The sequence below is a fragment of the Wolffia australiana genome, chromosome 4 (assembly GCF_029677425.1).
Source record: "Wolffia australiana isolate 7733 chromosome 4, ASM2967742v1".
Taxonomy (NCBI): domain Eukaryota; kingdom Viridiplantae; phylum Streptophyta; class Magnoliopsida; order Alismatales; family Araceae; genus Wolffia; species Wolffia australiana.
In genome coordinates, this window is record NC_135838.1 from 14,406,891 (window position 1) to 14,478,979 (window position 72,089).

Sequence of the window (72,089 nt, forward strand, 5' to 3'; positions counted from 1 at the left end):
TTCAAAACACAGAAAAGATAATTCTACTGTAATACCGTGCTCCTCGGCAACGACGCCAGTTGATAAACTCAATTTTTAGGTGATTTGACTGGTTATTTATCAGTTGATGCGTCTGAGGATTAAGCTTATACAACAAATTTACAACCTCACAGCTTAGGGCGAGTGAGGGTCGATCCACATGGAGACAATAAAGGAAGCAGATAATTTCTTTCCAGCAAATCAGTCTATTTAATTTTCTAACTCTGAGTGTTAATCTCTGTAAAGAATTCTTCAGTCAAATTACAGAGATACTTTCCAAATATTGATTCAACTAATTCTTTAGTTAGAATGTTTCTAGTTAGGTTTATAAATAGCGTTCTTAAGGACTGGAATGGGCAGAATCGTCAGCATGAATTTTCTTGTTGACGGTACTGCTTTTGTTCTTTGGGGCAAAAGAACAAGCACCCTGCGCACAGGCGGTGCCCTGTGTGCCGGGGTGTGCTCGCTCGCGGCACCAACTGCGCGCGGGCGTGGCCTGCGCGTGGCTGTGCCTGCGCGCGGCTGTGACTGCGCGTGGCTGTGACTACGCGCGGGCTTGTCATGCGCACGGCTATTGCTGCGCGCCGGCGCAGCCCGCGCGCGGGCGTAGCTTGTGCGCGGGATCCCTACGCACGGTGCTGCTCGCGCGCGGGGTTCTCACGCACGGGCGGCTGTGTGCAAGTCGATCCTCCGCAGAGAAACCTTGGCCGCCCCCGCTATGCTCTACCTGCCTGAACGAAACCTGAGAGAATGCTATGTAGAGAATCGATTGAGCATTATGGGTTGAAATGAGGATGAAATCAAACACCTAAGAGGGAAAAGAAAATGAACTCTAAACTACAAGAAAATCTTCGAATTAAAAACCAAACAACTCTGATTGGGAAATGCTGAAGAACCTTGCAGGATTCTTCAGCCCCAACTGAGATTGTCTAAGAGGGAGAGGAGTACAAACTGAACCAACGCAATCACACCGACTTCGTGTCACCCCGTGTCTGGCGAGTCGACGATCTTCTTGAGCAGGTATGCCTCAGTTTGCTCTCTCCTAGCTCCAATGCTCATCAGCCTTGGAGGGTCTGTAGAAAACCTTCTTCTCCAAGCCCTAGCTTCCTTAGAGAGAATTCTGGACCATTTCAAAGTGAACTCTCAGGAGAGTATTTATAGGTTTCTCTTAACACATGCCGACGGGCATTTTCGGAATTTTCTTCTTCTTTAAGATTTCGTCACCTCCTGTTGATCCTCGACGTCCTCCTTGGTTGTCTTAACCTGTTTCTTAACTTACTAACCAAAAAATGTCAAATATAATCAACTTGATTCGAAGAATCAAGTGGGGTTAGTAATTTTATGAAATAATGCATTTGCATGACAGCTCACATGAATTAACTAGATAAGAGAAGTTATGGGAAAGAGTATATTACAGCATCTCTAATTCGTGAATTTCTAATGATCGCCGTGTCCTGCATGCTGGATCCTCTACTATTCTATGTTCTTCCCGAAAGCGTGCAAATCCCTATGTTGTGCGGAGCTGAGCATCTTCTATTCGCTGGGATAACTTCGTTTCCTCTACAGGGGCCTTGTGCAGTAAACCCCCTACGGGCGGTCCTCCGTCGTCGTAAAGTCAAGTAGTCCTCGCGAAGCTTTCGGGAAGAGGGGTAGTCTTGTGTGTAAGCATAGCATTTCTGGTCGAACCACCGAACCACACATCTTTTTTGGTGGGAGGGTACTCTGAGTAGTGGGTACCTCGTAGGTTCTTGATGCTTTAATGCTTAAAAGTCTAAATATTTGACGACTTATTGGGAGTCATCACACCCATATATACACAAACCACAGAAACCTTCACCGAAATCTTCGTCATCAGGTCTATGCATTCTCAACGGGCGCCGATCTCAGAAGGAGATAGATAGTGAGATGTCTATTTGTCTAGCCTTGATTCCCGATCATCCATCTGAAAATTCCACACCCCCACCACCGGAGTTTTCCCAATTACTACCTGAATTTGAGAGTGTGTCCCCGAGGATTTACCCAACGATCTACCACCTATGTGTGAAATTCAGCATGCCATTGGTTTCATTCTTGGATCATCGTTGCTAAATCTCCAGTATCGTATGGATCCTACCCAATATAAGGAACTTCAGCGTAAAGTTCAAGAGCTCGTGGACAAGGGATTTATTCAAGAGAGCCTTAGCCCATGCGCCGTACCTGCATTGTTGGCTCCCAAAAAGAATGGGAGTTGGCGCATGTGTATTGATAGTCGAGCCACTAATAAGATCACCATTAAGTATAGGTTTCAGATTCATCGCATTGATGATATGTTTGATATGATGGCTGGCTCAAAGCTTTTCACAAAAAATCATCTAAAGAGTGGTTATCATCAAGTCAGAATCCGTCCTAGAGATGAGTGGAAAACTACATTTAAAATGAAGGATTGCTTATATGAGTGGAAAGTGATGACTATCAATACGTCATCAAATTTTTAGACTTTTTTACCATAAAAGCATCAATTGTATCCATATAAATTCATGTTGGTTTGCCATCCATATGCATTGTTTTATAAATTTATTAACCCCACTTGATTCTTTGAATCAAGTGGATTATATCTGACAATTTTGATTAATGAGTTCAGAAATAGAGTAAGGCAGCCAAAGGAAGAGGAAATGGATCAGGGGGAGCTGGCGAGAAATCAGGAAGAAGAAAATTCCAAAAATGCCCCCGGGGCATGTTTTAAGAGAAACCTATAAATACTCTTTTAAGAGTTCATTGTAGGTTGTCTAGAAATTCTGTCCAAAGAAGCTAGGGCTTGGAGAAGAAGGAGTTCTCCAAGAGCTGATGAGCATTGGAGCTGGAGAGAAGGAGAAAGCTGAGGAGTAGCTTGGGCTCGACGACCTCCACCTCGCCGCAAGGATCGTGACACAAGGTGGAGCGATTGCCCAAGTTTCAGTGCAGTGTAACTCTCTCCATTTCAGACAATCTAGGTTGGGTTGGAAGATTCACACCAGTGATCTTCTAACGATTCCAACTGACATTGTTTCTGTTTTAATTTGATTTCAAGTTTCACTTCGTTCAAACTGTTCTTCCTCTCATTTTCCCCCACAAAAATCCACTGTGTTCTTCACAATCAAGCTTGAAATCCCACCTGAAGCAGTAGCCAGATCGCCAGCGATCAAGGTTGCCAGCAGCCGAGACCGACAGCGACCAAGGCCGCAACCTAGGTTTATAGCAGTTCAGGCGGCAAGTAGCCAAGACCGCCAGCAGCCTAAGCTCCCAGCAGTCAAAGCCGCCAGCAGCCAGGCCATGCACGGCCCTGCAGCGCTCAGCTCCGGCCGCGCGCAGCATAGTCTACGAGCAGCCAAGCAGCGCGTAGCTGCAGCTACGCGCAGCCCCATCCGCATAGCGACCGCCGCGCGCAGCAGGGCTCACGCGCACAGCTGTGCAGCGCGCAGCAGAGTCTGCGCGTAGCCGCAGCTACGCGCAGCCCCGGTCCCACAGCACCCGCCGCACGCAGCAGGGCTCACGCGCGTAGTTGTGCAGCACGCAGCAACCTCGCGCGCGGCCAAGCAGCGCGCAGCCAGGCCACGCGCAACTAAGCTGCGTGCGGCACGCAGGCGCTCCTGCAGCCGCGTCTGCACGCAGTTGAGGCCGCGGCCAGTAACGCCTGCAAGGGCGCCCGCCAAGTGTTTGGCAAATTGCCAAACCTACAGGTGCGAGCCTATAGACAAGTAAACATAGTCGATTATCAATTTCTATGCACTAATCTTGAGGAGTAGTTTGTTGTTTTACATAGAGATATTTCCGTACGTCTTCTTTGACGAAATTCCTTGAGTTTTACTGAAGATAATCCCTCTGATTGCTAGTATTGATACATAAATCTGATAAACTGAACTGATTGGAAAAAGAATTGCTCTCGTTTTACCGTCTCCCTGTGGATCGACACCTTACTCGCCGTAAGGCTGTGAGGTTATAAATATTGTTGCATAAGCTCAATCCTCACACGATTAACCAGTAATTAACCAGTACAATTACCCATAATTTGAGCTTATCAACTGGCGCCGTTGCCGGGGAGCACGGTATTACAAGTAGTAAATTATTTTCTGTCTTTTCAGTTATTCTTTACTCATTCTCCTAAAGTTGCAGGACTTGAAATCCTCAGCTTATTGTCTTTCTAACTCTCTACTGAAGTTCTATGGTAGTGACACGTTCAAAGGCCGGTGAGAAGTCTGCAGAGAACGTTGCGAGAGACGCAACTCCAGAATCTACAGTCTTAGAACCTGAAAATCAGCAGGAAACCATGGTAGAAGAAGGACACCACAAGCAGGAGAGAAGGAGAACTATGCTGGACAGATCAACACCCTCCGGAAGCCTACGGCAAACGGATGTGAACCTGAACATAGGTGAGGGTATCATGTTCAGGTATGACAATGTGTTGATACACTCTCTACCTGAATTTAATGGATTACCTGCTCAAAACCCTCTAGAATTCCTTGATGATTTTCACATTAGATGCTCATCTCAAAACGTTCCAAGATTATCTATAGAAATGCTTAAAATGAAATATTTTCCATTGACGTTGAAAGATAAAGCATTTTCCTGGTATTGTAATTTAGGATTCACTTTCAACTCTTGGGAAGAGATGCAAGGAAAATTTCTGCAAAAATTTTACCCTCTCTCTAAAACAAATTTCTATCGAAGAGAAATCCACAATTTCCATCCCCATGAAGGTGAGGCTTTTAGTGAATCATGGGAGAGGTTCAATGACTTGCTGAGGAAATGCCCTCATCATGGAATTGAACACTGTCAGTTAGCCCAGATTTTCTATGAATCTTTATCAGATTTCATGAAAAATAAGGTTAACTTAGCCTCCGGGGGAACATTTTATACTGCATATGAAGACGAAGTGTTTGATATTTTGGAGCGAGTTGTAGAAACAGATCTGCAGGAGATTGGAGCGAACCAAAATGGGAGAAACCTGCAGCCCAAGAGGTCAGGAATTATGCAGGTCAATGCTAAGGAGGGAGAGCTGCAAGCAGGCCTAAGGGAAACCAACCAGAAATTGGAGGAGCTCACCTCCACCTTGAAGAACGTTTTTCTAGGTAACACGCCCATTGTTAAAGCTAAAATCTGTTCTCTCTGTTTCAGCAGAGATCATGAAGATGGGGCCTGCCAAGCCATGGAAGAAGAGGTGAAAGCTTTCAACCAACAACAGCCATGGGCAGGACAGAGAAAGACGAACTATCAAAACGGAGAGAGCTTCCACCAAGGTAGCAAGCCTGCAGCTCAACCTCCATTCCAACAAAGACCACAGTTCTAGTCTAGGCCTCAGCAGCAATATCAGGTCCCATCTCAGACCCAACCTGATTTCTCTACGCTAACCCCTGTCATTTCAGACATGATAGAGAAGCAAAATCAAAAGTTGCGGGCGGAGATGGAGATGCGGATGCAAGTGATGATGGAATTCCAGACGAAGCAAATGCTGGAGTCACAGGAGCAAATGAGGAAGCTACTAGAGAGCTTCAGGCCTGGACCTTCTGAACATCAAGGTACACCTACAGAACCTCCTTGCACATCTCCTAGATTTCCCACTAAGCCTATGATAAACCCATGCAACTTACACCATGTACGACAGGCAACTCATGATGAAATGAAGGAGGAAGATCCTGAAGTTCTAGCAATCTCAAAATTGAGAGATGGAAAAGAACTTCAGGATCCTCATCAGAATTCTGTAGAGAATCCTAGAAAGACAAATGAGCCAAGGGAGGATCTTCCCTACAGGGAGGAACCTCTACCTTCTACGAGTGGGCAAAATGTACCCTACCCATCTGCTCTGAATAGAAAAAAACCTGTACATGATTATGAGAACAGGTTATTAGAAAACTTTAAAAAGGCCACCATGACTATCACAGTGGAAGACATGCTTAGGTGTGCACCCTCTCTTAAGAAATATCTTAAGGATTCTTGCACTACTAGAAAAACTAGGGAGGTAGTAAAACTTTCGGAAAATGCTTATAGTATTTTGAACGACATCCCTATCAAAATGAGGGATCTAGGTGCCCTTTTCGTCACATGTGAAATAGGAGGAAAGACTTTTTCGAAAGTTTTATTAGATACGGGAGCGAGCATTAGCATCATTCCGACGGCCTTATACGAGGAATATGGCTTCGGGGAGCTTGAAGAAATCCATATGGACCTACTCTTAGCCGACGGAACTGTTAGGCAACCTGAAGGAAGACTGACTGATGTCATGGTTACTGTAGAAAATTGTGAAATTCTTGTAGATTTTATAGTCACTAACGTGAAGATTTCAGGAAGCATTAGTTTAGCTCCTATTATTCTAGGAAGACCGTTTTTAGTAACGACAAGGACGATCATGGATTGCGAGAAGGGGACTGTAGAGTTCAAGATAGGAAAAGAGAGAGTGCAAATTGATATTTCGAAGATGATGAAGTGCCCCTTAGGGAGTAATGAGGAGTTAAAGTTTTGTGCAGAAGATGAAGAAGAGGAAAACGTAGTGAAGGAATACTTATCACACATAGAAAATTGAGAGCTAGATAAAGAGATTAGGGACTTACCTTCAGTTGAGGTAAATCTAGAGTTAAAGCCTCTACCTTCATCCCTCAAATACGCATATTTAGATGACACGAAGAGTTTACCTGTGATCATATCCTCATCACTCACTCTAGAACAAGAAGAAGACTTGTTCAAGGTGCTTAGGGAGCATAAAGAAGCAATAGGTTGGACTTTTGATGATATCAAGGGGATCCCATCCTCAATTTGTGAGCATAGAATCTTCTTGGAGGAAGAAGCTAAGCCTTGTAGAGAGCATCAAAGAAGGCTTAATCCTCATATGAGAGAAGTCCTTGAGAAGGAAATCCTAAAGTGGTTAAATGCCGGTGTCAAATACGCGATTTCCGATAGTAGATGGGTGAGCCCGGTGCACATGGTTCCTAAGAAGTCAGGAGTGACTGTAGAGATTAATGAGAAAGGAGAAGAGGTGCAGAAGAGGTTAACCACAAGATGGAGGGTGTGTATTGATTATAGAAAATTAAACAAGGCGACCAAGAAAGATCACTATCCACTACCCTTCATGGATCAAACACTAGAAAAACTGTCGGGGCAGCAATACTTCTGTTTGCTTGATGGCTATTCAGGATACAACCAAGTGAATATTCATCCTGAAGACCAAGAGAAAATGACCTTCACGAGTCTGGCAAAAACCCAAGACTATATTCTAGAAGAGGTATTCCTATTCTACGACCGTTGTCTATGCATTCCACAGACTTCACTTAGAGACTTCCTTGTTTGGGAAACACGCGCTGGAAGCCTAAGTGGTGACTTTGGGCAAGATAAGACGATCGCAACGTTGAGCGTAAATTCTTTTGACCTTCGCTAAAATGAGTCGTAACAAATATTGTATCCCAATGTCGCGTATGTGCTATTGCTAAGTAGGTAAAATAAAATACGGGTCTCTATACTCCCCTATTGGTCCCACATAAACCTTGGGATGACGCGAGCATTGACTTTGTTCTAGGACCCCCGAGAACTCTCAAGCATCATGATTCCATCATGATCATGGTCATTGTAAATCATTTTTCAAAAATGGCCCATTTCATTCCATGTTCTAAAACTTATGATGCTTCTCATGTGGCTCAACTCTATTTTAACAAAGTTGTCTGCGTGCGTGGACTTCCAAAGAGTATAGTTTCAGACAGAGATGTCAGATTCACTAGCCACTTTTGGAAGACCCTTTGGCACCTCTTAGGGACTAAACTCAAATTTTTTACGACTTTTCATCCCCAAATTGACGGTCAGACTGAGGTCATCTATAGAAGCCTCAGGAATCTATTACAATCATTAGTTGCAGACAACCTTAAATCTTGGGATACTATCATTCCGTGCGCCGAGTTTGCCTACAATGCATCTGTCAATCATATCACTAGCATAAAATCCTTTTGAAATTGTACATGGTTACCCACCTCGAAACCTACTGACTTAATACCCATGTTGCCACATGCTAGAGTCTCTGACAATGGTCAATCATTTGCCAATCATATAAGAAGTCTGCACAAGGACATTCATTAGTGCATCACGAGTAGCAACGCATCATACAAACTAACCGCAGATTTACGCCGTAGTTTTTGTGCGTTTAATGAAGGGGCCATGGTGATGGTGAGGGTAAGGCCGGAAAGATTTTCTCCCAAGCGGGCTACCAAGCTTCATGCTCATAGTTCCGGGCTGTTCTTGATCCTCAAGGGAGTTGGAGAAAATGCCTATGCCGTCGGTATCCCCTCTAGATGGGGGATAAGCACTACTTTCAATATTTTTGATTTGGTGGCATATAAAGCCCCACCTCTCTCGTCTAATGACCAATCCCTACCCATGAACTTTCCGGTAAGCGAGTTTGACTTGTCCACCCCTCCTTCATTACCTTTCGACTAACAATAGGAGACCGAGGTTATACTTGATGAGGTAATCACTTTCACCGAGGAAAGGACGGTGTGGAAGTTTCTTGCTCATTGGCGGGGCAAACTGTCAATGGAAGACACGTGGATTGCGGAAGACGACTTGGCTCACCTTCATCCATTCCTGTTGACACCACAATAGCTTCCTCTCAACAACTCGACAGAGTCGAGTTCTTCTGACCCCGGGAGAATTGGTGGCGACGACGTCAACGCAACATCTTCGGACGCACCACCACCGTCATCTGCGATATCCCGCATCCTTGTCATCAACATCAACTAGAGAACCGCCATGATGGAAACCACATCAAGGCACCCGCGACAAACGTGCCACCACTAACACCAGAAATATCCTACATCATGGAATGTCGCCAACAACAACTACAGAACCACCCGTGATGTGACAAGTCAACATGTCACCTTGTCTTTGACGGTTATTTTATTTGCTTATTTTATTTCTTATTTTCTATTTCCTCCAAGGCCTATATGTAGGCCAATGTTGCAAGAAACACTTGGTGAATCTATTTTCAAAAGTTGAAGTTTTTTTTTCTTTGAAAGATTTGCCCTAACCCTCTCCTCTCTCTGGTCACCGCTGCCGTTGCTCGTCATTGCCACCAACCCTTCTCTTTGTGTTGACCGTCGCCTGCACAAGTAAGCCACTCGCGCAGGCGAGCAGCCTGCGCGGATCAATGCCAGTAGACCTAGAGGACATGATTAAATGTGCACCTTCTTTAAAGAAATATTTAAGGGATTCATGCATATCTAGGAAAATTAAGAAGGTAGTTAAACTTTCTGAAAATGCCTCTAGTATCTTAAACTCTGTTCCCATTAAAAAGAGAGATCCAGGAGCTCCTTTTATTACATGTGAAATTGGTGGAAAGACTTTTAATAGAGTATTATTAGATACACGAGCTAGTATTTGTATTAGTCCAAAGGTTTTAAATGAGGAATACAATTTTGGGGAATTAGAGGAAATCTGCATGGATCTATTGCTAGCTGATGGAACAATTAGACAACCAGAGTATAGATTATCTGATGTGATAATAAACGTTGAAAATTGTGAGATCCCCGTAGATTTTATTGTAACTGAGGCCAAGGTGAAAGGGGATGTAAATTTAGCCCCTATCCTTGTAGGAAGGCCCTTCTTGGTGACAGCTAGAACAATCATGGATTGAGAAAAAGGGACGATTGAATTTAAGGTTGTAGAGGAAAGAGTGAAATTAGACATATCCAAGATGATGAAATGTCCTAAAGGGAGGGATGAAAAATTAAGATTTTGTGACGAAGAGGAGGATGATGTTGATATTATTCGAGGGTTTCTATTGAGAGTAGATGACGCCAACCAGGAAAAAGCAGAACTTGATCCTCCTGCACACTCCCTAGATTTGAACTTTGAGCTTAAACCTCTCCCATCATTTTTGAAATATGCTTTCTTAGATTGTAGAAATTCCCTACCTGTGATTATTTCCTAGTCCCTTACTCCTCAAGAAAATGATCTGCTTAAGGTATTCTGAGAGCAAAAAAAGGCATTAGGGGTGATATTTGAAGATATTGGATGAATCCCTTCATCAATTTGTGGACATCGAATATTTTTAGAAGAGGATTCTAAACCTTCTAGGGACCAACAACGTATGCTGAACCCGCATATGAGATAAATATTAGTGAAGGAAATATTGAGGTGAATATATGCAGGTATTATTTATGCCATTTCTGATAGTCAATGGGTCGGCCCTGTTCATATGGTGCCAAAGAAATCTGGAATAACAATTGAAATCAATGAAAAGGGAGAAGAAATCTAGAAAAGGCTGATAACAGGATGGAGGGTATGTATTGACTATAGAAAATTAAATAAGGCTACAAAGAAAGACCATTATCCCCTTCCTTTCATTGATTAAATTTTAGAAAACTATCAGGACATAATTTATTTTCTTTTCTTGATGGTTATTCAGGATATAATCAAGTTAACATTTATCCTGATGATCGAAAGAAAACAACCTTTACTAGCCCTGTAGGTACATATGCCTTTAGGTGCATGCCTTTTGGCCTATGTAATGCTCCAGCCACCTTCCAAAGATTCATGAACTCTTTACTTTCTGTATTTTGAGATTCCTTTGAAAATTGCCTTCTAAATCTCACTAAAAGTATTCAAAGATGCATTGAAAGTAATCATGTGCTAAGTTGGGAAAAATCTCATTTAATGGTACAGGAGGGAGTGGTATTAGGGCACAAGGTCAGCAATCGTAGATTGGAAGTGGACAAATCCAAAATAGAAGACAGCCAGGGCCGTCCACTTCCCACAAATCTAAAAACCCTTAACGGGTTCCTCGGCCATGCAGGTTTCTATAGGAGGTTCATTCTAAACTTTGCTAAAATTTCCAAACCTCTTAATAATTTCCTTTCTAGTAAAACTAATGAAATCATTTTGGATAAAAATGCTATTTATGCTTTTGAAGAGTTGAAGAAGGCCATCACACATGCATCTATTTTGCAAGCTCTAGATTGGAGCTTGCCATTCGAAATCATGTGTGGTGCCTCGGATTTTGCTGTAGGGGTTGTCTCAGGACTGAGGAAAGAGAAGAAACCTGTGGCCATATATTATGCTAGCAGGACTTTAATTCATGCACAATTCAATTATTCTACCACTGAAAAAGAACTGATAGCTGTAATTTTTGCTTTAGAAAATTTGTGACCTTATTTGCTTTATAGTAAAATAATAGTATATACTTATCATGCGACATTAAAATATCTTTTGTCTAAAAAAGAAGCTAAACATAGGCTCATCAGATGGATTTTATTATTAAACGAATTTCACATAGAAATCAAAGATAAAAAGGGTTGTGAAAATTATGTTGCTGATCATCTTTCTAAGGTAAAGAATTTGACATGCAAATCAAAGATAGAAAGGGTTGTGAAAGTTATGTTGTTGATCATCTTTCTAGGGTCAAAGTAAATGATCCCTCACTTATCTACGAAGCATTTCCGGATGAGCAAATTCTGGCTGTCTAGACAGGAAATGTTCAATGGTTTGCAAACATTGTCAATTTCTTAGGGACACGAGGGGTCCCTTCAGGATGGAGCTGCAATGAGAGAAAGAAGTTCTTCAAGGACATGCGAGATTACTTTTGGGAAGAACCAGAGCTATTCCATCAAGGAGCTGATCAAATTCTTAGAAGATACGTACTTGAAGAAGAACAGAACAGCATCCTTAAATTCTGTCATTCCAACCCAGGAGGAGGTCGCTATTCGGCTAAGGTAACAACCCATAAGGTAGTGGAAAGTGGGTTTTATTGGCCAACTTTATTTAAAGATGCACATGATTTTTATTTGAAATGTTTAGCATGTCGAGCATTCATAAATATTGATAGAAAAAATCACATGCCTCTAAAATCGAATTTAAAAGTTGAAATCTTTGATTTAAGGGGAATTGATTTCATGGGACCATTTCCTAATATTAATGGATATGAGTATATTTTAATGGCTGTAAACTATGTTTCAAAGTGGGTAGAAGCCATAGCCACTAGGACCAATACCAGTAAAGTTGTCACTGATTTTGTGGAGACTTACATCTTTTACAGATATGGATGTCCTAGGGCTATAACTAGTGATGGGGGGTCGCCTTTTGTAAATTTTAATTTTAGACATCTTTTGAAAAAATATGGTGTACAACATAAGAATATGGTGTACAATATCACCCGCAAGCTAATGGGCAGGTTGAATTATGTAACAGGGAAATTAAGAAAATCCTTCAAAAAACTGTGAAGCCTAATGGGAAAGATTGGTCATACAAACTAAATGAAGTGTTATGGGTCTATAGAACAGCCTACAAAACACCCTTAGGAATGTCCCCCTTCCGGTTGATATTTGGAAAACCATGCCATCTACCATTTCAGTTGGAACATAAAGCTTCACAGGCCATTAAAAAGCTAAATCTTTCTTTAGATGAAGCAGGAAAATGCAGGTTGCTCTAGCTCCAAGAACTTGAAGAAACGAGGAATGAAGCTTAGGAAAACTCCAAGATATATAAAGCAAGGATGAAGGCCTTCCATGACATAAACATCACAAGAAGGACCTCTGTCAAAGATCAAAAGGTATGGCTTTACAATTCAAGATTAAAACTCTTTCCTGGTAAGCTAAAAAGTAGATAGAATGGACCTTATTTGGTAGTAGAATCATATGAAAATGGGGCCATTTTAATATCGGATCCCAGACCCCAGAAAAAATTCAGAGTAAATGGGCAAAGGCTGAAGCCTTATCTACATGATGATCCTCCTCATCAGCCCCTTAGCATGATCTTGGAAAAACCTGCAGGATAGTAACCTCTATAGAGCCGCATTAAATCTTTTATTTCTTACCTTTCTTCTTTTCTTTTCTTTGGTTTCAGAAAATGTCAACCACCAATACATGGAATGAACGTGAAGGAACCTGCATGAAAGAGTTCAACCCACTGTTAGCACCCTCTAAACTCCTTTTTATATTTTCCTATGCATCGAGTACTATGCAATTACTGTGTGGGGGGATATTCAATCCGCCTTGAAAGTTTTTTTATTTTTTTATGATTTCTCCCTATTTTTTTTAATAAGTTGGGTGGTATAAAAAATTATTGAATTCAACATCATGCCATAACCAAAATTTGGACAGCCCCTATTATTTTTAGGTTGTACATGATCTTATCTCCCAATGGCGAGAGCACATGGTAGGGTGAAGGACAAATCTAAAAATCAAAAGGTGTATTCCCCGATACATAGGGATTTCAGTGTTGAGTGAAAGTGTGACACCCCGACTACACCCATATTTTGATTTAACCAAACCTATCTATGTGAATGACTACCTATGAGCCTATTCGTATGCTGGATAGTGAGATGCATTTCTTCAAGTCTTGAGCACATGACCCCTCCATCTCATACCCTTTATAAAAGATCTTCATCCCACAATTCTTCATCTCACATCTTCATCCATCTATGTTTGCTTACCTTTTACCACCTTTATCTCACCTTACCTATATAGGACACCTCTTCCACTTCATTGTTTATGAAATGCCTTACTCCCAAGTTGTTCTATCTGTCTTATCTTTAAAAACAATATCTCATTCATATGTGTCATCTGATTTTAATTATTTTCCATTAATATTCACTCTACATCTTCTCAATCTATTTCTTCTATCTGATCCTCAAAGTTTATCAAAAACCTCTATGAGGTTAGAGTGATTGCATCACATCTGTGATTCACTTTCATTCAAGAAAATTTATCTGATTAAGGCACTTCATAAATACTTTCTTATTCTCTTCTTCTATTTTGCCCCCCCCAAAAAAAAAATACAAAAAAAAAAAGAGAAAAATACAAAAAAAATACTATGAAGAATATATTTTTCAAAATTATGAAAAAAAAAGAGAAAAGAAGAATTACTGTGGGGCTTGTCTCTTCTTCTTCTTATTTGTTTCCTATGAACTGGCTAACTATATCATTCCAGAATAAGTAAATTCTCTACCTAGAAGAATAACTTATGAGGATCATCTTTACCTTCTTCTACCTTCCACATTTCTTCTTGAATCTTGGGAGTAGGCTATATTAGTAATATTAAATCTTCATCCGACTTTCTTAATTCAGAGTTTGCCCATTCTCCTTAAACCATCCTTCTCATCTCTCTCGAACCTTAGAGTAGATAGGAAGCCAGTTCTCAACACACCTTGTTCCCTCGTGCTCATACTAAGAGGAGAAGAGTGCATACTCCCTATTTCAGGTCTGATAAACCTCGTAGGGACATCACCACTTAGGTAGCCCTCTCTTGTGAGAGAGTCAACCAAGAGGGGTGAGGCCCAGTTCAATGTGTGAAGTGAGAAAATCTCTTTTTTATGGTGTTGACCCTAGAGAGAAGTAGGCTGCCCTATTATGACCACCAGCTCTGCTCAGACTATGAGGGAAAAATTTCATGTATTCCTGCAAAGGTTTTAACCTAGATTGTCAAAGGAAAATGGTCATCTAGATATGTGATTGACAAACTTAATGCTTCATGCAGATACCTTCTTGGTGTAAAGGCGAAAGGGGAAGTCCAAAGAAAAACTAAGGGCATTACTATGGGACTAGCCATGATCTAAGCTGGGGGGTATTTGATAAATCTAAAATGCTAGTAATATATATGTGGAGTTGTTGCTAATTTATCAACTTCTTTATCTTTTTCTCGATATATTATCAACATTTGTGTTAAGTTATGAAAATCATGAAATAAAATCACCTTTTTCTAATTTTGAGTTAATTATTGTCATTTGTGGGACTAACCCCACTTAACTCAATGAGTTTAGTGGAATGAATCTCACTCTCTTCTTAGTTTAGGTGGAAGATGCAGGAATTAGGTCAAACTTTGATGAATAAAGGGGATAATTAAATGAGGTAGAAGATATTTGGCCCAACAAAGTAGGCCCAGCCACAACCCTGGGGCAAGAATGGAGGCGCAAATCAAGACAGCTAAAGGCCAACTAAGGAAGCTCCGCTAAGCCCAGTATGAGAGGCATCTCGGGCCAAAGAAAGGAGTGCATGGGGAAAGTCCACTCATGATTATTTATGACCATGTAAGGTGCTTGGATGCTGATTGCAGGACATCCTTGGACGTTGATTGAAGCCAGAGAAGAAGATCCAGCCATTCAATCCATTAAACATCCAAGAAAATATGTCTTGAACGTCCCTGGGGTATTTAAAAGGTATCAATACTGATTGGAGGACCATAATGGATGTGGATCATGACACAAAAAAGAAGATCTAGCCATCCATTGTATTAAAAATCCAATGGCTCTCATTTCCTCTCTCTCCCTTTATAAACCCCTTCACCCTATTGTAATATTCATCTTGTGATTCAATCCAAAGTAATGTTTTGTGTCCTAAGTACAATTGAGTCATAGATCCATTCACCTTAGTGAGTGCCAGGCTGAGCAGGAAGCATCCAGGGCTGAAGAAGCTAGTGGAAAGGAGAAGAAGAAGTCCCTTGGACCTAGGAGGGTGCGACAAAGACGTTGCCTTCTTATTTCTCCTTTTTCACTCTAACCTGCTCATTTTTTTGTCTTTTAATTAGTCTTGAGGCAGCTATCCAATATCCACACGGTCCCAACGCATCTAACTACGCTCAAAAATTCATTCTAGAACTCATTATAGAGTGAAGTTAGTGCAGCCCATTTTTTCTCTCTCCTCCACCAAGCCACTTTCCCCATCTGGCATACGTACATAGCCAAATTTTGACTAAGTCCAGAGCGCTAGCCAGATTCATTTCCTATTTTAGTTTGGCTTTAAATGTTCCTAAAAAATCCCATAGAACTCATTTTGTGCTCAGTAATATTTTTATAAATCTTTTAATTAAATTTTAAATATCTTTGCATATATTTTTATTAGTTATTTATTTTCGTAGGTAGTACTTTCACTTTTAAAATTCATAAGAATTTATAACTGAAGCAGAATTCATTAGGAAAAACCCTTGCTCCCTGTGGATCGACCCTTACTCTGCCTACGCTAGTAAGGTTATTATAAATGTTTGCTGTTTTAATTCGGATGAACCAACGATACTAATTAGTGAAGTTAAATCATCACTAATGACCTCTATAATCTGAATTATCAGCCACCCGTGCAGGCCGCAAGTTCGCGCAGGCAAGCTGCCCGTGCAGATCGTCGCCCACGCAGACCACCGCCTGTGCAGGCAAGTCGCACGCGTACACAAGTCACTTGCGTAGGCCACCGGTCTGCATAAGCAAGCCACCCGCGCAGATCACTGCCAGCGCAGGCAACCGGCGTAGCTCACATACCCATGCGCAGGCGACCGCCCCTATAGGCCACCGCTCGAGCCATGGCGTCGCAGGCCATTCGCCCACTGATAAGCTCAGATTTTATGTGTTTTTTAATGGTTATTTAGCAGTTAAGACGTGTGAGGTTCAGAGCTTATGCAACAAATTTATAAACCTCACGGCGTAAGGCGAGTGAGGGTCGATCCACAGGGAGCAGGAGAAAACAGCAGAAATTTCCTTCTTTATTCAATAGATATGTCACTTATCAATTTAAAATAAATATTAAACTCTGTTAAATGATCCTCAGGAAAATCACAGGATTCCTCTTTAATCCCCAGTTTAGTCGAAAGATTTAACTGCTATGGCTCTGATTAAGTTAAAGATTTAACTTAATAGAGGCTGTCTACAGAGAAGTTCTCTGTAGACAGTACCTTTGCCCAGGGGCAAAGGATCAAACACCTTGCGTGGGTACCTGCGCGCAAGGTGTCTGCGTCGCAGCGCTGGCGCTGTCGCGTGGCGTGCTGCGGCGGCGGCTGCTGCGTGCAGCAGCGCTGTTGCGGCGTGGCTGCGCGCGGCGTTGCTGCGCGGCGCTGCTGCGTGCGGCGGCGTTGCTGCGCACGGCGCTGCTGCGTGCAGCAGCGCTGTTGCGTGCGGCGTGGCTGCGCACGACGCTGCTGCGTGCGACGGCGTTGCTTCGTGCGGCGGTGCTGCTGCGCGCAGTGGTTCTGCTATATCAAAGGGATTTTTGGGGAGGTTTGGGGAGGATGATCAGAACAAGCAAGAAACAAAGTTCAACTGAAATCAAGTCTAAAACGAAACAATTCTCAGTTGGAAAACATTGGAAGATCTGGTGACTCTTCCAACCCAACCAAAATTGTCTGAGAAGAGAGGGATTACAGGGCTGAAGCTTGAGATTTCCCCACGTCGGGTGTCACGTCCTCGCGGCGAGGCGTGGTTCTTCAATCCAAGCTATCTTCAGTCTGTTCTTCCTCTCCAACTCCAAAAGCTCATCAGCTCATGGAGGGTGCAGAAATCCTCTTCTCCAAGCCCTAGTTTCCTTAGAGAAAATTCTGAACACCTAAACTCCGCTCTCAAGAGAGTATTTATAGGTTTTCTCTTAAGTCATGCCCAGGGGCATTTTCGTAATTTTTGCCACTTCGAATTTTTGCCCACTTCTGTTGATCCTCCTCTCTTCCTTGATCTTCTTAACCTGTTTCTGAATGTTCACTAGCCATAAAACGTTAAATATATTCCACTTGATTCAAAGAATCAAGTGGGGTTAGTGATTTCATAAAACAATACATATGCATGAACTTAGCATGAATTCACAAGATAATTGTAATGAATTTAAACTTGAGAACTTGATTATTTGATGACATATTTTAGAGTCATCAAACACCCCCCAACTTAGATCATTACTAGTCCCTTAGTAATGACATGCAGGTGAGAATAAAAGATGATCTCAAGGTGAATTTTGACTTCCCATAACTTTGATTCATGCTCTTCTCAAGGAGTATTTTCAGCAATTAAAAGTGACCAGCGTAGAAGAAATTTAGGATCTATCTGAGCCTTAAACCTCAACTAAGTGCACATGATCTATGGAGTACATATAGTAAGTACATAGTATATGGAATAAGATCGAGTTAACACCCCAAGCGCACTACTGAACGAGGCGTAGAGAGTGGCATTAATGCTAGCTCAATACTATGGCTATAGTAGCATCGGCTCAAACACACGGGAGACAGCTTTTCCACCTTTATTTTATTTGGCATTTGCTGCTTGTTGGTCATTTTTGATGACAATCAACTTTAGTACTATGATGCAAGCTTTTGCTTGTTTATGCGCAGTGCAGCTTTCACTTGATAGTTTGGTGGCGCTTATCCACTACCCATGTGCCGTCCTTAGTAGACCGGCAGCTTATTCCCCGACGGTTATGTATCCTTCATGGGTCAGGGAGCTTCACTCACGTCATAATAATACTGCCAATGAGCTAACACTAACCCTACTCTCCACTAAAGCTAAAAATTTTCGTGCATGTAAGTGCTAACTCAACCCGAGGTGGATGGTGAGGTGAGAGAAGTATAATGGTAATAGATATGACTGTAGTGGTATGGATCGTAGTGCACCTAGCTAGGCTTACTTCACCTAGGATTCCCTAGCTGGCCACTCTTGCATTTCTACCCTTTTGAAAAGAATCGAATTATCATGCATATCATTGGACAATCATCTCCTAAGATCATCAAATATCCATGGTTTGTGAATGCAAAAACGACAAAATTTTCATGGATAGTGCATGTAAATGTACTCCCCCCCCTCTCAATAAAAGGCATGTTCCTACATGACAAATCATAAATGAGAGAAAGGAGAAAGGAATACCAAACCATGGAAGGAAGGGCGGCGATCAGCATGCGTGTTGTCCACTGACGTGTTAGGTGGGCGTGGATCGGAGTGGCTGCACACGAGAACAGAAACAAAAACGCAGAAAACAAAAAACAAAACAAGGAAAATAACCAAGCAGAGAGAATATGAAATGTAGTAAAAAAAAAAACTAGTCGGATCATGAGCTATCATGCGATGGCTTTTCTAACGTAATATTCATGGGGCTGTCAAGATCTTCTTCTTCTAAGTAGGGTTTGAGCCGTTGCCCGTTCACAGTGAATCGTCTTTGAGACGTAGGATCTAAAATTGTAATGGCTCCATTCTCAAAAACCTGCTGAACAAGGAAGGGACCATCCCATCGCGTTTTCAATTTACCTGGAAAGAGTTTTAGTCTAGAGTTGTAAAGCCATACTTTTTGATTCTCCACAAAAATTCTTCTCCTCAAGCTCTTGTCATGAAACATCTTCATCTTGGCTTTATAAATCTTCGAATTCTCATAAGCCTCATTTCTTAACTCTTCCAACTCATTCAATTGAAGAAGTCTATGCTTGCCGGCTCTATCCAAATCTAGGTTGAGTTTTCTAATAGCCCAAAGGGCCTTATGTTCTAACTCAAGTGGTAGGTGACAAGCTTTGCCAAAGATAAGGCAGAAGGGAGACATGCCTAGAGGGGTTTTGTAAGCTGTCCTATAAGCCCATAACGCCTTGTCTAGCTTCCTAGACCAATCTTTCCCATCTGGACGCACTATTTTCCTCAAAATTTTCTTCACCTCTCTATTGCACAATTCAACTTGTCCATTGGCTTGAGGATGATATGGGGTAGTGACTCGATGATGGACACCAAACTTTTTGAGGAGATTCCTAAAGTTGTAATTTGTGAAGTGTGAACCTCCATCACTAATGATCGTCAGGGCATCCATTTCTATAAAAAATGTGTTTTTCAATAAAATTGGTCACTACCTTACTGTCATTGGTTTTGGAGGGAATGGCTTCTACCCATTTGGAGACGTAGTCAACAGCCATCAAGATGTATTCATAACTGTTAGAACTAGGAAATGGACCCATAAAATCAATTCCCCATAAATCAAATATTTCTACTTCTAAGATGGGTTGTAGGGGCATTCTATCTTTCCTATTGATATTGATGGATGCTTGGCATGCTAAACAACTGTTATAAAATTTCTGCGCGTCATGAAATAATGTAGGCCAAAAGAAACCCGATTCAACAATCTTATGAGCTGTTACCTTAGCCGAGTAGTGACCCCCTCCTGGTTTTGCGTGGCAGAATTCTAGGATGCTTCGTTGCTCGCTCTCGGGGATGCATCGTCGGAGAATTTGATCTTGTCCTTGGTGAAACAGCTCCGGATCTTCCCAAAAATAAAATCGCGCATCCTTGAGTAGTTTTTTCCTCTCGTGGGAAGTCCAACCTGTAGGAATTTGTCCTGAAACAAAAAAATTGACAATATGTGCATACCAAGGAACGAATGTTCCTTGTGCAGTTAGGACAAATTCATCAGGAAATGCATCGTTAATTTGTTCAGGTGGGGCGCCTATGATTCGTGAGAGGTGGTCGGCTACTACATTTTCACACCCTTTCTTATCTTTAATTTCCAAATCAAATTCCTGTAATAAAAGCACCCATCTAATCAATCTCGGTTTAGCCTCTTTCTTCGTTAACAAGTATCTAATAGCTGCATGATCAGAATAAACAGTTATTTTACTACCTAGTAAATAAGACCTAAACTTTTCTAAAGCGAAAATAATGGCCAGCAGCTCCTTTTCGGTGGTGGTGTAATTCAGTTGTGCGTCCACTAAGGTCCTGCTGGCGTAGTAGATCACCACGGGTTTCTTATCAATTCTTTGGCCTAACACTGCACCTACTGCAAAATCAGAAGCATCACACATTAGTTCAAAAGGAAGGGTCCAATCGGGCCCTTGCAAGATAGGTGCATTTACTAAAGCTTCTTTTAATTTATCAAATGCATTCTTAGCCTCTAGTGTTAGTTCAAAATCATTATTTTGAGACGATAAAAGGTTTGTAAGCGGTTTAGAAATTTTAGCAAAATCAAGGATAAAACGTCTATAGAAACCCGCGTGGCCGAGGAAACCCCTAAGGGTTTTTAGGTTGGTTGGAGGTGGAAGGCCCTGGATGACCTCGATCTTGGCCTTGTCCACTTCCAAGCCACGGCTGCTTACCATGTGGCCCAGCACTACTCCCTCCTGCACCATGAAATGAGATTTTTCCCAACTTAGTACGAGGTTCGACTCAATGCACCTCTTCAATACTTTGGTGAGGCTAAGGAGGCAGTTTTCAAATGTGGATCCAAATACAGAAAAATCATCCATAAATATTTCTAAGCACTCCCCCACTAGATCGGAGAAGAGTGCATTCATGCATCGTTGGAATGTGGCGGTGCATTACATAGCCCGAAGGCATACGCCTAAAGGCATATGTCCCTACAGGACTCGTGAAGGTCGTCTTCTCTTGGTCCTCATGATGGATATTCACTTGGTTATATCCTGAATAACCATCAAGAAAACAGAAATAATGCTGCCCCGATAATTTTTCTAGTATTTGATCCATGAAGGGTAATGGGTAATGATCCTTCTTGGTAGCCTTGTTCAATTTCCGATAGTCAATGCACACCCTCCACCCAGTGGTTAGCCTCTTCTGCACTTCTTCTCCTTTATCATTCAGCTCAACAGTCACTCCTGACTTCTTAGGAACCATATGTACCAGGCTTACCCATCTACTATCGGAAATCGCATAGATGACGCCGGCATTAAGCCACTTGAGAATTTCCTTTTCGAGGACTTCTCTCATGTGGGGATTCAACCTCCTCTGATGTTCTCTAGGGGGTCTAGCTTCATCTTCTAGAAATATCCTGTGCTCACAAATTGAAGATGGAATTCCTTTGATGTCATCAAAAGTCCACCCTATGGCCGATTTATGCTCTTTAAGCACTTTGAGTAAGCTCTCTTCTTGTGTTGGAGTGAGGGATGAAGATATAATCACAGGTAAACTTTCTGTACAGTCTAAATAGGCATACTTGAGGGTAGAGGGAAGTGGTTTAAGTTCTGGGTGAGCTTTTACTTCTGCAGAGTCTAAGAGTTCATCATCTAGCTCTCTACTTTCTATGTTGGATAGGTACTCCTTCACTCTTCCCTCTTCTCCTTCATTTTCTGTGCAGAATCTGAGCTCTTCATTGCTCCCTAAGGGGCACTTCATCATCCTAGAAATGTCAAGTTGAACTCTTTCCTTCCCTATCTTAAACTCGACAGTCCCCTTTTCCCAGTCCATGATAGTCCTAGGCGTCACTAAAAACGGTCTTCCTAGAATGATAGGAGCCAAGCTAAAGTCTCCTGAAATTTTTACATCAGTTACTATGAAATCTACAGGAATTTCACAATTTTCTACAGTGATAGTGACATCAGTCAATCGTCCTCAGGTTGCCTGACCGTTCCGTCGGCTAAGAGTAGGTCCATATGGATCTCTTCAAGCTCCCCGAAGCTGTATTCCTCATACAATGCCGTCGGAATGATGCTGATGCTTGCTCCTGTGTCTAACAAGACTTTTGAAAAAGTCTTTCCTCCTATGTCACATGTGATAAAAGGGGCACCAGGATCCCTCTTTTTTATAGGTATGTCATTTAAAATGCTAGAGGCATTTTCGGAAAGTTTAACAACTTCCCTATTCTTTCTATTTGTGCAAGAGTCCTTAAGATATTTCTTAAGTGATGGTGCACACCTAAGCATGTCTTCCACAGTGACTGTCATTGTGGCCTTCCTAAAGTTCTCTAGCAACCTGTTTTCATAATCAAAGACAGGTTTCTTTCTCGTTAGGGCAGATGGGTAAGGTATGTGTTGCCCACTTGTGGAAGGTAAGGGTTCATCGCCGTCGGGAAGATCCTCTCCTTCGTGCTCCCTTTACTCCTCTTTCTTCCTAGCGTTCTCTACAGAATACCTATAGGGATCCTGAAGTTCTTTTCCATTCCTCAATCTTGAGGCTGCCAGAACTGCAGGATCTAATTCATCCATTTCTTCATGGCTAGAATGCTGAATATGATGCAAATTGCATGGATTGATGACGGGTTTCGTAGGAAAACGTTGAGAAGTGCAAGTGTTTTCTACAAGGATACCTTGGGACTCAGAGGGTGGCCTGAAACTCTCCAGCAGCTTCCTCATTTGCTATTGTGACTCCAGCATTTGTTTAGTCTGGAACTCCATCATCACCTGCATTCGCATCTCCATCTCCGCCCGCAACTTTTGGTTTTGCTTTTCGATCATATCTGAAATGACGGGGGTTAATGTAGAAAAATCAGGTTGAGTTTGAGATGAAACCTGATACTGTTGTGGAGGCCTGTGCTGGAATTGTTGTCTCTGCTGGAACGGGGGCTGAGCTGCCGGCTTGTTTCCTTGGTGGAAGGCCTCTCCGTTTTGGAAATTTGGCCGCTTTTGACCTGCCCACGGTTGTAGCGGCTGATTGAAGGCCTTCACCTCTTCTTCCATGGCTTGGCAGGCTCCATCTTCATGTTCCCTGCTAAAAAAGAAAGAGCAGATCTTAGCTTTGATGATGGGAGAGTTACCTAGGAAGACATTCTTCAAGGCAGAGGTGAGCTCCTCCAATTTCTGGTTGGTCTCCCTTAGGCCCGCTTGTAGCTCTCCCTCCTTGGCGTTGACCTGCAGAACTCCTGCTCTCTTGGGCTGCACATTCCTCCCATTCTGATTGGCTCCAATCTCCTGCAAATCAGTTTCTGCAACTCTCTCCAAAATATCAAAAACTTCATCCTCATATGCTGTATAGAACGTTCCACCGGTAGCGAGATTTACTTTGTTTTTCATAAAATCAGAGAGAGACTCATAAAATATTTGGGCTAATTGACATTGTTCAATGCCATGGTGAGGACATTTCCTCAACAAATCATTGAATCTCTCCCATGACTCACTAAAAGCTTCTCCATCATGAGGATGGAAATTGTGAATTTCCCTTCTATAGAAATTCGTTTTGGAGAGAGGGTAGAATTTTGGCAGAAATTTTCCTTGCATCTCATCCCATGAGTTAAAGGTGATTCCTAAATTACGATACCAAGAAAATGCTTTGTCTTTCAAAGTTAGAGGAAAATATTTCATTTTTAAAATTTCTGTAGAAATTCCTGGAACGTTTTGAGATGAACACCTAATATGGAAGTCATCAAGAAATTCTAAGGGATTTTGAGCAGGCAGTCCATTAAATTCAGGTAGGGAATGAATTAATGCATTGTCATATCAAAAGGAGATACCGTCACCGATGTTAAGATTTACATCAGTTTGACGTAGGCTTCCCGACGGTGTCGACCTGTCAAGCATGGTCCTTCTCCTCTCATGATGCTGATGAATCTCTTCAGCCATATTCTCCTGCTGAATTTCAGGTTCTGTAACTGTAGAATCTGGAGAGGTGTCTCTAATGTCCTTCTCTGCAGATTTTTCACTAGCTCCTGAACGTGTTACTACCATAAATCTTCAGCAAACGGTTAGAATAACAATAGGCTGAGGATTGTTAAGTCCTTCAGCTCTAGGAGAATCAACAAAAATGACTGTAGATTCAGGAAAATGACTGTAGATTTGCAAAAAAATGACTGTGGATTCAAAGAATTGATTGTAGATTTAAAGAAAATAAAAATTCCTACTGTTATACCGTGCTCCCCGGCAGCGGCGCCAGTTGATAAGCTCAGATTTTATGTGTTTTTTAATGGTTATTTAGCAGTTAAGACGTGTGAGGTTCAGAGCTTATGCAACAAATTTATAAACCTCACGGCGTAAGGCGAGTGAGGGTCGATCCACAGGGAGCAGGAGAAAACAGCAGAAATTTCCTTCTTTATTCAATAGATATGTCACTTATCAATTTAAAATAAATATTAAACTCTGTTAAATGATCCTCAGGAAAATCACAGGATTCCTCTTTAATCCCCAGTTTAGTCGAAAGATTTAACTGCTATGGCTCTGATTAAGTTAAAGATTTAACTTAATAGAGGCTGTCTACAGAGAAGTTCTCTGTAGACAGTACCTTTGCCCTTGGGGGCAAAGGATCAAACACCTTGCGTGCGGGGTACCTGCGCAAGGTGTCTGCAGCGTCTGTGGCGCTGCGCGTGGCGCGTGGCTGCGCGGCGCTGCTGCGTGCAGCAGCTGTTGCGCGGCGGCGTGGCTGCGCGCGGCGTTGCTGCGGCTGCGTGCTGCGCGGCGTTGCTGCGCCGGCGCTGCTGCGTCAGCAGCGCTGTTGCGTCTTGGCGTGGCTGCGCGGCATTTGCTGCGTGCGACGGCGTTGCCATGCGGCGGTGCTGCTGCATGGCGGTGCTGCTGCGCGCAGTGGTTCTGCTATATCAAAGGGATTTTTGGGGAGGTTTGGGGAGGATGATCAGAACAAGCAAGAAACAAAGTTCAACTGAAATCAAGTCTAAAACGAAACAATCCTCAGTTGGAAAACATTGGAAGATCTGGTGACTCTTCCAACCCAACCAAAATTGTCTGAGAAGAGAGGGATTACAGGGCTGAAGCTTGAGATTTCCCCACGTCGGGTGTCACGTCCTCGCGGCGAGGCGTGGTTCTTCAATCCAAGCTATCTTCAGTCTGTTCTTCCTCTCCAACTCCAAAAGCTCATCAGCTCCTGGAGGGTGCAGAAATCCTCTTCTCCAAGCCCTAGTTTCCTTAGAGAAAATTCTGAACACCTAAACTCCTCTCTCAAGAGAGTATTTATAGGTTTTCTCTTAAGTCATGCCCAGGGGCATTTTCGTAATTTTTGCCACTTCGAATTTTTGCCCACTTCTGTTGATCCTCCTCTCTTCCTTGATCTTCTTAACCTGTTTCTGAATGTTCACTAGCCATAAAACGTTAAATATATTCCACTTGATTCAAAGAATCAAGTGGGGTTAGTGATTTCATAAAACAATACATATGCATGAACTTAGCATGAATTCACAAGATAATTGTAATGAATTTAAACTTGAGAACTTGATTATTTGATGACATATTTTAGAGTCATCACCCGCGCGCTAGTCATCTGCCTTGCAGGCTACGTGCTTGTAGTGATTTGGGCCTGTGCACTAACTGCCCACTTGCACAGGCTGCTACTTACATCTGCCCACTCCTCCATCCTCGTCCTTGCGCTCACCTCACTACCCACTGCCGTCGAAGTGGCGCTACTTAATCGATAGATCATCCTTTCTTCGTGCTCGTGAACGATGCTTCAAGAATTCCCCGTAACCTCATCATGCACTATCCGGTACCGAGGTTCTTTTACACTCTTTGGTATTCCATGTTCTTCATCAAGTGTTCCTCGAGAGTTTATCCATCGGCGTTGGGTTTGATTTGGATTTTGAATATTCAAGCGACTAGTTGAATAGGTTTTTGAATCTTCTAGCAGACTGCAGTTCAAATTTATTGATTTTGGTGCTGGGCATCACCGCGGTGGTTGAAGACAGTACTCCCGCCCTCGATGTGGAAAGGGGCTGAACCATCACTATTTCATCGGATTTAATTATTTGGAATAGATCATGTGATTTGTGGTCTGGTTTTATCCAGCCCATTCCCTAGTCGTCAGAGTATCCATCAGCCATAGTCATCTCGTCCCGGTCTTCTCTAAGCATCCTACATTAGAGGACATTCGATGGCGACAACAACAATGGTGCAAACGCAATCAGTTCTCGACCGTTGGACCGGGGTGGGGGCGCGTTCATCAGCGGGCCACTAGGAGGAGTTGGCGCCCTCAGTGGAAGGTCCCTACTAGCTCAAGTAGATGACTTAGCCTAAACAATACTAGCTGAGATGGCCTGTTGGTGCAGACTAACAAGATCTTCTACATCAGAGGAAGGTCCCTACTAGCTCGAGTAGATGACTCGTGATCCTCCTTGTAATTCTCATCACCTCCGATGGACCGTAATGGGCTACGTGTTCAAACCATCCCGTGGCTAAATAAATAGGTGTCAAGGGGTTTCTATCCACAATGACGCAATGATGTGGTATATGTATCCACATGTGATGAATTTTGAAATATGCAATGCGTGCAATTCAAATGTGGAAAATGAGAAAAAATGTGACACAGGTTGTTAGGGGCAAAAGTGAACACAATTGGCTTTGATACCAATATGATGCAACCAGAAGTTCCAGAATCGAGCGTCTTATGTTATACCAAAGGAAGGGGCAGTAGTGCGTAAGGTGAACATGGTTCGATGATCTGTCAGTTTTAAAACCGAACGAGAAGTATGACATCAACCCAGCTGATCTCGAATGATAGTCAAGTTGAATGATACGAGGGGTCGTGGCCCAGATAAGCTCCTAATGACCTAGGTTATTGACTCAAAGGGCTGATGGGTTAGGGAACAATCACAGTCTATGAGTGTCCCCACCGTCACCAGGAGCGATGCAAATCTGACACCAAAAGAAGAAATTCCCTTACTCAATTGCCGATGGCTTTTCCGAAGATGCGTAAATTCGGGGCACCAGAATAGACGAGGATGGTACTGAAGAACTTAATAATACTATAAAAAGGGGAACGAACAAGACATGACCTATGGACTCGGGCCCAGACATTCAAGATGGACCGCTGGCATCACTATTTGTCAAGGACATCTAGAGGATGGAGAGGCTGATATGTGGGTGGCATGATGAAGATTACATGAAAGTATGTCACGAAGCTCGAGCTGACAAAAAGTACCCGGCGTTCATGTACATGGCGTGACGAAAAGGAATCCCCAATTCTATTTTCCTTGCATTTTTCTGAACTTTGTCGTTGTGTTTTTGTTTGGGGAGGGCCTTCGTGCTTTGGCCCTTCCGTCGTACATCGACTGCATTTTACGGCCCGATTAGGGGTTTTCCCTAATTACGGGCCTCCCCTTGGATTCCCTCTCTGATGGAGGACCATCTCGAGGACAATGCCACGATGATGAAGAACCATCTCGAGGATGACGTGACGGGACGTCGTCAGCCACGCCGAGCAGCTCGCGCCGACGCTCGCCACCCGGGGTTTAAGTACTCCGCGTAAGAACTTTTATATTTTTATTTATACTCATTTTCATGTGTGTTTGTATTTTCGGATTCGTGGACTGGGCCAATGTTGTTGGCCCCCGTCCTCGTGATTTTTATTTTTTATGTTTGTATTTTGAATTTGTAAGGAGAGGCCGAACCACGTCCGCGACGGTTCGTCCTCTCCCACGTTCACTTGGCATCCATCCTGATGTGAAACGACAACGGCCGGGATCGATCGGCGCGTTTCACGTCACAGGGTTATGATGCGAATGTATGGGATGTAAGCCGAATGATGAGAAAATACGAATGAGCAGATAAGGACTTGATGGATAGCGACGTCGGCCGTACCGATCAATGAGAGACGAGTGAACCTAAGATCAAACTCCCAATGACCCGCTGGACCTACTAGACGTCTACTAAGTGAGGGGCATCTAACAGCCCTGGAGCATTCGGCGTCCAAGTCGGATGACAGTCCGTCTACCACAAGAATCCCTATGCTGGACAAGGTGGCTAGTCCTATCCGATGATGTTCGAGAATATCACGGTAGCGGATGCGATAGGGGAAGACGAGACTGTCGAAGATAATAATACTGGAGTTTATAGAGGGAAGACGAGACTGACCTTTGTATCGCTTAGTCCAAGGCATCCAAGTCGTCAAGCGGATGCTTAGTGTCGGGTCGTGCGGACGAGTGTCGTTGGCGAGGACAAAACCGGGTGCGGACGGTGCGGTCGTAACTACCAGTAGAGAGCTGAGTCCACGGGTGGCGTGCAACAAAAGTTGGAGCAGAGGGCGCACAAGGCGCGCACTTGGCTGGCGCACGGCGTAGTCGTGTGGGCGGGCAAGACAGCGAACCAAGTGTCGTGGGAATAGTCATGGGGGTGGGGCAGAAAACCAAGTAATCGGTTATGGCGAGGGTGGGAATCAAGAAATCAAGAAAGATGAGGCGAAGGAGAACGAAGGGAATCAAGGAGATATGGTGAGATCAAGAAATCAAGAAATCATGAAATCAAGAATTCAAGAAATCAAGAAATCAAGAAATCAAGGGGAAAGAAAGGGGGCGATCAAGAAAGACAAGAGGATGCGGTTGGGGATCAAGAAACGATGGGGAAAGGAGGGTGGGCGATCAAGAAAGGCAAGGCAGGCGGTTGGGAATCAAGAAACGATGGGAGAAAGGAGGGTAGGCGATCAAGAAAGGCAAGACGAGCGGTTGGGAATCATGAAACGATGGGGAAAGGGTGGGCAATCAAGAAAGGCAAGGCGAGGCGGTTGGGAATCAAGAAATGATGGAAAGGAGGGTGGGCGATCAAGAAAGGCAAGACGAGGCGGTTGGGAATCAAGAAACGATGGGAAAGGGGGCGATCAAGAAAGGCAAGACGCAGGCGGTGGGAATCAAGCGATGGGAAAGGAGGGTGGGCGATCAAGAAAGGCAAGACGAGGCGTTGGGAATCAAGAAACGATGGGGAAAGGGGGCGATCAAGAAATGGTGGAAGGGTGGAAAAGGTACCAAGAAATGGCTTTCTTGAAGTGTAACAACCAAGAACCTCCAAGAAAGAGGAGTTCTTGACGGATCTGGGGTGTGCTCCTCGGAGCAGATTTCCCGGTTGATGGCGTGTCGGCGACGCTTCTTGAATCTCCCAAGACCCCCGGAGTAATCTCGACGAAGGCCTCTTTCGATTCTTGATGGCGCCGGCTTCTTAAAACTCTTTCCTCGCACCGGAGTGATCTCGACGGTGCGCTTTAACACGTCTCCCTCGGAGTGATCTCGACAGGAGAGACGTGGGTTCTACCCACAGAGTGATCTCGACGTGGGGTGGGGCTAGCCAAACCCCCTACACTACTCTCTACGATAGGGGGAAGACGAATTGTGAATAAACTTTTCAACAATGACTCCAAGGTGTTCCTTGGGCATGCCATCCCCTTATATAGTGAGGATGGGTGCCAAGTGAACGTGGGAGAGGACGAACCGTCGCGAGGCGTGGTTCGGCCTCCCTTACAAATTCAAAATACAAACATAAAAAGTAAAAATGACGAGGACGGGGCCCAACAACATTGGCCCAGTCCACGAATCCAAAAATACAAACACACATGAAAATGAGCATAAGTAAAAAGATAAAAGTTCTTACGCGGGGTACTTAAACCCCGGGTGGCGAGCGTCGGCGCGAGCTGCTCGGCGTGGCTGATGTCATCGTGGCGTCGTCCTCGAGAGGGTCCTCCATCACATCCTCACTAAGGGGATGGCATGCCCAAGGAGCACCTTGGAGTCATTGTTGAAAAGTTTATTCGCAATTCGTCTTCCCCCTATCGTAGAGAGTAGTGTAGGGGGTTTGGCTAGCCCCACCCCACGTCGAGATCACTCAGTGGGTAGAGCCCACGTCTCTCCTATCGAGATCACTCCGAGGGAGACGTGTTAAAGCGCACCGTCGAGATCACTCCGGTGCGAGGAAAGTGTTTTAAGAAGCCGGCGCCATCAAGAATCGAAAGAGGCCTTCGTCGAGATTACTCCGGGAGTCTTGGGAGATTCAAGAACCATCGCCGACATGCCATCAATCAGGGAAATCTGCTCGTCTTTCTTGGAGGGTTCTTGGTTGTTACAGTTCAAGAATGCGATTTCTTGGTACCTTTTCCCACCCTTCCACCATTCCTGATCCATACCCCACCCTTCTCTTCGTTCTTGATTCACCCCACCACCGTTCTTGAACATCCTCCCACATTTCTTGAATTTCCCCTCTTTCCCCTCCCCCACATTTTCTTGATTCCTTCCCCTCGCCGCGTTTCTTGATTCTACCACGTCTGACCCAGTTTCTTGAACTTCTTGATCCGTCCCTTCGCGTTCTTGAAACCCCCCATCTCATTCTTGATCCGTCCCTCCACGTTCTTGAACCCTCCCCATCTCGTTCTTAATCCATCCCATCACGTTCTTGAACCTTCCCATCTCGTTCTTGATCCGTCCCTTCACGTTCTTGAACCCCCCCATCTCGTTCTTGATCCTTCCCATCTCGTTGTTGACCCTTCCCATCTCGTTCTTGATCCGTCCCTCCACGTTCTTGAACCCTCCCCATCTCGTTCTTGATCCATCCCATCTAGTTCTTGGTCCTTTCCCCATCTCATTCTTAACCCTTCCCCATTACCATTCTTGAACCCTCAATTCTCCCACGCTTCTTTCCTCTCGATTCTTGGCCCCTCGCCCTCACCTCCCGCTCGACCACCCTTCCACCGTTCATCGTCTGGCGCCCGCGCGAGAGGGTACCCCTCCCGCGCGCCTCTCTGCCCGCCGCTATAGGCGTCCGCGCGCCCTCGCCTACGACCACCGCGCCGCGTCCGCTCGCCAGTGCGCGCGTCGTGCTCCTCACGCCAGCCCGTGCGCACACACCAAAACACCTCCGCATGTGCCCGTCTATTGCCACATCCTTTGTCGTGGTCCCAAGGTCGGTTGACTTGATCACCTCCTGCGCCCATCGGTCCGACGTCCGAGCAATCACGCCAGAGTCGTCTACCAACACGTTACCATCTACACCACATCACCTGCCAGAACGAGATTTGACGTCGTAGATTAGCGGGACTTAAGGTTAGTCTCGTATCCCCTCCATTTACCAGCATTATTATCTTTTCCCGTCTCGTCTTCCGCTATCGCGTCCTCTGCCATTATTTTCATTACAATTCACGGATAGGATAGCCACCGTCGTCGAGCGTAGGAATTCTTTGAGGTTGATGGATATCCTTTGGCATAGACGCCGAACACTCCAGGGCCATGATACGCTCCTCATTGTCTAGACATCTAGTTAATTTCGCGGGTCCTTTGGGAGTTTGATCTAGGGATCATTCTTCTCTCGTTGACCGGTATGGCCGACACCGTTATCCGCCGATTCCCTCTACTGCTCATCTGCTATTTTCCCGTGCATTGAATTATATCTCACGTCATCGCATCATAATTCCCGTGACGTAATACGAGCCGCTCGATCCCGGCCGACATCGTATTACATCACTCTCTCCCACTATAAAAGGAGAAGAGATGCCCTAGAGGAAGAAGGAGAATTTTTTTTGGAGTTGATCAAGTTGCAGTTTGTTAGAATGGATTCCCCGTGAAGGAGAAGAAAAAGCCGTCGCTGTCACGCTACTGCCGCACGCCGCTGACATCTGCAGATCTCTTCTACCGCGCTGGACTGTGCCGTTGCCGCATCACCGCCGCTGCCGTCGCTTGCCACTCTCCAAGATTCGGTGGCGGCCCCCGGTCTGCTGCGGCGCTCGTCCCGATCACCACTGCTCCAACCGATGCCTGAACAGGATTTCCCGGTCAGTCGACCGCTAGCTGACTGCCCCGCTAGCTAAGCCGTCCCAACGCCCCAGCAAGGTGCTAGCCTGACTGCTAGCCCCGTCCACCCGGGCGTCCAACTGTGAGACGTCGGAGCACCTGTTCCCCACGGCCTACTGCCTGCCCTGCCCGCCACCGTCACCACTAAATAATTTAAGTGGGGGTGCAAGTGAGAAACGGGTTAGTCGCTGAGTTGACTCAGCGCAACTTGCCGATTGCGGCACTGAGTCAACACAGTCCAACCTAGATTAAAGTCCCGACGAGTCACATTGAGTTGACTCAGTGTGACTCGGATTTAAGTAAGGGCGCCGAAGGTAAATACATCGTTCCAAAGGGGCAGTTTTGTAAACATAAGAGGGGACTTAGGGCTTCAACGAGCTGCCGCTGCTGCAGCCGCACACCGTCGCTGCCTCTACCGCTGCTGTCGCACGTCGCTCGCCGTTGCCGAGTGCCACCGGCCACGGTCGCCCATTGATCGCCGCTGCCAGCCGCTTCCCGCCGTTGGTCGTGCCGCTCGGCGCCCCTTTTTGCACCACTGAATGCACCGGCTGTTGCCGTCGGCTGAGCTCCAATACCTGGCGCAGCCGCCTGCCGTTGGCCGCCGGACGTGCCTGCCTGGCACCCTTTTGAGCGCCACCGAGCTCATCAGCTGCTGACTTCGCCGAGCGCCGAAACTCAATGCGTTCGCCCGGATTCCCGCAGTCTGCCGCGCTCGCTCGGTGTCCTCTTCGGCACTGCCGAATGCCACTGCTATTACCGCCCGCCGAACACCGCTGCCGGGCATGCCCGCCCATCGCCCCCCGCCGAACGAGATTGCTCAGTGCCCTCCCGCCACCGACGGTCTCACCTCGGGTGCGCCATGCCACTCACGCCCTCTAGACGCCCACTGCCGGATCCTCCGTTCTAGCCCCCCCGACGACTGTTCCATCTCAACCTCAGTCTCGCCAGCCCGCTACGCCACGCCAATCAAGACTCAGCTTTGACCACCGCGACTACCGGACTCTCGTCCACAGGTCCGGCCGCTAACCCATCTCGCGCGTCATTATTTCTTGCAATACTTTACTCTATGCTCCACCATCGGACCTTGCCTTCATCTTTTCCCATATACTGAGTTCTGGGGGTAGACTTTTCTCTTGTTTTCCCTGCCCACCTCCTTGCTTCCGGGATAGGAAGTTGGATCAAGGATGCCCTTCACCATGACATCCGTCGATTGATCTAACGAGTCATTGGGAGTCGGATCGTACGTGACACGTACGACCGTTCTATTTCGGCTATCGTTGTACTCCTTGTTATCTCTATAACGCGCATTCACGCAATACATAACGACATTCTCGCACGTTCGACTCTGGCCTGTGTTACAACGCGCGCCGTCGATCCCGACCGTACGTGTTGCATCATATTGGTATCAGAGCTCAGTCGAGCTAAACCTCCGTGTTTAGCACCATCGACCCCGTTTTCTTTTTTCGCATTCACACGACTTATCATATTTCGAAATTCATAGCATACTGCATATGCACGCATATAGGAATCATACCTGTAGGACTTTTTGGAACATAGAATCTGGCTATCAACATGATTAAAACCCGCGGTCGAGTTCAGACCGCCCTAGATGAAGAACGCTACAAACAGGATCACTGATGTGACTGTGAGGCCGCCGAGCTTCCGTGCAAAGATCATCGGTTACCCCCTACCACCGAGGGAGACCCCCCGTACAGCGTGTCTACCAGGCCCGCGGGTCACCGATGGTGGCGACCGATCCCATGAGGCTCGAATGGAGGGCCCCCATCCCCGAGCAACAAGACGCGTCAGCCCCAAACACAGAGCGACCTGGCAAGGAGCAAGCGAATAGTCTTCCAGCGCCGAGATGATCGACCAAAGCCTGTGCAATCGAGCACCCGCCCAACCCAACAGCAGCTCTAGGCACGTCCCCAACCCCCACTGGCACCGTCTGATCGACGGCCCTACTCGAGGCCGTCGAATGACCGATACCGACAACTCCACTAAAGTCAGCCAGACGATCACCCTCGCCGACCTGACGACCGCCACGTTGGTGAGCGCTACTCATGGCGGAATGATCGCCATAGGCCGCACATCGATTACTACGCTCCCCAGCACGACTACTACGAGCCACAGGACGATCAGTATCCCGAGGGCGACTATTCCCTGGACGACCCCTACACGAGACAGGAAGGTTGACTCCCCGGCCGATACTACAAGTGTGCCCACTTCTGAGGACCGGAAGTTCACTACCCGGACGATCATCCTAAGGGTGACCGCCCTCGCCGATCAGGAGACCGCTACCCCGAAGACCGCTACCCGGACGGTCCTTATCAGGATGATCGTCCCCATCGCTAGGGTGACCCCTACCTCGGCCACTGACATCCGGACGACCATTATCCGGATGACCATCTCCGCCGACCATGCGATCCCTACCGTAGGGAACGCCATCCGGACAACCGTCATCTAGATGATCATCCCCGACGACAAGGTGATCATTTTTTACGATGATTGCTACCCTGTTGAACGCTGATAGTACCTAGATGACCACTTCCCGGATGATTGCTACTGAGATGGCCGATACGGGGATCGATACAATCCCAGGGATTAACCCCGATGATGACCGTGATCGCACGATGATGACAATGAAGACGAACGAGCACGACAGCGAGAGGAACATCACCGCCAGGTTCAGCGGAGCATACGCATGGATGTTCCCCCCTTCATGGGTAGTCGAGACCCGAAGGATTACAAGGATTGGGAACGCGAGTCGAAGAGCTACTTCAAGTGGTACGACATGGATGACGATCTGTACGTCACCTTTGCCGAGACCCGACTGGGAAAGGAAGCCAAGATATTTTGGCTGAATGAGGTTGAAGCCGCAGCGAGGCACCGAGATCACCCCATGACGTGGGACGCCATGATGCGCCGACTGAGGGACAAGTATGTCCCCACACACCACATGACGCACATACTCTTGAGATGGCTGGACCTGAAACAGGGTCGGCGAAAGGTACGGGACTACATCACGGAGTTCAAATAGTGTCACATGTACTGCACGACCATAGATAGGCCAGAACAGCAGATTGCCTTTTTCGTTCATGGCCTAAAGCCCTGATGCAAAATGCCGACGGCCGGGATCGAGCGGCGCGTTTCGCGTCACAGGAATAATGATGATATGATGCAAACACAATGAGATTTTTATGATCGAGCAGTTAAGACACAAGGAGATAACGCGATGGACGGTGACGATCACCAAATAGATTGATCCGAAAGTCAGACTCCCAATGACCCTCAAGACCACTAGACGTCTAGACGAGAGGGGCGTCTAACGGCCCTGATAAGTTCGGAATTTAAAGATCAAGTGACAGACCATTTACCTCAAGAAAGTCTTGCTCCCACAACAGTGGTTGTTCCTAATCCGTCGTCGAGTGATGAGTGGCGGCAGAGGATGCGATAGCGGAGGACGGCGCTGGAACAGGTAATAATACTGGTTAAGGAGGGAGAGGAGACGAGCTGACCTTAAAATATGTAGTCCACGGCGTATCGAAGACGGGCGTAGAGATAGCGTTCGGGACGGATTCGTCTTGTCGAGGTCGGAATGCCGGAGGGATCAACGTGGCTTGGCGCAAGTGACGGGCGGCACCGGCCGCAACTGGCAGTGGCGGTGGCGTGAAACCACGGTACAGGCAGAACGGGCGCGCAGGGGGTTGATGACGCGGGCGGCCTCGGCGCGGCGTGGAGCCACAGAGTGCAGAACCGTGGCGATTGGCGGAGCGGCGGGCGAACTTCGCGCGCACGGTCGGATCACGGCTGGCGCGAAGTCGCGGCGCTGGCGGCAGCGCGCGCGGCGCGGAGTCGCGGGCGAATGGGTCCACGGCGCGTGGGTCGCGCACAGCGGGTCCCGACGCGGGCGATGATGCGGGTGGTCGGGAATCGGGTTTGGGGCGGGGCGCAATGGGAGAAGTGGCGGTCGAATCAAGAAAAGGGGGAAGCCAAAGGGTGATGCAAGAATGGGGTGGTTATAGTCAAGAACGATGGAAGATGGTGGGGAATGGTCAAGATTGATGAGGGTGAAGAGGAAGATTCAAGAAACGATGGGGAAAAGAGGGTGGGCGATCAAGAGAGGCAAGAGGAGGCGGTTGGGAATCAAGAAACGATGGGGAAAGGAGGGTGGGCGATCAAGAGAGGCAAGCGGAGGCGGTTGGGAATCAAGAAACAAAGGGGAAAGGAGGGTGGGCGATCAAGAAAGGCAGGGTAGGGGGAGGGCAATCAAGAAAGGCAAGAAGAGGTGGTTGGGCGATCAAGAAGGGCAGGGGAAGGGGAAAGGGCGATCAAGAAAGGGTAGGGGAAGCGGTTGGGCGATCAAGAATTTCAAGAAAATGGGGGATGAGAATGGGTGGCGTTCAAGAATCAAGGAAAGATCAAGAAATGGGGTTAGATGATCAAGCGAGGGTGAAGGGGTGGCGTCCAAGGAAATGTGGGCGAGATGGGCTGGATGAAGGAGAAGGGGGGGGGGGGGGGATGGGTAGAGCCAAGAACCTGGCGTGGTGAGTTCTTGGTGGGTCGCGGGTGGTTCTCCTCGTTGGAGATGATTTCACGCAGCGCGGCGCCCGAGTCGTCGCGAACCTTCGAGGACGCCCAGAGTGATCTCAATGGGTGCTCTCTCGATTCTTGATGTCAACAGCTTCTTGAAAATCTTCAACGTACCGGAGTGATCTCGACGGTACGGTTGAACACGTCGCGCCCGGAGTGATCTCGACGGACAGAACGTGGGCTCTACTCCTCGGAGTGGTCTCGGCGAAGAGGTGGGGCTAGCCAAACCCCTACGCTACGACTACGATAGGGGAAGATTCTTGAAACAATTTCAATTCAAAAACTTCCAAGTAGTCCTTGGGCATGCCCTCCTTATATAGGGAGGAGGGGTGCCAAGGAGACGTGGGGAGGGGTTGAACCGTCATGAGACGTGGTTCGACCTCTCCTTACAAAATCAAAATACAATCTTAAAATGAAAATAAAGACGAGGATGGGCCCTACGATACTGGCCCAATCCATAATTCGAAATGCAAAGAAAATACACATAGAAAAAACATAAATTGTTCGAACCTACCCGGAGTACTTATACCCCGGGTTGCGGACGTCGGCACGAGCTATCCGACGTGGCTGCTGGCGAGTCGTCGTCGGTCGTCCGGCTGATGTCGTCGTCGTCATCAGGTCGTCGTCGGCATGATACGGCTTAAGCCCTATCTACAAGATGAACCTGTTAAAGAGCAATTGCATATCTGTCTAGTGGAATCCCCAAGTAAATAAATAATCTGCATTTCTTATTAACCTTTTTCTTTTAGTAGTGGTTTGTTTTCAGGAATAAAGCGATCATTAAGTTGGGGAAATGAACAATAACATGAATAAATGCACAGTTTGCACTTTTCTTTTCCTTTTATTTTACTTTTTTATGGAATAGGGACATTGCATGCATCAAATAGGGGGGAGAACATGGTTCCAGTGGGTAGAACATGACATTAAATGATTTTTCTTTGAAAACATGATTTTACATTTCTATATACTCTAAGCAAGAAATGTTGGCTAGCATCCTCAGCCATGAGCCTAAAGGGAAATAGCATGTCTAGGAGAAGAAAGACTTCGTAGTATCTCCCTAATAAGATCACCTAGAAGAGAGCCAACTCAGTCTTTAGATATTGGGCAAGATTCTCTAAGGGAACGTCGGCTCCAGTTTGGTTGATGATGGAAGTATTCATATCTCAAACAAAAATCTGATTTTCAAGTTCTGATCTCAACCCTTCTTTGACCCACCCTATAATAAAGAGCAAAAAAACCTTAAGGCAAGTACTATGTTGTAGAGTGAACCTAATGCAAAGACCCATGTATCTTGAATAAGTGGCTTGGCCGCAAATAAGTGTCATGCATGTTCACCCCAATACATCTGCATACCTTTGAATAAGTGAAGCCCAATGCAAAGACACATTGAATAAGTGGCTTGGACGCAAATAAGTGTCATGCAAGAAGGCAATTCACATTTTTTTTGGAAAAAATAATGCTCTAGCAGATTGTAGAGGGCAGCTCTATTAGCCACATGCCCAAGTGATCCTTACAAGCCAAAGGAAAAAGTCTCATAAAATTAGGGTGGGGAAAATATTTTTGAAACCTTGTTCTTCTCTACATGAGCATGAATATATTCGTTATCCCATACAGGAGTCTAGATTCTTAAGAGAAAGATCTTCATCCCATATACTGACTTGAGTGGAAAATTTTCCTGAATGACTCTTCTGCTAGGGGAATTTCCTTAAAAGGTCTTTGAAGAAGATGCTCAAAAGTCAACAATCCTAGAATGTATCTTCCCTTGCTACTGCTAGGGACTAGCAACATTTTAAGCTGGGGGATATTTGATAAACTCAAATGAGGGTAGTTATTTCCATGCATTAATCATCTTATATCTTCTAAAAGTAAGTACATCATTCCCAAAACTGCTTGTTTTTGCATAGTAATGAGATCATGCCTTTTCACTACCCTAAAGATGAAAAAACTTACATTTCTACTTAATTAGTGTTTCCATCAATGATTTGACATGAATTTCACAAGTTAAACAGTTCTGGAGTTACTCTTAATTGGATTTGAGGGATATTTCTAACCCCCACTTGACTCATTGAGTCAAGTGGGATATGAATCTAACGATTTCCCTAGTGTGTTGACTTTTCAGGTCAGGGTTGACTTTTCATGGTCATAAAATTACGAAATTTTATGGGAAAGTCAAGAAAGTAGTCTGAAAGCTTGGGACAAAAATTCAAGTCAAAAGGAGCAAAGATCAAAAAGATACATGCTGACCAGTGGAGGTGACTCAATTGATAGGCTTGGTGCAAAGGAGCTTGAAGGAGACCTTCTAGAATGTCCTCGGAGACTTCCAGGTTGATCAAAACATATGGGCGTGACTCCAGATGGCAGATCCTGGTTGGATGAGAGCCCAAGGTCGAGATCTAGGACAAGATCCATGAGGTGGAACCCATCCATCCATCAATTCCAGCCCAAATCCAAGGGCTAGAGATGATTTGTAACAAACTCTAACCAACTCTAACCAACTTGTTCTGTTCCCTCCAAATTTGACCTGGGGGGAAAGAATCTGGTTGGTTGGGGTCTGCTCACCTGGATTGAAGCTTCAAGAAATCAATCCATGATCCAACAACCAAGAATGACTGAAACAAACACATGTACCCCTATAAAAGGGCCCCCCCTCACCCTCTTTGAGGCCATCCAAGAATTGAGTATTGTTTTCTTTACTTTGTGTCTTTCTTGAGCTTGTTCCTGGGTCCATCTTCATTCAGAAGGTGCAAGGAGTCTTCTAGAAGCGTCCTGGATCTTGAAGCCAGTTGGTAGGGAGTTGGAGCAACAATCTTGGGCCATCTGTGGTGTGACAAAAAGGTTACGCTGTTCTTTCCACCCTATCTCCTTTTTGAATTCTCTTAAGCTTCTTGGCTATACTTCGGCAGATATCCAACGTCTCAAGCTTTCCAACGCCTACTCACACGTGTCAAACCGATATCTGGAACTCCAGATATCATCGTTTTGGTCCATAGCACGTGAGAGGACCTCCGCGCGCGGTGGAGCGGCGAAGCCCAGCGCACAAGCAGTGACGGAAGCGCCCAGGCTTGTGCGCTATCTCTCCCCTCCTCTTCTTTTTTCCATTCAATTAATTCAGAATTTTTTATCTCTCTCTAGAGACGATAAAAAATTCTGAACAAATTCTCAAAAATCATTTTCAATCTAAACTTTCTACAGAAATATTTTACACTTGGTAAAATTCATATCGTCCTTCTTAATTGAACATTTACCTTCATAATCACTAAAAGCTTTACAAAAAAGGTTATATGAATCTTGAACTTGCAATACTAGTTGAAAATCTTTCTAACTAACTACCTAGCTCCCTGAGGGATCGACCCTTACTAAAATACTACTAGTAAGGAAATTAAATTGTTGATTGGTACTTAACTATCCTTACAAATGACTCTCAATCAAATTGTACCCCTTAGTTAGGACCAATCATCCGCCCCGAGTACTAGGGCGACTACGAGCACTGGGTGGGCGAGGAACACCCTCCCCACATTGAAGGTTGCTAGCGCAACAATGACAATGCCGACCAACTCCGTTACTCCCACCTCATTTGTGGACTCCACCGCTGGATTCCCCGCCCCGACGACTAGCGGGATACAGAGTTTCAAATGCAAGGGGTTCGGCCACAAACGGTCCAACTGCACCTCCTTGAACTTCATAGACTTCAAGGGGAACAGGATTGACCCGCCCCCGGGGGAGGACAACGAGGTGGATGTCTACCAGGGCGAGTGCCCCGAAGATGACAACCTTGCAAAATGCTCCTCGATCTTTTACGTCTATTTGAAGTTCGGAGATCAAATCTGCAAGTTGAACGTCAACATAGGGAGCTGAATAAACTCAGTCTCCGAAGATGTCGTGGCCAATCTTGGCCTGGCTTTAGTTCCCCATCCGGCACCTTACTACATGTCGTGGGTTGATGCTTCCACCCTTTCAGTGAAGCACCAGTGTGCCATCCCACTGAAGATGAGCACGTATGAGGATACCGTTATCTGCGATGTACTACCCATGCGGATCGGTAGTATCATCCTCAGACAGCCGTGGTTATTCGACCACAACGTCCGATTAGATGGCCGGGCAAACAACGTATCGTTCGTGTTTTGCAGGCGCCAGCTCTTATGGTACTCGTCGGTGAGGGCGCCTACGCGACCCCGCGCCGAAGCCCGTGACCACTAATGACGGCCCTGACCGCAAGACAAAGCCCCTTGAGAGCCATGGTGCCCGTTAGTCCCGAACGGGTGTATTTTCCGACACGGACTTTTGGAGCATCCCGACAAAACACCTGTGTGTTTCGCACTTGCCCTCGACGTTCCTACACGGAGTCCACTACTCACGACATCGCGGAACTGGCCGAGCTCCTGTCAAAGTTTGGCGAGGTGTTTTCCCGACAAGTTCCCCGACGCGCTCCCGCCAGTGCGCAGCATTCAGCACACCATTAACCTCGTGCCGAGAGCATCGCTTCAAAACTTTCCCCACTACCCGGTGAAGTATGAGGAGCTATACTGACAGGTGAAGGAGCTCCTGTCAAAGGGCCTCATCCGTGAGAGCCTTAATGACGCCGGACGTCGTCAAGATGTCATCCACTCGTCACTAAGGGTACAGACTTGGTATCGTATCGAGGACTAATCGGACAGTGTCGGCCGACGTCGTCCGATGGATGCAAGTGAACAGATAAAATGACGATGATGTATGTATGAAAGTCCTACTATCGTACGTGCGTGTGACGACGAGCAGTGGGGGGCCGTTCCAGAGAATAGACGGGTCGCCTTGAGTGAGGCCGAACGGGTCTCCTGAACCTCACCTGAGAGGGTCGAGGGCGAGTTCGTCGCCGAACGGGGATACCCCGCTGAAGTGCTCACACGCGTTGGGGGGTCCCGACTCGTACTGGACAGGTAAGACTCTCGTGCAATTTCATCATTTTCTCCACCTGACTCACTCTCACCTATCTAACCCGAGCGCGGAGGAGGCAATACGAAAGTATACTAAAGAATGTAAGAGACATAAAGAGTGCAAGGCAAGGGGTACCTTCGTCGCACTGGCGACGTCTTTCTCGTACCAATGGGCTCGGAGGGACCAGGGTTAGAACCGCTGGGGATGGACTCACGAGGAGGGAGAGATGGCGACGATGCGGACGGGATTGCGTCGAGGGACGTTGGGGAGTGGCAGAGGCGGCACCCTGAGCAGGACCCCTGCCGTGACCGCGAGCGAACCGTAGATGCCTGGCAGGAGGGACGCAAAGTACACGATCGTGGGTCACCTAGGGCGCAAACGTTGGCGGGCCGCGGCTGTAGGTGCAGCAGAAGGCGCGGTGCGGGGCCGACGCGTGCAGGAGCTCAGCGGGCGGCGGGCGCCGCTTGATGGGCCCGGCCGTCAGATGGACTGCGCTCGATTGCGGGTGCGCGGTCGTCGCTGGCGTGCGGTGCGCGTCGAGGGCGGGCGCGGCCATCGACGGGGTCAGGAACAGGGTCGCGCGCGCGAGGATTACAAGCGCATCGACGCCGAGCTCAGCTTCCCTACGGCGGTTGGTGCGCGAGCTCTGGCTGGAAGGCGAACTAGCGGGCGAGTAGGCGGCTGAGGCGGCTCCTCGGGTGGCAGCGTGACCGACAGCGGTGGCGAGGGATGTGGGCGGTGGCGTGACCGGCGGCGGCGGCGAGAGAGTCGTGGGCGGTGGCGTGACCGGCAGATCTAGGGGCGGCAGTGGCAGTGGAAGGACGTGGGCGGCGGCGTTACCGGCGGCGGTGGCGAGAGATACGTGAGCGGCGGCGTACCCGGCGGCAGTGGTGGGGGAAATGTGGCGACGGCGAATGGGCGGAGGACGGTCAATCTCCCTTCTCCCCTTCATTCTCCTCCTCCTTCTCCTTCTTCTTCTTCTTCTTCTTCTTCCTTTCTTCTTCTTCCTTCCTCCCACGATCTGACTCTTCAACTTCCACGTTAAAATAACTTCCAATTCAAGAGTGAGTCTTTGGACGCCTCCCCCCCCCCCCTTATATAATGGGTGAAGATGGGCCTCCTGAGAAAAACAAACAAGAGTGAAATGAAAAAGGGAAAACTATAAGGAAAAACGCTTGTCAGGCCCATGGGAGGGGAAGATTTCCTCATATGGGCTCTTCCCCTGACTACACGACAACTAAGGAGACGACGATGCCGAAGATAAAGGAAGTAAAGGTAAGAAAATAAAACAAAGGGAAAAGTGGGCTGCTCCAACAATGAAGTGGTGCGTGCATTACGCCGAGTATCTGAACTCGGGGTCTCACGCCGCTGCGGCGGCTCGTCTTGCCGGCTGGACACGTGTCAGTGGCGGGCTCGATGACAACGATGGCTCCTCGCGTGCTGGCTCGATGACGTCCGGCGGTGCTGCGCTATCACTTAGCCCATGCGCAGTCCCTACACGCGCCCAAGAAAGATGGTGCGTGGCGCATCTGCTGCGACTCTCGGGCCATCAACAAGATCACCGTGAAGTACCAATTCCCGATTCCCCACATAGAAGATTTGTTTGATCAGATGGCCGGAGCGACTATCTTCTCGAAGATTGACCTTCATAGCGGATACCACCAGGTATGCATCTGTTCTCCCTAGTAGTGCTCCCAGTCTTCTCGTAGGTGGTAGCGAGGTGGAGGCGCCTCAGGATCCCATGGTCGTCCATGGTAGTAATGAGGATGTACATCCCCATGATAACCTATATGAGAGAGTACCTCCTCTCGGAGTGGATAACTCGCATCGTGATAGTACGGAGGACTATCCCGGGATCGACATCTATAGCTTTCAGGTTGGCTATATTGGTCCGGTCGATCCTTGTAGTAAACGTCTCGGTGAGGTGCCAGGTGATAGGGTGGCCGCTCCTCTAGGTCTTCGCGGTCATACTCCCATGGCGGGGATCCTCATGGGTCATCGCGGTGATACTCCCTTGGAGGGGATTGTCGGCGGTCATCACGGTCATGCTCCCATTTGTCAGCTCGTTGGTATCGAGGAGGTGGGACCTCGGGGCCTCGAGGTTGGTACTCCGGGACGGAATTCTCCTGCATGGGAGCTTTTCCCGGTCGTCGGGAAACATCTCGAGCAAAGGGCTCGTCATAGGCCTCGTCTACCGGTGCCCTACGAGTAGGGATGGTGCTAGAAGATCTCCGGTCTTCGGATGCTCGAGGTGATCATGTATGAACCATCCTATGGTCAACCATTCATGGCCTAAAAAATGCCTAGGGGTATGCGCGTGATGGATGAAATATTATGACGTGTAAAATGCCGATGAACCAATAGGATGTGCACAATATGATGTGAATGATTTTCAAAATAATGACGTGCACAATCCAATAAAATTTCTTTAGTGATATGCTACCGACCGTGTTAAGCGAAAGCTAACACGACCGGCTCTGATGCCAATATGATGTAATACGACGTCAACCGGGATCGAGCAGCTCGTATTACGTCACAGGAATTATTATGCGATGACGTGAGATGTAATTCAATGCACGGGAAAATAGCGGATGAGCAGTAGAGGGAATCGGCGGATAACGGTGTCGGCCGTGCCGGTCAACAAGAGAAGAATGATCCCTAGATCAAACTCCCAAATGACCCACGAAATCAACTAGACGTCTAGACAATGAGGAGCGTATGACGGCCCTGGAGTGTTCGGAGTCTATGCCAAAGAATATCCGTCAACCTCAAAGAATTCCTACACTCGACGACGGTGGCTATCCTATCTGTGAATTGTAATGAAAATAATGGCAGAGGACGCGATAGCGGAAGACGAGACTGGAAAAGATAATAATGCTGGTAAACGGAGAGGAGACGAGACTAACCTTAAGTCCCGCTAATCCACAGCGTCAAATCTCGTTCTGGCAGGTGATGTGGTGTAGGTGGTAACGTGTTGGTAAAGACTGTGGCGTGATTGCTCGGACGTCGGACCGATGGGCGCAGGAGGTGATCAAGTCAACCGTCGGATGAGAATCTGATGGTAGTCGATAACACGTCAACGACAGAGGTAAGTGCACCGCCCGCGCGACGCGTACAATGTGCACGCACGGGCGGTGACGTGGTACCTGCGGATTTGTCTGCGTAATGAGAACCGCAGGTGCCACGTTCGTGCTCTATTTATACAACTATTTTTTTTTTTACCTTTCTCTTTCTATTTTTTCCTTTTCGCTAGGGGGTACGTGGCGCAACGAGGAAGCACCCGCCTAAAGAAGTTGAAATGGCGTCGCCAATGAAATGGCGACACCTCAACCTGCGGTTAGGAGAAATAAATAAATAAATAAACGGATTAATCCAATGGGTAACATTGGTCTAAATTCATTTATTCGTAACTTTTAATCCAGAACTCCGATTGAGATGATTTTTTTATGGATCATTGAGATCAAACCTGTATCGATAGATATAAATTAATTACTAATTAGGGGTAAAATTGTAAGTTATTCAATTTTACCTAGGTATAAAAGCTGAATTTCGAGAAGAGGGGGTTATTCTTGATGGTTCTCTATCACAGCTGCAAGACAGAGAGGAGCCCCAGCCTGGATCAACCTGTTTGGTACATTTCCCTTCCATTGTATTTGGATTTTGTGCATTTTGAATGAAATTAGTTCAATTTGTTGTTTCTTCTTCTTGATTCTGATCTGAACTTCTAAATCGCTTGGCTTGAGCGGCATGTACAGGCCCTGATTAGGATTGAGAGGAGAATTTGAGGGATTTAACTAGGCATTCAACTGCATTCCCAAAGAAAAACTCTAAACAAATTAGATTTAAGTTTTGGAGATTAAATTACCCCATTTCATTTCTGAATTATCAAACTTGCAAAACCAACCAAACCCAAATCAAAACTTCCCTCTCAACCTCTCTAATTTACCTCTTTGACCCTTTTATTTGGATCAAAGAAGCCAGTTTAGAGCTCCCTATTTCTTCTATTCATCTCATCTCTTCTACCCCCCCTTCTAAACTTCTCTTCTAATTAGGGTGAGTTGATCCTCATTGAAGATCATATTCACTCTAATTAGGGTTAAACTACCAAGAAGATCATCAAATTTAATTCCTTACTAGCTTCCGTTGGACGACACTCGTACTTATCACTATATATCTTAAGTAGAGTTTTTATAAATTTTATTGCATAAGCCAAAATTCACAACGACAATGGCTAAAAATTGTATACTTTTTACCCCTATTTTTGGCTTATCACAAGTTCCTTGTTCATTGGCAAGGCCGACCATCGAGCGAGGACACGTGGATCTCAGAGGAGGACCCACGGCGGCGCCTACGCCTTGATCTCATCCAGCCCTTGGACAGTCTCATCGGCTCAAACTCGTCGGAGCCGAGTTCCCCCCACCCGGGGAGGATGATGGGGGACCATCCGCAAGCTGAAGCACTAGGTCTACCCGTGCCAACACGTCAGCAACCACATCCCGAAGCTCGAGCTGACAAGAAGTACCCGGTGTTCAAGTACACGGGTTGACAATAAGGCGTCCCCAAATCTATTTTCCTCGCATTTTTCTGAACTTTGTCATTGTGTTTTTGTTTGGGGAGGGCCTTCGTGTTTTGGCCCTTCCGTCGTACTTCGACTGCATTTTACGCCCCGATTAGGGGTTTTCCCTAATTATGGGCCTCCCCTTGGGTTCCCTCTCTCCCACTATAAAAGGAGAAGAGATGCCCTAGAGGAAGAAAGAGAATATTTTTTGAAGTTGATCAAGTTGCAGTTTGTTAGAATGGAGTCCTCGTGAAGGAGAAGAGAAAGCCGTCGCCGTCATACTGCCGTCGCCGTCGCCGCCCGCTGCTAACGTCTGCAGATCTCTTCTATCGCGTCGGACTGTGTCGTTGTCGCATCACCGTCGCTGCCCTCGCTTGTCGCTCTCCAAGACTCGGTGCTGGCCCCCGGTCTGCTGCGGCGCCCGTGTCGATCACCACCGCTCCAACCAACGCCTGAACAGGGCTTCTCGGTCAGCCGACCGCTAGCCCACTGCCCCACCACCTAAGTCGTCCCAACGCCAGACCAAGGTGCTAGCCTGACTGCCAGCCCCGTCCACGCGGGTGTCCAACTGCGAGCCGCCGGAGCGCCGCTTCCCCATGGCCTCCCGCCTGCCCTGCCCACCACCAGCACCGCTGAACGACCGAAGCGCGGGTGGAAATGGGAACCGGGTTAGTTGCTGAGTTGACTCACCACGACTGGCCGATTCCAGCGATGAGTCAACTCAGTCCAACCCAGATTTAAGTGCCAGCGAGTCACACTGTGTTGACTCAGTGTGACTCAGATTTAAGTAAGGGTGCCGAAGGTAAATACATCATTCCAAAGGGGCAGTTTCATCAACACAAGAGGGGACTTAGGGCTTCAATGAGCCGCCACCGCCGTCGCCGCCACCACCGCCGCACACCGCCGCACACCGCCACCGACGCTGTTGCCGCCTCTACAATTGCTGCCACTGCCTCTGCAGCTGCTGCCACACGTCACTCACCGTTGCCGAGCGCCTTTGTCCACGATGGCCCATTACTCGTCACTGCTAGCTGCTTCGCTCCGTCGGTCGCGTCGTTCGGCGCCCCTTCCGACGCCATCGAACGCACCGGGTGCCGATATCTGGCACAACCGCCCGCCTTTGGCCGCCGGACGCGGCTGCTTGGCACCCTCTTCAGCGCCACCGAGCGCATCGGCTACCGACTCCGCTGAGCGTCGAAACTCAGCGCGTTTGCCCGGATTCCCGCACCCGATCGCGCCCGCTCGGTGCCCTCTTCAGCACTGCTGAATGCCATTGCTATTGCCGCCCGCCAAACACCGTTGCCGTGCGTGCCCGCCCATCGCCCCCCACCAAAGGTGCCCACTCGGTACCCTCCCGCCGCCAATGGTCCCGCCCCGGGTGTGCCACGCCACTCACGCCCTCTGGACGCCCACCACCGAATCCTCCGTGCTAGCCCCCCGATGATCGTTCCAGCTCAACCTAAGTCTCTTCGGCCCGCTACGCCACGCCAATCAAGACTGGGCTTCGACCACCGTGACTTCCGGACTCCCGTCTGCAGGTCACCCTCCTCTACAGGCCCATAATGCTTCATTTAGTTTGTATGGCCAATCTTTCCCATTGGGCTTCACAATTTTTTGAAAGATTTTCTTAATTTCTCTGTTACATAATTCAACCTGCCCATTATTAGCTTGCGGGAGATATGGGGTAGTTACTCTATGTTGTACACCATATTTTTTCAGAAGCTGTCTAAAATTAAAGTGTACAAAATGTGACCCCCATCACTAATTATAGCCCTAGGACATCCATATCTGCAAAAGATGTAAGTCTCCACAAAATCAGTGACAACTTTACTGGTATTGGTCCTAGTGACTATGGCTTCTACCCACTTTGAGACATAGTCTACAGCCATTAAAATATACTCATATCCATTCGAATTAGGAAATGGTCCCATGAAATCAATGCCCCATAAATCGAAGATTTCTACTTCTAAAATGGGTTTTAGAGGCATATGATTTTTTCTATCAATATTTATAGATGCTTGACATGCTAAACATTTTAAATAAAAATCATGTGCATCTTTAAATAAAGTTGGCCAATAAAACCCACTTTCCATTACCTTATGGGCTGTTACCTTAGCTGAATAGTGACCTCCTCCTAGGTTGGAATGGCAGAATTTAAGGATGCTGTTCTGTTCTTCTTCGGGTACGCATCTTCTAAGAATTTGATCAGCTCCTTGATGGAATAACTCTGGTTCTTCCCAAAAATAATCTCGCATGTCCTTGAAGAACTTCTTTCTCTCATTGTAGCTCCATCCTGAAGGGACTCTTCTTGTCACCAAAAAATTCACAATGTTTGCAAACCATGGAACATTTCCTGTTTGGATAGCCAGAATTTGCTCATCCGGAAATGCTTCATGGATAAGTGAGGAGTCATTTACTTTGATCCTAGAAAGATGATCAGCAACATAATTTTCACAGCCCTCTTTATCTTGAATTTCTATGTCAAATTCCTGTAATAATAAAATCCATCTGATAAGCCTAAGTTTAGCTTCCTTTTTAGATAAAAGATATTTTAATGCCGCATGATCAGTGTAGACTATTATTTTACTACAAAGCAAATAAGGTCGAAATTTTTCTAAAGCAAAAATTACAGCTAGCAGTTCTTTTTCTGTGGTAGAGTAATTGAGTTGTGCATCAATTAAAGTTCTGCTAGCATAATATATGGCCACAGGTTTCTTCTCTTTCCTCTGTCCTAAGACTGCCCCTACAGAAAAATCCGAGGCATCACACATGATTTCAAATGGCAAGCTCCAATCTGGAGCTTGCAAAATAGGTGCATGTGTGAGAGCCTTCTTCAGCTCTTCAAAAGCAGAAATAGCACTTTTATCCAAAGTGATTTCATTAGTTTTACTAGAAAGGAAATTAGTAAGAGGTTTGGAAATTTTAGCAAAGTTTTGAATGAACCTCCTATAGAAACCTGCATGGCCGAGGAACCCTCTAAGGGCTTTTAGATTTGTGGGGGGTGGAAGGCCCTGGATGACTTCTATTTTGGCCTTGTCCACTTCCAGTCCACGATTGCTGACCTTGTGCCCCAATACCACTCCCTCTTGTACCATAAAATGAGATTTTACCCAACTTAGCACAAGGTTATTTTCAATGCATCTTTGAAGAACTTTAGTAAGATTTAGAAGGCAATTTTCAAAAGAATCTCCAAATACAGAAAAATCATCCATAAAAATTTCTAAACAATCACCTACTAAATCAGAGAATAAAGAGTTCATGCATCTTTGGAAGGTGGCTGGAGCATTACATAGGCCAAAAGGCATGCGCCTGAAGGCATATGTACCTACAGGGCTAGTAAAAGTTGTTCTCTCTTGATCATCAGGATGAATGTTAACTTGATTATATCCTGAATAACCATCAAGAAAACAAAAGAAATTCTGTCCTGATAGTTTTTCTAAAATTTGATCAATGAAAGGAAGGGGATAATGGTCTTTCTTTGTAGCCTTATTTAATTTTCTATAGTCAATACATACCCTCCATCCAGTTATCAGCCTCTTCTGGATTTCTTCTCTCTTTTCATTGATCTCTACTGTTACTCCAGATTTCTTTGGCAGCATGTGAACAGGGCTCACCCATTCACTATCAGAAATGGCATAAATAATACCTGCATCTAGCCATTTTAATATTTCATTCTCTAATGCTTCCCTCATATGTGGGTTCAGCCTACGTTGGTGCTCCCTAGAAGGTTTAGAATCTTCTTCTAAAAATATTATGTGTTCACAAATTGATGAAGGGATTCCTCTAATATCTTCAAATGTCCATCCTAATGCTCCTTTATGCTCTCTCAATACCTTAAGCAAATCATTTTCTTGTGAAGGAGTAAGGGACGAGGAAATAATCACAGGTAAGGAATTTCTAGAATCTAAAAATGCATATTTTAAAGATGATGGGAGAGGTTTAAGCTCTAAGTTCAAATCTAGGGAGAGTGTAGGAGGCTCAAGTTCTACTCTTTCCTCGTTGGCATCATCTACTCTCAATAAAAACCCTCGAATAGCATAGACATCATCCTCCTCTTCATGACAAAATTTTAACTCTTCGTTACTCCCTTTAGGACATTTCATCATCTTGGATATGTCTAATTTAACTCTTTCCTCTCCAACCTTAAATTCAACAGTCCCTTTTTCCCAATCCATGATTGTTCTAGCTGTCACCAAGAAGGGTCTTCCTAGAATGATAGGCGCTACACTTAGATCTCCCTTTACCTTTACCTCAATTACAATAAAATCGACGGGGATCTCACAATTTTCAACGTTTATCATCACATCAGATAACCTACCCTCTGGTTGTCTAATTGTTCCATCAGCTAGCAATAGATCCATGCAGATTTCCTCTAATTCCCCAAAACCGTATTCCTCATATAAAACTTTTGGAATAATACTAATACTAGCTCCTGTATCTAATAATACTCTAGTAAAAATCTTTCCTCCAATTTCACATGTAATAAAAGGAGCTCCTGGATCTTTCTTTTTAATGGGAACAGAGTTTAAGATACTAGAGCCATTTTCAGAAAGCTTAACTACCTCCTTGGTTTTCCTCGATGTGCATGAATCCTTTAAATATTTCTTTAAAGAAGGTGCACATTTAATCATATCCTCTACGGCTATTGACATAATGGCTTTCTTGAAATTCTCTAGGAGTCTATACTCATAAGCAGGAGAAGACTTAAGGGGTTTTAAGGCCGAAGGATAAGGAATGGGAGGGGTGTAGGTTGAAGGTAGGGGTTCCACACTAGGTGATGGAGCCTCTCCTTCTCTTAGGTTATTTTCCTCCAATTTTGTTTTTTCCTTGCCTCGGTGAGGATCTTGAAGTTCCTTGCCATTTCTCAATTTTGAAATGGCTTGAATTTCTTCAAGATCTTCCTCATTGTCATGATATAGGGTTTCCTCTTGTAAATGACATAAATTTGTGGGATTAATGGAAGGTTGAGTTGGAAATCGACCTGAGTGGGAGTTGGATTCAACTCCCTTACCTCCATGGTCAGCTGTTCTTTGCTTCAAGCTCTCCAATAGCTGTCTGGTCTGCTCTTGCGCATCCATCATCATTTTTGTTTGTGTTTCCATCATGGCTTGCATGCGCATCTCCATTTCTTCCCGTAGCCTTCGATTCTGCTGCTCTATCATGTGAGAGATTACAGGTGTTAGAGTGGACAAATCTTGTACCTGGTTTTGTGGAGCTGCTTGATAAGACTGCTGTGGTGGGGTCTGGAATTGGACTCGTTGCTGGAAAGGGGCCTTGGTTCCTTGGGAGTAGATTCCTTGGTTGTTGTAGATGGTCCTCTTTGGTCCTCCCCAAGGCTGTTGGTTGTGGTTCAACAAATGGACCTCCTCCTCTTCAAGTTGGCATGCTCCATCCTCATGATCTCTGCTTGAACATATAGAACAAATCTGTGCTTTCACAAGGGGTGAGTTAGGGAGAAAAGCATTCTTTAGAGTGGAAGTCAATTCTTCAAGTTTCTTGTTGGTTTCTCTTATCCCTGCATGAAGATCAGCTTCCTTCCAAGTTACTTGCAGCACTCCTCGTTTTGGGTTGGCATTTCTTGCATTTTGACTTGCTCCTATTTCCTGTAGGTCAGTTTTAGCCACCCTTTCCAAAAGATCAAAGACTTCATCCTCATAAGCCATATAGAACGAGCCACCAGCTATTTGATTCACTTTACTTTTAAAAATATCAGGAAGTGATTCATAAAAAATTTCAGCTAGCTGACATTTTTCTATTCCATGGTGAGGGCATTTTCGGATTAATTCATTGAACCTTTCCCATGATTCACTAAATGCTTCATGATCATGGGGATAAAATTTCTGAATTTCTTTTCTACAAAAATTTGTTTTGGAAAGGGGATAAAATTTATGTAGAAATTTATTCTGCATTTCTTCCCATGAGTTAAATGTTATGCCTAAATTTCTATACCATGCGAAAGCCTTATCTTTCAAAGTAAGCGGAAAATATTACATTTTTAAAGCTTCAGTAGTTAAACCAGGAATATTTTGAGAGGAACATCGAATATGAAAATCATCAAGAAATTCTAAGGGGTTTTGAGAAGAATGACCAGTAAATTCAGGGAGAGAGTTCAGTAGGGCATTGTCATACCTAAACATAACCCCCTCACCTACATTGATGTTGATGCCAGTTTGCCGTAGACTTCCTGATGGAGTAGATCTATCCAGCATCGTCCTTCTCCTCCCTTGTGGTGGCTGACCATCTTCTGCCATATCGACTTCTTCTTTATCTTGAGCTGTAAGTGTTGCTGGAAGAGCAGGATATTGAGTGTCTAGATCTTCCTCAACACTAGTCCCAGCCTTAGACCTTGTTAAGACCATCAATCTCCAAAAAAGTAGTTAGAAGTACCGTTTGTTGAGGGTTAGCTGCCCTCAACTTTGGCAAAAGAGGAAAAAATACAAATTCACTAAAAACAATCACCGTGCTCCCCGGCAACGGCGCCAGTTGATAATTCAGATTTTGGGGTAATTAGTGATGAGCTAACTTCACTAATTAGTGTCGTTGGTTTATCCGAATTAAAACAACAAAAAATTATAATAACCTTACTAGCGTAGGGAGAATAAGGGTCGATCCACAGGGAGCAAGGGTTTTGTGCTTTAGTTTTGTACTTTTTAATAATTTTAGAGGTAGGTTTACTACATATGAAGATAAATAACTAATTAAATAAAAATATATAACAAAGAAAAATAAAATATTATTATAATATTATAATAATATTAATAGGCAGAAAATAATTTTTGGGTATTTTTTAGGAGTATTCGAAAGCTAAAACAAAGTAGGAAATGAAACAGTTTGGCGTTCTGGACTTAGTCAAAATTTGGCTAAGTCCGGATGCCAAATGGGGAAGGTTCCTTGGTGGAGGAGAGAGAAAAAAATGGACTGTACTAAAATCACTCTAGAACGAGTTCTAGAACAAATTTTAAAGCGTGGTTGGATGCACTAGAACCGTCTGGATATTGGCTAGCTGAACCAAGACTAACTAAAAGAAAAAGACGAACAGAAAAGAATGAAAAAGGAGAAATAAGAAGGTAACCTCTTTGTCACACCCGCTAAGGTCCAAGGGACTTCTTCTTCTCCTTTCCACCAGCTTCTTCAGCCCTGGATGCTTCCTTCTCAGCCTGGCACTCACTGAGGTGAATGGATCTATGACTCAATTGCACTTAGGCCACCAAACATTACTTTGGATTGAATCACAAGATGACTTTTACAATAGGGTGAAGGGGTTTATATAGGGAGAGAGAGCAAAGGAGAGCCATTGGATTTTTAATACAATGGATGGCCAGATCTTCTTTTCAGGGTCATGATCCACGTCCATTATGGTCCCCCAATCAGCATTGAGACCTTTGAAATACCCCCTGGACGTTCATGGCTTCTTTCCTTAATTAGCATTAAAGGTGCTATCTTTAAGTCTCCACCCTTGGATGTTTTGTGGATTGAATGGCTGGATCTTCTTCTCTGGCTTGGATCCACGTCCAAGGTTGTCCTCTAATCATCATTTAAGCCCCTGAAATATTCATAAATAATCATGACTGGACCTTCCCCTTGCCCTCCTTTCTTTGGCCCAACATGCCTCTCATAGTGGGCTTAGTGGAGCTTCCTTAGTGGGCCTTTAGACTAGAGCCAATTGTCTTGCTTTGGGCCTTCTTTCTTGGCCCAGGGTTGTGGCTGAGCTTGCTCCTCTGGTCCAAATAGCTTCCTCTTCATTTAATTATCCCCTTTATTCATGAAAATTTCACCTAATTCCTGCATCTTCCACATAAACTAAGAAGAGAGTGAGATTCATTCCACTTAACTCATTGAGTTAAGTGGGGTTAGTCCCACAAATGATAATAATTAACTCCAAATTAGAAAAAGGTGATTTGGTTTCATGATGTTTCACAACTTAACATAAATGTTGATAATATATCTAGATAAAGATAAAGAAGTACATAAATTAGCTGAAATTGCACATATATATTACTATCATTTTGGATTTATCAGGGTGCAGCCACGGCTGCAAGTACAGTCACACCGGCGGTTGCGGCTGCATTGGTGAGTAATAACACCCTAATTTCTGTCTTTATTTCATGTTTTTAGCATGATTTTATGCATTTAAAGAGCATAAAATGGGGTTGTTATCATATATTTACATGAAAATAGTGTTTTCTAGTGATTTATGATTTTCCCCTAATTTTCTATTAATTCTATGAATTTTAAAGAATTTATTGAAACTTGAAATAATTATTTTTGAATGAAAATGGCATATTTAATATTTTATTTCGACATTTATTAGCATGGGAATGAATCAGTGAATTTTATAGAATTATCTATAATTTTTTACGAATTTCAAGGAAAAAGTATATTTATAATAGAAAAAAGACACAAAAAAACCCTGAAAAAAGTATACTTTCGTTGCAAAAAGACCCTGAAAATAGGTCTCGATAGCCACTACAGGCGTAAAGATCCAATTTAAAATTCTACAGGGTTTTATTGTAATTACGCTTTTTATTGTTTTAATGTTTTAGAAAAAAGTGGAAGAGAGAGAGTGCGCAAAGGGTACATGTACAATTATTTCTGGGCGGCGTCTATCTGCAATTGCGTATTTTATAAGGGGCTTCGCTGAGAAACTTGCTTGAGGGCTTCCCGCTTGTCGACGTGGCGAAAGCGTGGCCGTTGGATAAAAATCAAATGGCGATCGCGCATACGCCAGTGGCAGGAGGTAAGTTCACCGCCCGCGCAGCGCATATAACGCGCGTGCACGGGTGGTGACGTGGCGCTCATTGATTAGCCGGCGCTTATAAAGAGGCACTCCTACTTGTGAGCTATACGTATACGATCAGCTTTTTACTTTTACATCTTTTGATTTTTCCTTTTTTTTGCCAGGGGTACGTGGCAGCAGGAGGACGCGCCCGCCGGGAGAATTTGAAACATCGCCGCCAATGAGGCGGCGACACCTCAGCGCGCGGAGAAAAAAAAATTAAATAATAAATGAATAAATCCAATGGTTAACATTGGTTTAACTTCATTTATTAATAACTTTTGATCTAGAAGTCCGTTTGAGATGATTTTTTTATGGATTTGTTCGTCTTGATCCCCTCTTTCTATCTTTACAGTTGGAACATATCAAGCTTGTATTGATAGATATAGATTAATTACTCATTAAGAGTAAAATGGTCATTTGCTCCATTTTACCTAGGTATAAAAGCCGAATTTCGAGAGGAGGGGGATCATTCTTGATGGTTCTCTATCACAGCTGCAAGACAGAGAGGAGTCCCACCTTAGATCAAGTTATCTGGTACTTTTTCCTTGATTGTATTTGGATTTGTGCATTTTGAATGAGATTAGTTCAATTTCTTGTTTCTTCTTCTTGGTTTTGACCTGAAATTCTAAATCGCTTGGCTTGAGCGGCATGTACAAGCCCTGATTAGGATTGAGAGAACTTGAGGGATTCAACTAAGCATTCAACTGCATTCCAAAGAAAAACTCCAAAAAAATTTAGTTTTAATTCTTAGGAGATTAAATTACCCCCATTTCAGTTCGGAATTATCAAAGTTGCAAAAACAAACCAAACTCAAATTAAAAATTCCCTTCTAACCTCTCTAATTGACCTCTTTGATCCTTTTATTAGGATCAAAGAAGCCAATTTAGAACTCCATATTTCTTCTATTCATCTCAACTCTTCTACCCCCCTTTCTAAATTCTCATCTAATTAGGGTGACTTGATCCTCATTGAAGATCAAATTCAGTTTAATCAGAGTGAAACGACCAATACAATCACCAAATCGAATTCCTTACTAGCTTCCCTTGGACGACACTCGTACTTATCACTATACGTCTTAAGTGGAGTTCTTATAAATTTTATTGCATAAGCCAAAATCCACAACGACAAGGGCTAAAAATTACATAGTTTTTACCCCTATTTTTTGTTTATCAGTGAGTGCGGCTGGCTTCGGCTGTCGCCTCGATGATTATGGTTGTGGCTGCAGCCGCGGCTAGCTGCTTGGGCGCGGTGGCAGCTTCGTGGGATATCCGTGCGTAGTGATGGTAGTGCCGGCGATGTGGGCACCGGCGCTCTGGCAAGGGATGGAATGAACCCTAATTTTTCTTCTCAAAGGCACTTCCGTAATCCTTTCAAACTCTAAAAATAAAAAATTCTACATAAAGCAAAAAAAAACCGAGGGACTACATTTTGACCTTTTGTTTCCTTTTTTTTCTTCTCCTCCCTCTTAGGATGGGCACCCCCTTCTCTTATATGGGAAATATGGGCCTTCTCGATTAGGCATAAACGGAAGAAGGCCCAAAAAAAGTGTTATTGGGGGCCATTATAAGAAAAAGTAGCACATACATGCTCATACATGGGTTGGCCTACCCACAAGAATATAGGACCATACTGGGGTCCTAAAATGTGCCAACCTAAACAAAGAAATAAAGACCTCTAGGCTAGATGGTACCCCATTAGCATATCAAATGAACTCAAAGCCATGGACTTGTGTATGACGGAGGCCAAAAAGTTGTCGTGTTGACCAGCTGCAGCAACAATGACTTCAACGGAGATATATTCGACCAAAAAGGACCTACGGTCAAATATTGTTTTTGGGATCAATGGCAATGAGCTGAAAAAGCTTGAGGTAGAAGGTGGGAAGTTCTCTCTTCATGGGAGACAGACTACATCGCACTCTCGACCTTAGTATCTTGTGCATCTAGCTGAGCAAACTTCTTGCACAGTTGAAAGGTGAACCGCTGGATGCTGTTGGAGTCACGGTGGACAACAATATGGCAAAACAACTGAGCAGAAATCCAGTGCATCACAGATGAAGTAGGCACATTGACACTAGATTCCACTTCATTTGAGATTGTGTGGAAGATAGAGAGAATAAAGTGAAGTATACGAAGACATATAGATTGCCAACATCCTCAACAAATCAATGGGAAGATTGAAGCTCTACGAATTTCGAGATAGAATGGGTCTACGGAAGATCAATTCAGGCATCCAAGATCCAGGAAGAGATTAAAGGCTGGTGATCCCGTATGATCACTGTGAAGGTTGACTTGTTCAACTATCATGTTCTACAAACTTGCAAAATGATCTATAATTTTCTAAACTCTTCGTGGATATTCTAGAGGCTTGTAGAACCTTCAAGGTTTTTGTAGAGCCTCCTAGATGCTTCATGAATCTTATGGAGGCCTCTTGACTATTCTAGAAGCTAATGGATAATTCTAGAAGCTTGTGGGTCTTTGTAGGTATTCCATAAAGTTATGGAAACCTTGTGGAGAGGTGGGTTTCTAGAAGCTTCCAGGGAGCTCCATCAAAGGAGGTGTCTCCCTGATTTTAAGTGAGAAATTCTGAGGAAATTCTGGAGGAGTTATGGAAGGAGTTTTTAAGAGCATCCTGTGAGGAACCTTGGAGGGGACAAGCTCAGCTAGTTGGAGAGTTGGAAAACAGTTGGGGATAACATAACATCTTGGAAAGAGGCTTTTGGTAGGAGGTGACGCCGCCTTTGTATCTTATTGTTGGTTAGTCCCTTTGGTGAACTTGCTCTCTTATCTCCTTTGGGGCTTGCTGTTTGGGACCTCTATTGGGAACACTTATCATCCTATCCAAGAAGGTTATTTTCTCCAATTCCGTTTGTGGGTTTTGTCTATTATAATCCCTATACTCTTGGTGGATTCTTGAGCTTAGTAGGATACCTATTTCAGGCTCCATTAAGTTAAGATCCTAAACAATCACCAGAGTGGTCTTGATTTTCTAGCGAAGATCGATGCTCAATGGTCGTACCGACTGGAGAGTTCGTTCGTGCAGGAATAATCCTCACCGTCCATCCGGGTGCATTGTGGAGGATTATCAGATGCGGTTGAGTTATGTGAACGTGGATTGGTCCATGTGGATCGGGCGACGAGTTTTCCCGTTATTGTTCTATCTGAAATGGAATGTGGAGATGATATACAATCCCGATTGTCGCGACATTTCAATTAATTCAAGATTCAATCTTCTCTCCAATTATTTGAGAGTTTCTTGTGTTCCTTATATTGAGCATCAGCTCTTAGAGTGTCAATTGAGGTGCCGACATAAACCAGAGCTAACAAAATCGTCAGAATGAGAGCAGTTCAAAAGCTGGGCCTTCAATGTGCAATCTTCCTAAACTCTGTTCTCTATGTATGGAAGGCGCAATCTCTTCTATTTTCCGGTAGGCTATGAAAAGGTTGAAAAAAAAAATTGTACATGCTTTAGATCTGACGATGGTTTTGTGTTCTGGCCTGTTGCATAAGATAGTGTGGTTCATGTCAAGGCTTAAGAAGGAATAACGGCTCTTAATATCATTAAATAGGTTATCCAGGAAACGCGTTCAACCAATGATTAACCAAACGTGCAAGTCTTTATTGTCCTCCGTCGTTTCCTTTTCCAATATCATTTGGACTTTATGTGGAAAGCAACGAAGGGAAAATCGAGCAGCGCCCGAAAGCGACAAGGCGGGTAAGAAAATTTCGGGCCTTATTTTGTGGCCAAAGAAAAGATAGGGGAAATCTATAACGCGTTTCCCATTTGACTGTGGCATAACCTGTCAGCCAACTGAAGAATGAAAAATTTGTCCAAATGAAGACTAGGACGAGAAACCATATTGTCAACATATTTTTGCGTATTGGAAAAACCATGTTTGGCGCCCGCTGGTTTTGAGGGAACTCCAGATGAGATTCATAGATCGTAACCGGAGTTCCCGCCGTTTCACACATCCAGGTTAATTTCGCTTTTTGCGGGATTCACGGAAATCACATTCTTTCAAGTCGAAGCAGCCAACTCGAAGCCAGTCGAAAACATTGACCGGCAGAAAAAATAAGTCAAAAAGAATAGGGATGACAAAAAAACATTTCAGAATCATTATCTCCTATCAGCTGCTAGGGATTTTCGTCACTGACGCGGACGTCGTGTTTCTCGACACGGCGTGGCGCCCTCGGCCGTGGTTTCTGACCATAAATGATGTAGTGTATTCCTTGCTGGTGGATCTGGCGTGCACGAGCGCGAGAAATGAGTGGATAATGCTGTTCAAACCGTCCTCTAAACCACCTCTCACAGACCTATAAAACATCGCGCTGATCATCCTTCTTACCACACAAAAACTAGACACAAGTCCAAGAAAGCCTCTAAATTTTTTTTTCAAGCGAGCGATTAGAGTGAGAATGAAGACCCACGTGGCAGCCATTCTTCTTCTGGCCATCCTTTCAGCGGTTGGTTATCAGGCTCACGCAGAATGGACTCGGATACAGACCGTAGACGAGTACAACCACGGCCTGGGCGTCGCGCGCCTCGCTGTCGCCGCGCGTAACAAGGAGACTGGAGAGAAGCTCAAATTCGTTCGGTTGTACAGGGGATACGTGGATGGCCAGTACTATCGGCTGTTCATGCAGGTCAAGGATAATCTCGTTTACCGCAAAGCAAACACTGAGGCTTTTGAGAAACTCCCCAACAAGGAAGTGGAGCTCCTTGTATTTGGCTTCTCCTCTTAAAATCCGCGCTATCATCCGTTTTATGAATAACCCGTGAAGCAGGGCTTCGTCAAATGTACTCTCACGTCCTTAGGCTTATTTATTTTTCGATCATTATAGAATAAAACCCTAGCGTTGTTATGTAATAAAACGGGTAAGAGCCAAAGATACTTCTTCGCAGTAATAACCTACATGGGTCTTTGAAAAGGCCCAAGAAAGGGTAGCACTCTAGACATTTTTTCCGATCCCATGCTCGGAGCCGCCGTCCCTGAATTTATACTTCAGTACATGACGAATTCTACCATAATAATTTCGATTTGAATAATTGTTCGTTTCTTATTTATCCATCATAAATCTGAACAAAAGTCTATTAAGACAACATTAGTTGTGTTTACCCTTGAGTTTCTTATAAAATGTATGAATAAGACAAGCCTTTAGGCAAATACTTTTTCCATGTCTCCTGTTGGCACCCATAAAAACGACGCGAGAAATTGTGATGCCTTTCGCAGGGATGCTTGCTCCTCAAGGCTACCCTTACGGAGGTAAGATTAGTTTAGGATGTTGGGGTCTAGGACACAAAGTTTTGGAAACACTTTTTCATTCAGTGAAAACTGAAATCGAATGTCAGTTGATCTTCCAAGCAAGTGAACTTTGTGCACCTGTTGAGGAAGTTGCTCCACCCGGGACTTTCTCTTGGAAAGTTGGATCTCCTCTCTTTCTCCAACTCTTCTAGAAGACCTTGTGATATCGTCATCATCAAGATGCTATTGAAAAATGCCTAGAGAACGACACCAATAAGGAAAGCGGCTAGACCTGCCTAGTATGGGCTCATAAAATGGGTACCCCCTTATTTGTACCTTTCAGGAAGTTTTCACAAAAATCCTTGCCAATTTTTCTTTTAATGCTTACATCCTTTTTTATAACCCCCCGCATTCATTGTTTTATTTAATTAATCAGCATAATTGTATTAATTTAAAGAGTTTAAACTAGGGTAGTTATCATATATTTACATGTTAGTCACGATTCCGAGTAAATTCTAATTTACCCATAATGTTTTGTTAATATATCAATTTTATAAAATTCATTTAAAATTGAATTTATTCTACCTAAATGGAAATGGCAAGTTCAAAAGTTAAATTTAATCCTAACTAATGTTGTGATGAATTACCGAATTTTCTAGATTTTCTAGCATTTAATGATTTATTTTGGAATTTATTCAAGAAAGAAATGAATTTATAAATAGAAAAGGATATGATTATAATGAACAAAGAGTTCATAGAAATTTAGAAAATCAGAGGGGTTTTTCTTGTAATTTATTTCCAAATATACACCTAAAAAAGCTCTCTGTCGCACATTACAGGCATGAATATCAAGTTAAAAATAGCTTGAGAGTCTTATTGAACTTATCTGGATTTTCAATATTTTTAGGGAAATATGGGGGAGAGAGAAAGCAGAGGGACATATTTCCACTTGCTTTTGGTCGGCATTGGTTTGCACGCCCGAATAAAAGCAAGGACATTTGCGCAAAATGTCACGAAGTCGAGTTAGCGGAGGCACGTGGCAAAATCTCATGCATCAGACAAGAATTTGATAGATCTAAGGCATCAATAGTGGCTCTTCTTCAGGGCGGTAAGTCCACCCCGGATGGTGGGCATACAAAGATCCACACACATGCGGTTAAATGGTGACACCTAAGTGGGTGTCGCTTGTAAAAATGCACTGGTAAGTAAAATTTGATATGTATTTTTATAGATTCATTTTATTCACTTATTTTGAGCCAGGGGGGTACGTGGCACGTCGAGAAAAAACCCGCCAAAAGGTCTACAAACTTTGCCACCCAATCAGAAATTGACACGAATTGCAGTTACATCAAAATTTGAATTAAATAAATCAAATATTGATCCAATGGCTAGGATTGGTCAATATTCATTTATTAATAACTCCTAATCTTGAAGTCACATTGAGCTAAAATTTGATGGGCTTTCTAGTCTTGACTTACTCTTTCTATATATTTGGTTGGATTAATCAGACCAATCCTACATTGGCGGATAAATTTAATGAATTATTCATGGTAAAATTGTAGTATTTTCCATTTAACCTAATTATGATAACGAAGTTTAAGCTGAGGATGTTATTCCAGAAGGGGGTTTATCATGGCTACAAGACAGATAAGAGAACCAGCCCATATCAACTGTATTTGATGTTGAATTTTACTGTATTTGGGATTACTTGTAAGTGAAATTTTTTATTATTCTTGTTGATCCTAGTCTGAAGTTCTAAATCGCTTGGCTTGAGGGGCATGTACAAGCCCTCATACGATTAACAAGAGTGATTATTGAATTGACTTATTTGTTCCATTTGCATACTAAGAACAACAAAATTAACAAAATAAATAAGATATTTATTTCTATGTAAGAATAGATTAAATTTATATAAAATTAAAGAGTTAGTTTCGATATCCAGTTCCACCAACAGCAAACTAACGTTACAGTTTCTAATGAACCTCTGTTTGACTCCTGTTATCCTATTTATTGGATAAAATAATTAAATTTAGAGATTTTTAATTCTTTATTCTTCCCATCTTCGCTACCCTCCTTTCTAAATTCTCCATATAATTAGGGTAATATTATATTTATTAAAGATTAAATTAACCCTAATTAAGATCAGTTCATTTGAGAGTATCAATAATTGAATTACCTTGCTAGCTTCCCTTGGACAATCTTTATACTTATCATTATATATCTTAAGTTAGGGTTTTATAAATTGTATCGCATGATCTGAAATCAACATTTATAATGAATTAAAATTGGATAATGATGATAAGCTGATAAGAGACTCTTACCCAAAGAAGGGACCCCGTCACTTGAAGGGGTAGCCAATGATAGGATAGAATCCTGCTGCCACTGCTTTCGCAGCAGAAGGAGATAATGCCGATAGGAGAAAACAAGGGAAGATGAAGGAATAAGAGGGGGGGGGCATCTTTCTAGTCTTAGCAGTTGAACAGAGTTCCTTATTGTCTAAGGATTACAAAGCCGGAAATGAAAATGTAATGATCCAAGATCAAATTAAGCCGGACCATCTTCTGAAGGTCACCTTCACAGCTACCCCCAAATCACCCTTGCCTTTTGGAACTTTCGAATTACCTTTTCAAATTTTTATCTTATAGTCAAACTTCCACGTGCTGAACAATAAAGGGAGCAAATTCTAGGGTTGTCAACATACTTTTAATTGTCAAAAAACCTAAAGATCTGGAAGATGTGTTAGAAGCTCTGGGTTAATGTGAGCATATACTTGTAGTTTCTTTCTTCGATTTGCTACGTCAAAATGCCGAGCCAAACTTAACATTATAAGGCAGAGAAACAAATACGATGATGAGCGGTTAATCTCATTTAAGTGTATAAACGAAACTAATCTAAAGATTACCAAATTATGAATAAAATCATCAGAAATAAATAAGTTCAAAAGGTAGCCTTTCAACGGGCAGTCTTCCAAAAGATTGTTTTCTATATGTCAAAGAGCAATCATCTTTTAATTGCCATTTCGCAAATAAGAAGATTCAGAAACAAAATTTACAAGCTTCTGACATGACTATAGTTTTGTTTTGTGGGTTGTTACATAAGATAGTGGAGTTCATGTCCAGGCTTAATGAGAAATGACAGGTCTTAATGTTTCAGCTAGTTATTTAACAAAAGTGCAAGGTTTTATTATGCTTCGTCTCTTCCTTATTTCCTATAGAATTTGGACTTTACACGGTAACGACGATCAGAAAATGGAGCAGCGCCCAACAGCAACAAGGCAGGCAGGAAAATCTATTGCCTCGTTTTATTGTGAAATAGAGTAAGGGAAATCTATGACATGTTTTTCATTTGACATAGGCACAGCATATCACAAATAGAGATAAATAATGGAAAAAAGGGTCCAGAGGAAGACTAGGCCGAGAAGCCACAATGTCAACCAATTTCTGCGTATTAGAAAACCGTGTTATGTGCCTGCTGGTTTTTAGGAAACTCTAGACGATGTTCATAGGTCATAACACATAACTGGAGTTTCCACTGTTCCCACATTCAAGTGAATATCTTGTTTTGCAGGTGTTGTGCATGGGGATGTGTGGGTGCATAGGCACTAAGCTGCGCTTGAGCGTGGGCCACATGGCCCTGTGTGCACGTCGCATGCCCTGCATTTGTAGGGCGTGGGGTGGGAGATGTTCCACTCGAAGACTAGCGCATTAGCGCATAGTGAGCGCCAAAATGGTGTGGGCGTGTGGCACCCCAACAGGTAGTGTTGGGCGTGCAATACCCAGATCGAGGCAACGAGTACAGTGACACCGGAGTGGATCACACTCGATAAATGTTAGCATGGGTGCTCATGGTGCGCGGAGTGTCAAGCTTGAGATAGGTTGACAGCTAGCCGAGTGCCATGCCCACAGGGGCAGGGCACGCCACCAAGGGGGGTCCGCATGTAGCTATGAGGCTGTGGCTGCATGGAACCACATGCCTTTATGTGCCAGAGCGACACTACCAAGGCGCGTGGCGCCTGGTCTCGTAACGTTGATATCTTCCCTAGTCTTCCCCCATGTATGTGTTGTGGCAATGGTGTAATCTTTTACGATATGAAAGTAATGACCCTATTCTTGTACACGGCTGCATCCCAACCGTCTCTCCTAACCTTGTCTCTGCGTATGTAAGCTATTACGAAGACTTCCACTACAACAAAGTAAGGCTGCTCAGTGTTTTTCACCTAACAATGAGGTCAGCACGCGTTCGATTTGAGCATGGTTCCTAGCTGAGAATTTGACCTCATGAAAGTCAGGCGTAGAGTTTAATGAGATGATTAGATGTTGGACATCGTCACTGCTGCCGTCCGATGGGAAAACTCGCTTAGGGAAATGTAGCTACGTGATGTTGTGAACATAGGTGGATGTATGTGTAGGCCTCAACTCGAGAGGATTTGCTGAACTACAAGCTTCGGGGTAGGTGATAGGTGACGAGGAGGGTGACCTTTTGAGCCTCCACCTTCTGAGCCTCATCGGAGTGATGATGACAACTACGACATCAAACAGAATGATTCGGTTGGCACTCCCACGTAATGGATTGGCTTGACCCGTACCTATGAAATCACGCAACTCGTAGTTTTTCACGATAGTAAACTCTCACCTAATCTAACCCGAGCACTGTGGACCACAATCAACAATATACAGAAGATGGAATATAACTAACGAGCAGAGGGAAATGATGTACGTCGTCGGTGGTGTCACTTATTGGTAGTGTCACTCGTCATCAGAGTCTTCGCTAGTGCACGAGCTGGTACTGGTAGATGAGGTGGAGTGCTGGAGTTGGCACGCTGTGGCACAACAGGCAGCGATGGCGTGGCGCTGGAGTGTGATGACGAAAAGCGGAGGTGAGGATGAATAGAAGGAGATGTATGCGCCAACGCGACTCAAGCGACCGACTGAGTCTAACAGAGCGACCTTAAATTGGGTCGGCTTGGCTTAGTTTGATGGCAGATCTGCGCATCGGCTAGTGACACTACGACAGGTGTGATGCAATGTAATGATCGACGAGTACCAAGGCATCAAGAAGGCTTGGTGGGGGTCACAAGCACGGTGATTCCAAGTAGCACACCGTCGAATAGCTGGCGCGCGAGTGGCTAATCAAATCCAGGCATGGAGGGTTGCGCCATTAACGAGCTATGCAGTGTTAGATGGTGACATCATGCGCACCAAGGTAACGATGGAGCTTGGGTGCATTTCATTACAGCATGGATGAGGCGTGTGGATGGCTTGCAACGGCTTAGGCATCGTCGACCAAGAGGCCAGGCAGATAAGTAGTGGTCAAGCTACTTGTCGGGGAGCTTAATCGACAATTCGATCGATGCTTTCAGCCAAGTGATTGGCGAGTGATTCACAGGGACAACGTCCGTGCAACTACGGTAATGGCAGTACTCATCGTGGGCAACTAGTCGAGTTGGCACGCTGCCCGTGCGATTGTTGAGCGTGGAGATGTGACACTGTGGACCGTACACCCATCACGCACCTGTACTACATTGGACAACCACACATTAACACATCCATGAGAGTGGTCAGCGGTATATGCTGAGGGGCATCGACCTGGCATTGACGAGCGATCAATCTAGGGTAGTACAGTGAGGCGACAACGGAGTTTGTTCATCCAAAATCTGGGGTGACCGGGTTTCTAGACGAGGGGCCAGGGCATCAGCAGCAACCATTATCCATCACATGCCCAAGTCGTGATCGCGGGGTTAACGCAGAGCAACGGAGGCTCGTGTTGCCTGTGTGTGGTCGACTAGACTTTCGATGGGAGACACGATAGCTGCGCGACTACAAAGGAAGGGGACAGACCATCTAGCCATGGCGACACATTCTCTTCATACAGACTTCTTTTTCATCGTCCCCTCCTCTTTTTCCTCCTCTTCCTCTACCTTCTTCTCCCTTCCGTGAGACCTGAGCTTGAACAATAAACAATATTCCAAAGGAAAATCAAGTCTGAAAATTTTAGGGCTCTAGTCGAGTTGGCACGCTGCCCGTGCGATTGTTGAGCGTGGAGATGTGACACTGTGGACCGTACACCCATCACGCACCTGTACTACATTGGACAACCACACATTAACACATCCATGAGAGTGGTCAGCGGTATATGCTGAGGGGCATCGACCTGGCATTGACGAGCGATCAATCTAGGGTAGTACAGTGAGGCGACAACGGAGTTTGTTCATCCAAAATCTGGGGTGACCGGGTTTCTAGACGAGGGGCCAGGGCATCAGCAGCAACCATTATCCATCACATGCCCAAGTCGTGATCGCGGGGTTAACGCAGAGCAACGGAGGCTCGTGTTGCCTGTGTGTGGTCGACTAGACTTTCGATGGGAGACACGATAGCTGCGCGACTACAAAGGAAGGGGACAGACCATCTAGCCATGGCGACACATTCTCTTCATACAGACTTCTTTTTCATCGTCCCCTCCTCTTTTTCCTCCTCTTCCTCTACCTTCTTCTCCCTTCCGTGAGACCTGAGCTTGAACAATAAACAATATTCCAAAGGAAAATCAAGTCTGAAAATTTTAGGGCTCCATCGTGCCCCCTTATCGGCATGATGGCCCTTACTAAGGGTAGATGAGCCATTGGTAAGGGCCCACAAGCCCTTACCAGGGGTGTCTTATACATAGGCCTCCCCTTTCACAAAAAAAGAAACATGGGTTTGACCCGTATTCGACGACACGAAATGGCTTTACTTACGATGATACAAACACAAAGTGGACACCATAGACATGGAAACGACAAAAATGAACACACGAAGACAGAAAAATGACAAAAGGAACAGGCACGGGCTGACAAAAGTCATGGCATTCAAACGCATGGACGTGCTTTCACTCGTGGTACTTGAACTCAGGTGTTTTCACCTTCACCTTGGTGTGCCAGTCAGGCTGGATGCGAATCTGCGGGGCATCGACGATGATGTGGGTGGCTCTGAAGACCTCTCGGATTGAGTGGGCTGACATGCTCCATCATAGTTCGAGTTCAAAATTTAATTGAAATATATTATTGGTCATAATTCAATCCCAACTTGACAGATCGAGTTTTTCTATCAAACAATGAGATGGTTAAAGTTTGTTATACAGATTCGGCCTTATTGATCTCAGTAATAGCAAATTATCAAGAAGTTACTTAAAATGTTGAAACTTAATTCAACAGTTACAATGATGAAAAAAAATCTCTCACACACATACACACAATCTCTCTCTCTATGTATATATATCTGTATGACTAGGAGCAACTGACCGTCCACCCAACTTCATGGGTGCATCCATGCCCAATTTATGGATATTTTTAGGTCATTAAGTCAAAATCGCTCACATTTTGAGGTGTAAGAAACATTTTATGTATTTTAATGTGAATTAAATATTTTGACCCATTTTACAAATGGGAATTCTAATATTAACCATCAAAGAACTTTGAGTAATAGAGGATGCTTTAACATTACTTGTTTCCTTTTTTATTCTCTCTCTTTTGTTATGTCTAGTTGGGTGGGGCAGCTAAGGAGCATGGCAATATAGGATGCTTTAACATTATTTGTAACCTTTTTTATTCTTTCTCTTTTCTTATGTTTAGTTGGGTGGGGCAGCTAAGGAGCATGGCAATGCCCACATGAGCAGCAACCTGATTGGCCGTTAAGATTGAGGCGGTTTGAGCCAGGTGTGATAGAGTAGTGGATTCATCTATGTTAATAAAGTGTCCATGGGTGGCATTAAATTAGAGTCATTGATCCTCTATTAGGGAGATTGGATGATAGAGGGTAAAGAAATTATTCTCCATGCCTCACCATTATTTCCATTCAGTGGCTGGTAGACACTAGCCACTTGGGGAAAGAAAGGGAGGGGGGCTCCTCGGTTGATCTTGAGGCTCATGGGACAACAATTTATGTGGTCCAAATAAACAATGGTTTACAGAGGGCTCTATCAACTATTAATTTCCACTACTTGCTTTAGTTTGGCCATCTTTTGTCCAGGGCAAAATAATAGTGGAGACCCTTTGTAAGGCAGCTCAAAGCGTGCCAAAGTTGTGACAACATTGTAAGAGCTTAAGAACTTTGGGAGGTCCGTGGAAGAGCTTTAGGGAAAGGCAGATCTGAACCAGCACAGTAGATGACAGGAAAGGAAGTGCACCAAAGTCAGGGGGAAATATGCACAGGGATATTGCTTGCGCACATCAGCGCATATCTAGTATGTTTCTGGACTTGATCTTGTGTGCGTCAAGTCAATCATTTTAGAATACATTGGCGTAGTTCAAATCCCATATTGAATCACATTCTAGTTGAAATTTATACAATACGTGCATTGTGGTATGTTATGGAGCGTCTTTGATTCACTCAAATTCACATCACTATTTCTGTTATTTTTGTTTTCGGTTTTATAAACTAAAACAACCATACATATCTTAAATCAATGTATGAATTCAATATCAAGCTTCACACTATTTGTCATAGGAGTAGCTTTTGCCTTCAAGTTGTCCAGCTTGAATTTCTTAAGAAGTTCACTAGTATACTTCTCTTACTATATGAAAACCCATAGTAGTTTGTTCGACTTTAAGACCCAAAAACTAGTTAAGTGTCTCACCAAGCTCTTTTTGCATTAAATGGACAAAGTTATCGCATAAAGTTTGATTTTTGCATTGAAATATTATATCATCAATATATACCTGAACAGTTATCATATCATCACCTACAATTTTTATAAATATTGTCGTATCAACATGTCTTCTCACATAGCCATGATTGGTGACAAAACTAAGTTTTTCATACTAAGCTCTCAGAGCTTGTTTCAGATTATACAAGACCTGATGAAGTTGATACACCCATTTGGGGTGCTCAAGATCTTCAAAACCAGGGGGCTGTTCAAAATATGCTTCTTCCTTTATTACCTCGTTTAGGAATGCAATTTTGGACATCCCTCTGGAATTTTTTGAAATCATTTTCCCAAGCAAATGTTAATCATATGTTTCTTCATGGCATCTAAGCATACCACATGGGCATATGTTTCTTCATAATCAATTCACTCTTCCTGAACGTACCCATGGGCAACTAATCATGCATTATTTCGAGCATCCTTCTCATATTCATTCATATTATTCTTAAGTATCCACTTTGTACCAATCACGTTTTGATGGTCAGGACATGGAACTAGGGTCCAAACATGGTAACGCTTAAACTGTTTGAGCTCCTCGTGCATAGTCTTAAACCTTTTTATGTCCAAAAGGGCTTCATCCACCTCTGTGGGTTCAAGGAGAGATGTAAATAAAACATTCATCTCACCTCTAAGTTTTGATCTTGTCCTCAGCTTATCCCCAACATTTCCTATTACTAATGTTGAAGGATGATTTTTAAAAAACCTTCTTGGTCGTGGACGTGGGACGTCAACTTCCTATGCAGGATTTACTTTAATGTGATGTGGTAATGAATCATTTTGTGACGAGCTTTGATTATCATAATTTATGAACACATCATCATCCTTCTTCTTGACAATTATAGGTTGATGTAGTATACATTCTTGATGAACATATTTTTCAGCAGACTCTACATAAACTCCATCTTCAACAACTAAGGTGTGTTTGTTGTTCTCTCAGAATATCCAAGAAATACACCTTTGTCACTGTGTGAATCAAATTTTCCGATATACTCCTTTCGATTTACTAGATCATAACATCGACATCCAAATGTTCATAAAAAATAAACGTTTGACTTTCTTTCCTTAAGAAGCTCATATGAGATTTTCTTAAGTTGTGGACGCACTAATGCCACATAACATGTAGTGTTTACTTATTTAGCCAAAAAATGTCTCGGAACCCATTTTTAATGGCCCCATTTTTATGCTCGTCTGGCCATTTTGTTGTGGAGTTTGTGGTGCATAATATTGATGAAGGGTCCCAAAAAATTGCAAAATTCATCAAAATTCTGATTTTCAAACTAACCATAATGATCACTATAAATGGTTCTATTTTTTACCTCGCATTCATTTTATGCCATTGTGACAAAGCTTTCAAATGTTTTAAAGTATCACTTTTGGTAGACACAAAATATACCCACCTATATTGTGAGTAGTCGTCCACTTTTACTAGTACAAACTGGATACGCAGTTATGCCCAAAAAGCTCTATACGAACTAGTTCTTGAGGCCTTTTAGTAGAGATCTCTAGTTTCATCTAAAAACTATATTTGACCTTTTTAGACTTGATAAAGGTGTCACGCGTCTCGAGTTTATATTCTAAAATTTCACGTAATCCTGGAACAAGTTTCAAGTTTTCAAGCTTCTTAATACTATGGTAGCTGATGTGTCCTAATCTACCATGCCGTAAATCAATCTCATTTTCCTCATGCTTGGACACTTGGCATACTATATAATTTGTAATCTATTCAAGAACAATCAAATATATATTTTGACACTTTTTCATACTATGAGTACTTTTCTAGATTCTTCGTCTTTGATGTTACATCCTAATTCAGTAACCTCAACAATCATTTCATTGTCGCACAATTGACACATATAATGGATTATTAACTTAATCATCATCATCAATCAAAATTTCCCCAATTGCACAAAGTTTTTCAGTGTTTCTTTCTTAAAAAACGAGGTTTCCACCATTTCTATGCTCTAGCTTGGTAAGAGATTTCTTATTTCCAGCCATGTGCCTTGGACCTCCACTGTCCAAGTATCATTATTTATCGATTGCCGACATATATATAACAAAGAAATAGTTTCATTACCATGGGATTCAACGACAAGTGGATCCTATATCTAATTGAAAACTAATGATGATATGCATGTGGTTCATACAGGTGGAATGATGTGTTCATACCATACCCCAGTCTGAAGTTAATTAATACTAGTAGCCAGAGGTTGCTGGTTTGGTAAACTGAATATCTGTTATATGACATGGGATGTACTGGCATATGATGATCATTAACTCTATTAGGTACATAAAACTTCCATCTGTAATGGATTATATCGGTCATTCCCCATTAGTTAACTCCTGATGCCAAAACAATGAGATTATCAACTACTCTAGACTGTCATATAAAACCAAAGCTATGAGAATATATATGCCTTTGATGATTTTTAGCATTATCGTGTAACTAGTATTACCGAAACATCATTCTTGATCGAGGGATAATTCAGCTTTATTTCTTATGTTGTTTTGCTTGAATCACTTTCCTACCCTTAGCGACTGTCAGATTGTACCCATGCCCTTGGTTCCTCAAGGATGGTCTTTGGTTACTCAATATCATGTCAAGTGCCTTTCCGTTACCAAATAGCTTCTCATACTGCACATGGAGATGAGTGAACTCATCATGAGCCACAATCTCTAATGTTTTATTGTTTGTCTTTAATCTTAACAAAGTTGTTTCGTAAGGTTATTGTTTTCCTTAATTAGGCTATCATTTTCTAAATCTAGCCCCCTCAAATGCTCTAATTATATATTTTCTTCAGGTTCTTCAGAATTACTATTGGCTTTATTCAAATCCTCAGTTAAACATTAAATATTCTCTAGAAGTTGTAAGCTTTCATTTTTTACTTTCTTCTGCCTTTCCTGGTGTTTTTAATTTTAAAAAAATCTTCTAGCACTTCTGGGAGCTCCTCCATTGATACGTTCATAAGGTCATACTCAGCTTTACAAGAGTTTGCCACGAGACAAAGGTTGACTTCTTGATCGTCACTATCATGCTTCCTCTTCTCATTATCGCTTTAGTCGCTCCATGTGGCTTTTAATACCTTCAATATCTTCTTCTTATCATTCCGCATGGATTTCTTACATGGTTTTCCTTTTTATTTAGTATAATTATGTGCATTCTTCCTCTTAGGTATTGGACAATCATCCTTGAAATGACCAGGCTTCCTGCACTCCAAGCACACTTTAGGAGTATCTCCTACTCTTCTCTTGCTCCGAATGAGCTTTGCGATCTTTCGTGATATCATGGATATCTCATCTTCAGACAAAGATGAAGAGTTTTTGGCTTAAAGGGCAATTGATTTTTAAATCTTTTTGGTTTATGGGTTCCTTTGAGCTTCATTCATCTCATAGGTAATGAGAGAACCCTCAATCTCCACTAACAGA

At 44.3% G+C, this 72,089-nt stretch overlaps 1 non-coding gene and 2 pseudogenes across 1 annotated transcript; 2 read left to right on the forward strand and 1 right to left on the reverse strand.

Annotated features, from left to right (window-relative positions):
- Positions 1–4,718: 4,718 nt before the first annotated feature.
- LOC144702848 (small nucleolar RNA R71) lies at positions 4,719–4,797 on the reverse strand (annotated as a pseudogene).
- An 18,698-nt stretch (positions 4,798–23,495) lies between these two features.
- Positions 23,496–23,601, forward strand: LOC144702844 (small nucleolar RNA R71). The gene has a single exon (XR_013581417.1). It is a non-coding gene; the product is annotated as a small nucleolar RNA R71 (small nucleolar RNA).
- Positions 23,602–51,726: 28,125 nt separating this feature from the next.
- Positions 51,727–51,820, forward strand: LOC144702837 (small nucleolar RNA R71; annotated as a pseudogene).
- Positions 51,821–72,089: the final 20,269 nt, after the last annotated feature.